Genomic DNA, 63,907 nt, shown 5'->3' with positions numbered 1-63,907 from the left:
GAATGCTTAAGACACATGATAGAAAGAAGAAACCCGAGTCCAGTTGGGATACTGGATAATCCAGAAGCAATGGATCAAAGAGAAAACAAAGGAGCTGCAACTTGGGGAACTGGAAAGAATGGATGGGAGAGAGCAGATGGTAATGCTTCTTCTGAGCACATGAACTTAGATAAGGAGTAACTAGTAGGGTTTATTTGTTCTATTCATGGAATATTGAAAGAAAGGTGACATGGAGAGGGGATAGACTGTTGTAAAACTGGGGATTTTTAGAATGCCTAGGCTGTTTGGAAAGGGGGACGCGGTGGCGCAGCGGCTTAATGACGCTGAAAGTTGCCGGCCAGAAATGGTCGACGCTTCAGCGGTTCGAGTCCAGCCTTCGCGTTAGCAGGGTGAGCTCCTGTTTCCTCCCCAGTTCCTGTAAACCCAACAGTTCAAAAACTCACGTGAGTAGATAAATGGGTACTCTCACTCCGGTGGGAGGAAAAATGCTGGCGGCGCCTTGCAAAAAAGGAGTCGGGAGCAGTTGCTGGTAAGCGCAAAAAACTGCGCACGCCCAAAAAGGGCGCGAAGCAACGGAAACCCCGCCTCCTGCGTTTGCCAGCTGGGCTCTGCCCTAGGAAGGCGGCCATGGCAAACCTCTTCCGAAACAATTGCCTTGAAAACTGCAAGGACTCGTCCAAGCAGTCACTGCAGAGTCGGTAACGACTGAGCGCAGATAAAAAAAAAAAAAAAAAAGGCTGTTTGGAAAGAGCTGTATGTGATCTGGAGAAACATCCCCAGATTACAAGCAGAATCCTCCCAGGAAGAATGGAAGCAGAACTGAGATTTGTATTCAGATGCTTTATATACTGCTTATCACAGGGCGTTTTGGTGGTTGGGCCATGGAAGTGATGGCCACAGCCCTGCCCCATTCCAAAACATAGTTTGGTGTTTGTGACAGTATAGCAGATCAAAAAAAGTATGTAAAGATCTCAGCCCAAGAGTTGTTTCAATAGTTCTGAGTTTTCCCCATATGTTTCTGTTTACCAGGTTGCTGAGTTCAAAAATCTCAGATTCTGAAAAGGTTCCTTGCCCCATAATACCTCTCCTCCTTCCTCCAGGTTATGCAGAGATAAGAAAGGAAAGGAAAACAGGGTTGAAGAGAAAGCATTCCAACTGATATGGTGGGATAGGTCTTTTTGTCATCACAATAGTAATTCTGGAAACCACCCTTTCAGATCAGGTTATTCATTTCATGGATCATAATATACACCGTGGTTTATTGCTTAGACTTTGTTTTTTACGCCAGAAGCATCATACGTATAAAAGATAAATGCTCCAGATGATCGGGTGAAGGAGAGGGGTAGATCAAAAATAGTTTATTTGACTTTTATATTCATCCTGTAGTGCTGATAGAAAAGTCAAATGCTAAGAAGAATGGTGAAGGAACAGTTGCAGTCTCTCTCTGTCTCTTTTAACAGTGATAATTTTAATCCAGTATTCAAGGCAGACATGGGATTTCCTGAACTTTCCCAAAAAAACAACAAGGAGTCTAAAAAGATGGAATTGGGTAGCTAGTATTTTGAACTGGGCTAGGCTTAATCAGAAATAATGCCCACGTTGTAATTAAGAATACTTAGGTTGGCCTCCCAAACTTCTGGAGGGCTGCTGGAGACCACTTGGTAATGTGGTGACATCTTTCTTTTTTCACTTCTATTGTGATCAACAATAAATAGATTACTGAAGTTAATGTCTATGTATCAGTGCAACCTGTGCAGATGAAGACTCCTTCTTCCCCCTGCTTAGATTCCTGGATTCTGCATTCCAGGCTGAATGCTTAGTATAAAATTGCCTTTCCAGAAGGTTTATGAAATGATTATAGGACAATTCAGGAGTAGAATCTCCATTTTCATAGTTTCTCTAACCAAGAGTCATAGGTATCTTGATTGATCCTTCTTAGTTTACAGTGGTACTCCTACAAAGGTCTGATTCACTCAGGTTTTTATGCAATCTGTTTGATTTTCCTTAGTGTATTGGGACCCTCAGTGTAATCTATGAACCCATGGTTCGACAACCTAGTGCTGTTTGAACGTAGTCTGTATAAAAAATTGTGATTGGTTCAGAAAGCTTGATGGAGAAATCTTTTTGTGAATGATAACGATCTCCCAGGATATTTATTTAATTTCAACATTATGCCACTACAATTCTTTGGAAATCTTTCAATGAAGTTAATGCAGTTTCTCTCTAGGCATTCATCAGGAACACTTTTCCCAAAAGAAAACATGAGTTTCATGGTTCTCCTAAGCCTTTCCCTGCCTCCAAATACAGTTTCATGGTCAGCTATAGGAAAGGTATTCACAAAATCAGGCAGGAGTCAGGATAATTCCTCCCCCCCCCCCTTGGAATAACAATAGCAATGGGATGATAGTGGTGTGGCACTCACCATATGGAACATTCTCCCTCCCCAAAGTGGGGTTAGCTCCATCAAGACCTGGTTATGTCATCAGGCCTGGGAGTCCAGGGGACCAGTGAGATCTTGAGGTGGCTCCATTATTGCTGTTAACATCTATTCTCTCTTATGCGTTGCGATTTTTAAAATTCGTTAACAATGACTGTTTTTCATATGTTTACTTCACCACCCGGAATAATGTTTCATGAGATAGGCGGCCATATAAATTTGATAAATAAATAAATAAAGTCCTAGTTTGAGGAGAAGGAAGAAAAGTCGAGAGGGGGAAGCTTCACAGATATAAAGTGGTACCCACATTCTTTATTCTTTATCAGTTTTCTCCCAACAGTCTTTTAATGTCTTTTTCCATCAACAGAAAATAGGTTTTACATGGTTTTATGATTATATTTATGATTATGATTTATTAATTTATTTAAACAGATTTGTTTAGCAGCCCATCTCACAAAGTGACTCATGATTACATGATACATGATTATTTCATGTAGATACAGCATTCCATCATCTCGTAGACCAATTTCTTTTTCCTGCTATATGAAAATTAGTAATTGGTCTCCTAGGGTTGCTTCATCTGAATATAACTCCTAGTTGGTGGAATGTGGTCAATAGTATGTCAGCTTGCAAAGTTGCCTCTAGGTTAGAGATCCTGGCTTGCACAGAATAGTGTGAGCATCCTAGGTTAAGCTGAGCTTTGGTTGTGCTTTTGACATATTGGCCAAAATGTGTCCAGACTGACCATCACTGTCATGACTGTTAGCAGGAATTCTGCATATGGCAAGGCTGTAACTAACGCTGGTAGCCTATTGTGTTTTTTCTCTCTCCTGTTAAAAACTGTTATATGAAAGCTTTGATTCACTAAAGCCAGGATGGGAGGACACAAGTCAACTTCTATGGGCCCATCTGGTTATAACCATGGTGCATGGAAGACTGCAACATGGAATGTGAGTGGAGTAAACAGTGAAGAAAGAACCCTACATATGCCATGTGTCTCTGAACGTAAGAGAAAGAGGAAGGCGCTAATAGATCCTCATCTTGTAGAATGGAGTTGATGAATACATGCAGGGAAAGTGAAGTCATAGGTTCAACTATGAATGCAAGAGTTGAAATGTATGCTATCCCTAACCTCCTTGTGCAATATGTCCCTCCTGGGCTGTTCAGTTCCACTGATGAGGCTAGGACTTACATTTGACTGAGCAAACCCAGGATTGCAATCCCATCAAGGAGTCCACCATGTGATTTGGAATAAAACATAAGATGCAATTCAGCTGCCGCTGTCTGACTGAAGTGATGTTCTTTTGTGTTTACAAACTGAGCAGTAGCTTTATTGATGGTTTGTTTGCACTGTTTACAAGCCATCTTGACCCCTGGGTGGGGATAGAACCATAGCCTTAAATAATATCAAAGCAGGAAGACCTAAGCACAATACAGTAATGGGTGGTTTCCCGTGGTCATCCCAAAGTGAAGTCATGCTTTAATAGGATGGTCTTCTTGTGCAATGCAAGGAAGGTCTGGGCTGGTATACCTCCAGAACGTGGGGACTGGCTGGGAAGAAGACTGGCCCACGTCCTATATTCTTCTTATGGGGTGAGACTTTCAACAGATGTTCTCTAGATGTTTGGATTGGAAGCGTTTTTATTTTCTTAGAAATCTCTCTCTTTCTCTCATTAATAATAACCAAAAGTGTCATAATAAATCCTGCCAGCTACAGAGCATTCTTGAGAAAAGAAGAAACAGAGGACACACCATCGCGTGAGCTAAGGTTGGTTTTGTCAGGTTCGGTCAGCACGGGGCTGCAGGGAAGCTCGCAGCCAGACCACACGGAATCCACCGGCAGTAGCTAGCGGGGAAAAGAGGAACTGAAAGCGCCGCTAATTAACGGGCCACCTGCGCCCAGCCAAACAGGAAAACCGCAGCGGAAGCTTTTAACTATAAACTGATAACGGCGCGAGCCAGCAATGAACGGGGCCGCAGGCAGCGAAACAAGATCACAACGCAGCACAGAACCCGCGGGCTTGCACGTAACGGGGAGGAACCAACCCAGCCGGAGGGGGACTGGCAATCAAGGACAATGGACCCTGACCGAACCTGCCATCATGGACAATCAAGGGGGATTATTGGGGGGCCAATAATCCGCAGCAGCAACGTGATCGCGGGGTGGGAAAAAAGTGCGGGAAGGGGGGAATATAACAAGTGATGCAATTGTACCAAGCCAGTCCTGGCTTTGCTTGTGACTACTACGTTACGCATGAGTAAACCTTCTTTGTGAACCACACGTGTCACGAGAGTTTCTCTGTCGAACGGGGCAAACCTTACATAAAGCCAGGACTCACCGTTAGCGCTACCCGGTACCACCGAGGAGCGTTTCCCTTTCCAATACAGGCATGACCAGCGACGAGGAATCCGTGGGTCAGCTGGAGCACGAGGAACCCAGGCTCGAGGAGGGACGGTCAGAGCCACCCGGGAGCGACGGGACAGCGACCAGGACCGGGCGCCCTCCAGCCGAGCGGTGGTCGATGGGCGTGAACCAAGGGCCAGACGGTTCAGGCGTCACGATGACCCGAGGTTCAGGGTCCCGGAACCGCGAGTGGGACGAGAAGTTCGCCCGACTAGAGGAGAGAGTCGAGCGGCGCCTAGACGCCATGGAGGCGATGCTCCAGACTCTGCTACAGAGAGTGGGACCATCGGCGGTGAGCGATGGGGCGAGCAACAGGGGTGGCGGTCCGGCACCCCAGCCGGCACCGCCCACGATGCCCCGGTCGGTGGACCGACGGGCGGCAGACGCCCTGAGACTTCGAGGCATCACTGGGAAGTTCTCAGGGGACCCTGAACAGCTGCCGCATTTTTGGACGCACGTTAGGGGGTTCATGCAGAGGGGTGGTCACCTATTCGCTAGGGACGAGGATAGAGTATCTTACGTGGCCGAGCTGCTAGATGGCCAAGCAGCTAGCTGGGTGATCGGACTATATGATGCCAACGCGGCGGAACTACGGAGTTTCCCGGACTTCATGCAGGCGCTCCGGGACAGATTCGAGGACACATTGAGCGCCAAGCGGGCGGAGGACGACATCCTACAGTTCAGACAGCGGGGCAAGTCGGTATCGGAGTATGCCCTGGAGTTCCGGAGGTTGGCCGAGAAGCTCACGGACTGGCCGGAGTCCCTGAAGGTGAAGTATTTTAAGAGGGGACTCAACCCAGAGATCCTGGAACGGGCACTGGGGCGGGACGACCCGTCCACAGTGAAGGATTGGATCTGGCTGGCCGGAACGGCAGAATCGGCATGGCGGCAGATCCAACAAAGCGCGAGGCGACGGGACCAGCCGAGGGACCAGCCGAGGGAGAGAACCCCCGAGGAAAGGCGGAGCAGTCGGCGGCAGTCCACCGGGGGGCGAGAGGCGACCAGAGCCCCGAACCTGTGCTTCCGGTGCGGAGGCAGAGGCCACCGAGCGGCGCAGTGCCCGACGGAGCGGGAAGGAGCCTCACCACAGCCTGAAGTCAAGCCCCCGCGTGCGACCGGGAAAAGGGCCGGCGACTGACCGCGGAAGGGGGCAGTGGCGGCGGTGACCGAAAAAGGACGCGGGGGGTGGTCGACCCCGGAGACGGTGTCCTCCGGAGAGGACTCGGAGCCAGCGGGAAATGAGGCGCGCTCGCACTGAACGGCGTCCCAGTGCGAGCAGGGGAGTCGAGGCGCGCGGACCCAATCGGAGATGAGGACTGCCCTCCGTTCCGGGTGAGAATACACATCCGGGGGGTGAGATCCGGAGGGGAGGCACAGCTGCGGGCGCTACTGGATTCAGGCTGCACCCACTGCTTGATGCACCCAGCTGTGGTCTCGGGGCTCGGACTACAGCTGAGGCGCCTCCGGGAGCCCATTGCATTCAGCCAGCTAGACGGCACGCTGGCGGGGGGGGGCCAGCTCAGTATTACACCGAGCCGGTCCAGATGACGATCGGGAGTCACCGGGAAGAACTAAGATTTGTGGTGGTCCCGGTGGCCGACTACGCGGTGGTACTCGGCTTGGCGTGGCTGCGGCGACGGAACCCACGGGTCGACTGGACGGCGGAGGCAGTGCGGTTCGGGGTCGACAGACCGGCAAAGTGCGAAAGCCGAGGGGACCGAGCCGTGGAGACGGGTGCGGCCGCAACCACAGACGGGCAAGTGGAGGATCCAAGGCACCGGGAGACGGGGCGAGAGCAGACGGAGCCTGAGACCCGGGCGGCAACAGCAGCAGCAGCAGCGCCGGGACCCCGGAGACTCGCAACGATCCCGAGGCGTGGGGAGGCAGCGGCGACTGGCGAGACAACCACAAAGCGAGAGGCAGGGCCCGGGGAACCCACGACGGGCGGTGGAATCCCGAGGCAGTATCGAGACCTGGCGGCAGCGTTCGGGGAGAAGGAGTCCGACCAGCTCCCACCACACCGGCCCAGTGATTGCGCCATCGAGTTAGAGCCAGGGGCGACTCTGCCTAAGCCGAAAATGTACTCCCTGTCAAGGAGGGAGATGGGGGCTCTGCGGGAGTTCATAGACAAGAACCTAGCGCGGGGATTCATCCAACCCGCGAAGTCACCATTAGCGGCCCCGGTACTATTCCGGGAGAAGAAGGATGGCTCGCTCCGAATGTGCGTGGACTACCGGGGGCTGAACGCAATCAGCACCGAGTACAAATACCCCCTCCCCCTGATGAAGGACCTGATGTCGCACCTGTCTAAGGGGAGGGTGTTCACAAAACTGGACTTGCGTGAAGCTTACTTCAGAGTCAGGATCCGCGCTAAAGATGAGTGGAAAACGGCGTTCAACACGCCGCTCGGAAGCTACCAGTTTTCCGTGATGCCGTTCGGATTAAAAGGGGCCCCGGGGTATTTATGCAGCTAATAAATGAGGTGCTGCACGACCTACTCTACCGGGGCGTCCTGGTCTACCTGGACGACATCCTCATCTACACCGAAACCCTGGCGGAGCACGTGAGCCTGGTGCGCACGGTGCTCCAGAGACTGCTGAAGGCACAGCTGTACGCGAAGCTATCGAAATGCGAGTTCCATCGAGAGCAACTAGACTACCTCGGCTACCGAATATCCAGCCGGGGAATTGAGATGGACCCAGCGAAAGTAAAGGATGTCCTGGGCTGGGAAGCGCCGCGAACCCGGAGGCAACTTCAAAGCTTCCTAGGGTTTGCGAACTTCTATAGACAGTTTATCCCGAACTTCGCCCAAATCGCCCTTCCCCTAACCGACCTGCTAAAAACCAAGGGCACTGGAAAACCCCCCAAGCCCAGCATGGCACTTGCGTGGACTGCAGAATGCCAGGGGGCGTTTGAGGAGCTAAAACGGCGGTTCACAGCGGAGCCGATCCTGCGCCATCCCGACCCAGATCGGCGGTTTATAATCCAAGTAGATGCGTCAGACGTGGCAACGGGGGCAGTCCTGCTCCAGCCCAGCCCGGAGGGGGCCATCCACCCATGCGCCTACGCCTCCCGCAAATTCACCGAGACGGAGAGGAGGTGGATGGTGTGGGAGAAAGAGGCGTACGCAGTCAAGTGGGCACTGGCCACGTGGAGGCATCTACTGGAGGGGCAGCTGAACCATTCGAGGTGTGGACGGACCATAAGAACCTCGAGGCCCTGAAGACCCCGCGTAAGCTATCCCCCAAACAGGCGCGGTGGTCCCAATACTTCGGGAGGTTCAGGTTCACACTAAAACACATCCCCGGGAAGCGGAACGTCCTAGCAGATGGACTGTCTCGCATGCCCCAGCACGCCAGCCTACGGGAGGAGATCGTGGACTCCATCATCCCTGCCAGCAGACTGGCTGCAAAGGCGGTGACCTGGAGCCAGACCAAGGGGGAGCGACGGGACGCGGCGCCTGAAGTAAGGCAAGGGTTCGCGGAGGCGGCGGAGTGGGACGCTTGGCTCAAGCAGAACCGAGAGGCGCTAACCAGCCAAGAGGGGTTGTGGTGGCACGAAGGAAAGCTGTACGTGCCCGAGGGTTGCCGACGGGAGGTCATGGAAAGAGCCCACGACAGCCGGAGCGCGGGGCATTACGGCTTTGTGAAGATGCTCCATTTAATTTGGCGGCAGTTCTGGTGGCCCACGCTCCGTAAGGACGTGGAGGCGTACTCGGGGGGTTGCCCGGTGTGCGCGACGGCGAAAGGGGCCAAAGGCAAACCTAGAGGGCTACTCCAGTCGGTAGCGGAACCCGACGGCCCATGGCAAGAGATCGCCATGGACTTCATAGTAGAGCTCCCGGAGAGTAAGGGGAAGACCACCATTTGGGTGGTTACGGACTTATTCTCCAAACAAGCGCACTTTGTAGCGTGCCAGCGAGTCCCCACGGCAGAGGGGTTGGCGAGACTGTTCGTGCAACATGTTTACCGGCTCCACGGCGCGCCCCGACGGGTCGTCAGCGATCGGGGCGGCAACTTCATCGCGCGGTTCTGGAGGGAGTTCCTGAAGCGGGTGGGGACGAAGCAAGCCCTTTCTTCCGCGGCGCATCCGCAGACGGACGGAGCCACGGAACGCCTGAACGGGGGGCTCGAACAGTACCTGCGCTGCTACGTGGGGCACCAACAGGACGATTGGGCGGAGCTACTACCATTCGCGGAAGTGGCATACAACAACGCCGTCCACAAGAGTACCGGGTTCTCTCCGTTCAAAGTAGCCACCGGGAGAGACTTCGTCCCCATGCCGGAGTTGCCTCAGCCGGAATCCCAGATCAACTCCCTGGACGCCTGGTTCGCCCAAATCGACGCGACCCGGCGAGTGGCACACGCGGCATTGCAAAGAGCCAAAGCCGAGTACAAGAAACACGCGGACCGCAAGAGGCTCCCTGAGGAGCAGTGGAAAGTGGGGGACCAGGTGTATCTGTCAACCAAAAACCTAAAGACGCACCAGGCATCAAAAAAACTCAGCCCGAGGTTTGTGGGGCCGTTCCCCATTGCAGAGGTCAGCAATCCAGTAACCATCAGGCTGACGCTCCCGAAAAGCCTCGGGAAGATCCACCCGGTGTTCCATTGCAGCCTGCTAAAGCTGCACCAGCCGGGGAACGCCTGGCACAAGGCAGAGGGAGTGCCACCACCCATCATGGTCGGGGGGGAGCAGCATTTCGAGATCAACCAGATACTGGACGCCAGGAGGCACAAGGGGCAGGTCCAGCTCCTAGTGTAATGGAAACATTTTCCCAAGTCCCACAGCGAATGGGTGAGTAAAACCCACATAAGGGCGCCGGACCTAGTGCGGGACTTTTACAATAAATACCCCGGGAAGCCGAAATAGAGCCGGGGGGGGAGTTGTCTTCAGGGGGGCGGTATGTCAGGTTCGGTCAGCATGGGGCTTCAGGGAAGCACGGGGCTTCAGGGAAGCTCGCAGCCAGACCACGCGGAATCCACCGGCGGTAGCTAGCGGGGAAAAGAGGAACCGAAAGCGCCGCTAATTAACGGGCCACCTGCGCCCAGCCAAACAGGAAAACCGCAGCGGAAGCTTTTAACTATAAACTGATAACGGCGCGAGCCAGCAATGAACGGGGCCGCAGGCAGCGAAACAAGATCGCAACGCAGCACAGAACCCGCGGGCTTGCACGTAACGGGGAGGAACCAACCCAGCCAGAGGGGGACTGGCAATCAAGGACAATAGACCCTGACCGATCCTGCCATCATGAACAATCAAGGGGGATTATTGGGGGCCCATAATCCGCAGCTGCAACGTGATCGTGGGGCGGGAAAAAAGCGCGGGAAGGGGGGAATATAACAAGTGATGCAATTGTACCAAGCCAGTCCTGGCTTTGCTTGTGACTACTACGTTACGCATGAGTAAACCTTCTTTGTGAACCACACGTGTCACGAGAGTTTCTCTGTCGAACGGGGCAAACCTTACATAAAGCCAGGACTCACCGTTAGCGCTACCCGGTACCACCGAGGAGCGTTTCCCTTTCCAATACAGGCATGACCAGCGACGAGGAATCCGTGGGTCAGCTGGAGCACGAGGAACCCAGGCTCGAGGAGGGACGGTCAGAGCCACCCGGGAGCGACGGGACAGCGACCAGGACCGGGCGCCCTCCAGCCGAGCGGTGGTCGATGGGCGTGAACCAAGGGCCAGACGGTTCAGGCGTCACGATGACCCGAGGTTCAGGGTCCCGGAACCGCGAGTGGGACGAGAAGTTCGCCCGACTAGAGGAGAGTCGAGCGGCGCCTAGACGCCATGGAGGCGATGCTCCAGACTCTGCTACAGAGAGTGGGACCATCGGCGGTGAGCGATGGGGCGAGCAACAGGGGTGGCGGTCCGGCACCCCAGCCGGCACCGCCCACGATGCCCCGGTCGGTGGACCGACGGGCGGCAGACGCCCTGAGACTTCGAGGCATCACTGGGAAGTTCTCAGGGGACCCTGAACAGCTGCCGCATTTTTGGACGCACGTTAGGGGGTTCATGCAGAGGGGTGGTCACCTATTCGCTAGGGACGAGGATAGAGTATCCTACGTGGCCGAGCTGCTAGATGGCCAAGCAGCTAGCTGGGTGATCGGACTATATGATGCCAACGCGGCGGAACTACGGAGTTTCCCGGACTTCATGCAGGCGCTCCGGGACAGATTCGAGGACACATTGAGCGCCAAGCGGGCGGAGGACGACATCCTGCAGTTCAGACAGCGGGGCAAGTCGGTATCGGAGTACGCCCTGGGGTTCCGGAGGTTGGCAGAGAAGCTCACGGACTGGCCGGAGTCCCTGAGGGTGAAGTATTTTAAGAGGGGGCTCAATCCAGAGATCCTGGAGTGGGCACTGGGGCGGGACGACCCGTCCACAGTGAAAGATTGGATCTGGCTGGCCGGAACGGCAGAATCGGCATGGCGGCAGATCCAACAAAGCGCGAGGCGACGGGACCAGCCGAGGGACCAGCCGAGGGAGAGAACCCCCGAGGAAAGGCGGAGCAGTCGGCGGCAGTCCACCGGGGGCGAGAGGCGACCAGAGCCCCGAACCTGTGCTTCCGGTGCGGAGGCAGAGGCCACCGAGCGGCGCAGTGCCCGACGGAGCGGGAAGGAGCCTCACCACAGCCTGAAGTCAAGCCCCCGCGTGCGACCGGGAAAAGGGCCGGCGACTGACCGCGGAAGGGGGCAGTGGCGGCGGTGACCGAAAAAGGACGCGGGGGTGGTCGACCCCGGAGACGGTGTCCTCCGGAGAGGACTCGGAGCCAGCGGGAAACGAGGCGCGCTTGCACTGAACGGCGTCCCAGTGCGAGCAGAGGAGTCGAGGCGCGCGGACCCAATCGGAGATGAGGACTGCCCTCCGTTCCGGGTGAGAATACACATCCGGGGGGTGAGATCCGGAGGGGAGGCACAGCTGCGGGCGCTACTGGATTCAGGCTGCACCCACTGCTTGATGCACCCAGCTGTGGTCTCGGGGCTCGGACTACAGCTGAGGCGCCTCCGGGAGCCCATTGCATTCAGCCAGCTAGACGGCACGCTGGCGGGGGGGGGCCAGCTCAGTATTACACCGAGCCGGTCCAGATGACGATCGGGAGTCACCGGGAAGAACTAAGATTTGTGGTGGTCCCGGTGGCCGACTACGCGGTGGTACTCGGCTTGGTGTGGCTGCGGCGACGGAACCCACGGGTCGACTGGACGGCGGAGGCAGTGCGGTTCGGGGTCGACAGACCGGCAAAGTGCGAAAGCCGAGGGGACCGAGCCGTGGAGACGGGTGCGGCCGCAACCACAGACGGGCAAGTGGAGGATCCAAGGCACCGGGAGACGGGGCGAGAGCAGACGGAGCCTGAGACCCGGGCGGCAACAGCAGCAGCAGCAGCGCCGGGACCCCGGAGACTCGCAACGATCCCGAGGCGTGGGGAGGCAGCGGCGACTGGTGAGACAACCGCAAAGCGAGAGGCAGGGCCCGGGGAACCCACGACGGGCGGTGGAATCCCGAGGCAGTATCGAGACCTGGCGGCAGCGTTCGGGGAGAAGGAGTCCGACCAGCTCCCACCACACCGGCCCAGTGATTGCGCCATCGAGTTAGAGCCAGGGGCGACTCTGCCTAAGCCGAAAATGTACTCCCTGTCAAGGAGAGAGATGGGGGCTCTGCGGGAGTTCATAGACAAGAACCTAGCGCGGGGATTCATCCAACCCGCGAAGTCACCATTAGCGGCCCCGGTACTATTCCGGGAGAAGAAGGATGGCTCGCTCCGAATGTGCGTGGACTACCGGGGGCTGAACGCAATCAGCACCGAGTACAAATACTCCCTTCCTCTGATGAAGGACCTGATGTCGCACCTGTCTAAGGGGAGGGTGTTCACAAAACTGGACTTGCGTGAAGCTTACTTCAGAGTCAGGATCCGCGCTAAAGATGAGTGGAAAACGGCGTTCAACACGCCGCTCGGAAGCTACCAGTTTTCCGTGATGCCGTTCGGATTAAAAGGGGCCCCGGGGGTATTTATGCAGCTAATAAATGAGGTGCTGCACGACCTACTCTACCGGGGCGTCCTGGTCTACCTGGACGACATCCTCATCTACACCGAAACCCTGGCGGAGCACGTGAGCCTGGTGCGCACGGTGCTCCAGAGACTGCTGAAGGCACAGCTGTACGCGAAGCTATCGAAATGCGAGTTCCATCGAGAGCAACTAGACTACCTCGGCTACCGAATATCCAGCCGGGGAATTGAGATGGACCCAGCGAAAGTAAAGGATGTCCTGGGCTGGGAAGCGCCGCGAACCCGGAGGCAACTTCAAAGCTTCCTAGGGTTTGCGAACTTCTATAGACAGTTTATCCCGAACTTCGCCCAAATCGCCCTTCCCCTAACCGACCTGCTAAAAACCAAGGGCACTGGAAAACCCCCCAAGCCCAGCATGGCACTTGCGTGGACTGCAGAATGCCAGGGGGCGTTTGAGGAGCTAAAACGGCGGTTCACAGCGGAGCCGATCCTGCGCCATCCCGACCCAGATCGGCGGTTTATAATCCAAGTAGATGCGTCAGACGTGGCAACGGGGGCAGTCCTGCTCCAGCCCAGCCCGGAGGGGGCCATCCACCCATGCGCCTACGCCTCCCGCAAATTCACCGAGACGGAGAGGAGGTGGATGGTGTGGGAGAAAGAGGCGTACGCAGTCAAGTGGGCACTGGCCACGTGGAGGCATCTACTGGAGGGGGCAGCTGAACCATTCGAGGTGTGGACGGACCATAAGAACCTCGAGGCCCTGAAGACCCCGCGTAAGCTATCCCCCAAACAGGCGCGGTGGTCCCAATACTTCGGGAGGTTCAGGTTCACACTAAAACACATCCCCGGGAAGCGGAACGTCCTAGCAGATGGACTGTCTCGCATGCCCCAGCACGCCAGCCTACGGGAGGAGATCGTGGACTCCATCATCCCTGCCAGCAGACTGGCTGCAAAGGCGGTGACCTGGAGCCAGACCAAGGGGGAGCGACGGGACGCGGCGCCTGAAGTAAGGCAAGGGTTCGCGGAGGCGGCGGAGTGGGACGCTTGGCTCAAGCAGAACCGAGAGGCGCTAACCAGCCAAGAGGGGTTGTGGTGGCACGAAGGAAAGCTGTACGTGCCCGAGGGTTGCCGACGGGAGGTCATGGAAAGAGCCCACGACAGCCGGAGCGCGGGGCATTACGGCTTTGTGAAGATGCTCCATTTAATTTGGCGGCAGTTCTGGTGGCCCACGCTCCGTAAGGACGTGGAGGCGTACTCGGGGGGTTGCCCGGTGTGCGCGACGGCGAAAGGGGCCAAAGGCAAACCTAGAGGGCTACTCCAGTCGGTAGCGGAACCCGACGGCCCATGGCAAGAGATCGCCATGGACTTCATAGTAGAGCTCCCGGAGAGTAAGGGGAAGACCACCATTTGGGTGGTTACGGACTTATTCTCCAAACAAGCGCACTTTGTAGCGTGCCAGCGAGTCCCCACGGCAGAGGGGTTGGCGAGACTGTTCGTGCAACATGTTTACCGGCTCCACGGCGCGCCCCGACGGGTCGTCAGCGATCGGGGCGGCAACTTCATCGCGCGGTTCTGGAGGGAGTTCCTGAAGCGGGTGGGGACGAAGCAAGCCCTTTCTTCCGCGGCGCATCCGCAGACGGACGGAGCCACGGAACGCCTGAACGGGGGGCTCGAACAGTACCTGCGCTGCTACGTGGGGCACCAACAGGACGATTGGGCGGAGCTACTACCATTCGCGGAAGTGGCATACAACAACGCCGTCCACAAGAGTACCGGGTTCTCTCCGTTCAAAGTAGCCACCGGGAGAGACTTCGTCCCCATGCCGGAGTTGCCTCAGCCGGAATCCCAGATCAACTCCCTGGACGCCTGGTTCGCCCAAATCGACGCGACCCGGCGAGCGGCGCACGCGGCATTGCAAAGAGCCAAAGCCGAGTACAAGAAACACGCGGACCGCAAGAGGCTCCCTGAGGAGCAGTGGAAAGTGGGGGACCAGGTGTATCTGTCAACCAAAAACCTAAAGACGCACCAGGCATCAAACAACTCAGCCCGAGGTTTGTGGGGCCGTTCCCCATTGCAGAGGTCAGCAATCCAGTAACCATCAGGCTGACGCTCCCGAAAAGCCTCGGGAAGATCCACCCGGTGTTCCATTGCAGCCTGCTAAAGCTGCACCAGCCGGGGAACGCCTGGCACAAGGCAGAGGGAGTGCCACCACCCATCATGGTCGGGGGGGAGCAGCATTTCGAGATCAACCAGATACTGGACGCCAGGAGGCACAAGGGGCAGGTCCAGCTCCTAGTGTAATGGAAACATTTTCCCAAGTCCCACAGCGAATGGGTGAGTAAAACCCACATAAGGGCGCCGGACCTAGTGCGGGACTTTTACAATAAATACCCCGGGAAGCCGAAATAGAGCCGGGGGGGGAGTTGTCTTCAGGGGGGCGGTATGTCAGGTTCGGTCAGCATGGGGCTTCAGGGAAGCACGGGGCTTCAGGGAAGCTCGCAGCCAGACCACGCGGAATCCACCGGCGGTAGCTAGCGGGGAAAAGAGGAACCGAAAGCGCCGCTAATTAACGGGCCACCTGCGCCCAGCCAAACAGGAAAACCGCAGCGGAAGCTTTTAACTATAAACTGATAACGGCGCGAGCCAGCAATGAACGGGGCCGCAGGCAGCGAAACAAGATCGCAACGCAGCACAGAACCCGCGGGCTTGCACGTAACGGGGAGGAACCAACCCAGCCAGAGGGGGACTGGCAATCAAGGACAATAGACCCTGACCGATCCTGCCATCATGAACAATCAAGGGGGATTATTGGGGGCCCATAATCCGCAGCTGCAACGTGATCGTGGGGCGGGAAAAAAGCGCGGGAAGGGGGAATATAACAAGTGATGCAATTGTACCAAGCCAGTCCTGGCTTTGCTTGTGACTACTACGTTACGCATGAGTAAACCTTCTTTGTGAACCACACGTGTCACGAGAGTTTCTCTGTCGAACGGGGCAAACCTTACATAAAGCCAGGACTCACCGTTAGCGCTACCCGGTACCACCGAGGAGCGTTTCCCTTTCCAATACAGGCATGACCAGCGACGAGGAATCCGTGGGTCAGCTGGAGCACGAGGAACCCAGGCTCGAGGAGGGACGGTCAGAGCCACCCGGGAGCGACGGGACAGCGACCAGGACCGGGCGCCCTCCAGCCGAGCGGTGGTCGATGGGCGTGAACCAAGGGCCAGACGGTTCAGGCGTCACGATGACCCGAGGTTCAGGGTCCCGGAACCGCGAGTGGGACGAGAAGTTCGCCCGACTAGAGGAGAGAGTCGAGCGGCGCCTAGACGCCATGGAGGCGATGCTCCAGACTCTGCTACAGAGAGTGGGACCATCGGCGGTGAGCGATGGGGCGAGCAACAGGGGTGGCGGTCCGGCACCCCAGCCGGCACCGCCCACGATGCCCCGGTCGGTGGACCGACGGGCGGCAGACGCCCTGAGACTTCGAGGCATCACTGGGAAGTTCTCAGGGGACCCTGAACAGCTGCCGCATTTTTGGACGCACGTTAGGGGGTTCATGCAGAGGGGTGGTCACCTATTCGCTAGGGACGAGGATAGAGTATCCTACGTGGCCGAGCTGCTAGATGGCCAAGCAGCTAGCTGGGTGATCGGACTATATGATGCCAACGCGGCGGAACTACGGAGTTTCCCGGACTTCATGCAGGCGCTCCGGGACAGATTCGAGGACACATTGAGCGCCAAGCGGGCGGAGGACGACATCCTGCAGTTCAGACAGCGGGGCAAGTCGGTATCGGAGTACGCCCTGGGGTTCCGGAGGTTGGCAGAGAAGCTCACGGACTGGCCGGAGTCCCTGAGGGTGAAGTATTTTAAGAGGGGGCTCAATCCAGAGATCCTGGAGTGGGCACTGGGGCGGGACGACCCGTCCACAGTGAAAGATTGGATCTGGCTGGCCGGAACGGCAGAATCGGCATGGCGGCAGATCCAACAAAGCGCGAGGCGACGGGACCAGCCGAGGGACCAGCCGAGGGAGAGAACCCCCGAGGAAAGGCGGAGCAGTCGGCGGCAGTCCACCGGGGGGCGAGAGGCGACCAGAGCCCCGAACCTGTGCTTCCGGTGCGGAGGCAGAGGCCACCGAGCGGCGCAGTGCCCGACGGAGCGGGAAGGAGCCTCACCACAGCCTGAAGTCAAGCCCCCGCGTGCGACCGGGAAAAGGGCCGGCGACTGACCGCGGAAGGGGGCAGTGGCGGCGGTGACCGAAAAAGGACGCGGGGGGTGGTCGACCCCGGAGACGGTGTCCTCCGGAGAGGACTCGGAGCCAGCGGGAAACGAGGCGCGCTTGCACTGAACGGCGTCCCAGTGCGAGCAGGGGAGTCGAGGCGCGCGGACCCAATCGGAGATGAGGACTGCCCTCCGTTCCGGGTGAGAATACACATCCGGGGGGTGAGATCCGGAGGGGAGGCACAGCTGCGGGCGCTACTGGATTCAGGCTGCACCCACTGCTTGATGCACCCAGCTGTGGTCTCGGGGCTCGGACTACAGCTGAGGCGCCTCCGGGAGCCCATTGCATTCAGCCAGCTAGACGGCACGCTGGCGGGGGGGGGCCAGCTCAGTATTACACCGAGCCGGTCCAGATGACGATCGGGAGTCACCGGGAAGAACTAAGATTTGTGGTGGTCCCGGTGGCCGACTACGCGGTGGTACTCGGCTTGGTGTGGCTGCGGCGACGGAACCCACGGGTCGACTGGACGGCGGAGGCAGTGCGGTTCGGGGTCGACAGACCGGCAAAGTGCGAAAGCCGAGGGGACCGAGCCGTGGAGACGGGTGCGGCCGCAACCACAGACGGGCAAGTGGAGGATCCAAGGCACCGGGAGACGGGGCGAGAGCAGACGGAGCCTGAGACCCGGGCGGCAACAGCAGCAGCAGCAGCGCCGGGACCCCGGAGACTCGCAACGATCCCGAGGCGTGGGGAGGCAGCGGCGACTGGTGAGACAACCGCAAAGCGAGAGGCAGGGCCCGGGGAACCCACGACGGGCGGTGGAATCCCGAGGCAGTATCGAGACCTGGCGGCAGCGTTCGGGGAGAAGGAGTCCGACCAGCTCCCACCACACCGGCCCAGTGATTGCGCCATCGAGTTAGAGCCAGGGGCGACTCTGCCTAAGCCGAAAATGTACTCCCTGTCAAGGAGAGAGATGGGGGCTCTGCGGGAGTTCATAGACAAGAACCTAGCGCGGGGATTCATCCAACCCGCGAAGTCACCATTAGCGGCCCCGGTACTATTCCGGGAGAAGAAGGATGGCTCGCTCCGAATGTGCGTGGACTACCGGGGGCTGAACGCAATCAGCACCGAGTACAAATACCCCCTCCCCCTGATGAAGGACCTGATGTCGCACCTGTCTAAGGGGAGGGTGTTCACAAAACTGGACTTGCGTGAAGCTTACTTCAGAGTCAGGATCCGCGCTAAAGATGAGTGGAAAACGGCGTTCAACACGCCGCTCGGAAGCTACCAGTTTTCCGTGATGCCGTTCGGATTAAAAGGGGCCCCGGGGGTATTTATGCAGCTAATAAATGAGGTGCTGCACGACCTACTCTACCGGGGCGTCCTGGTCTACCTGGACGACATCCTCATCTACACCGAAACCCTGGCGGAGCACGTGAGCCTGGTGCGCACGGTGCTCCAGAGACTGCTGAAGGCACAGCTGTACGCGAAGCTATCGAAATGCGAGTTCCATCGAGAGCAACTAGACTACCTCGGCTACCGAATATCCAGCCGGGGAATTGAGATGGACCCAGCGAAAGTAAAGGATGTCCTGGGCTGGGAAGCGCCGCGAACCCGGAGGCAACTTCAAAGCTTCCTAGGGTTTGCGAACTTCTATAGACAGTTTATCCCGAACTTCGCCCAAATCGCCCTTCCCCTAACCGACCTGCTAAAAACCAAGGGCACTGGAAAACCCCCCAAGCCCAGCATGGCACTTGCGTGGACTGCAGAATGCCAGGGGGCGTTTGAGGAGCTAAAACGGCGGTTCACAGCGGAGCCGATCCTGCGCCATCCCGACCCAGATCGGCGGTTTATAATCCAAGTAGATGCGTCAGACGTGGCAACGGGGGCAGTCCTGCTCCAGCCCAGCCCGGATGGGGCCATCCACCCATGCGCCTACGCCTCCCGCAAATTCACCGAGACGGAGAGGAGGTGGATGGTGTGGGAGAAAGAGGCGTACGCAGTCAAGTGGGCACTGGCCACGTGGAGGCATCTACTGGAGGGGGCAGCTGAACCATTCGAGGTGTGGACGGACCATAAGAACCTCGAGGCCCTGAAGACCCCGCGTAAGCTATCCCCCAAACAGGCGCGGTGGTCCCAATACTTCGGGAGGTTCAGGTTCACACTAAAACACATCCCCGGGAAGCGGAACGTCCTAGCAGATGGACTGTCTCGCATGCCCCAGCACGCCAGCCTACGGGAGGAGATCGTGGACTCCATCATCCCTGCCAGCAGACTGGCTGCAAAGGCGGTGACCTGGAGCCAGACCAAGGGGGAGCGACGGGACGCGGCGCCTGAAGTAAGGCAAGGGTTCGCGGAGGCGGCGGAGTGGGACGCTTGGCTCAAGCAGAACCGAGAGGCGCTAACCAGCCAAGAGGGGTTGTGGTGGCACGAAGGAAAGCTGTACGTGCCCGAGGGTTGCCGACGGGAGGTCATGGAAAGAGCCCACGACAGCCGGAGCGCGGGGCATTACGGCTTTGTGAAGATGCTCCATTTAATTTGGCGGCAGTTCTGGTGGCCCACGCTCCGTAAGGACGTGGAGGCGTACTCGGGGGGTTGCCCGGTGTGCGCGACGGCGAAAGGGGCCAAAGGCAAACCTAGAGGGCTACTCCAGTCGGTAGCGGAACCCGACGGCCCATGGCAAGAGATCGCCATGGACTTCATAGTAGAGCTCCCGGAGAGTAAGGGGAAGACCACCATTTGGGTGGTTACGGACTTATTCTCCAAACAAGCGCACTTTGTAGCGTGCCAGCGAGTCCCCACGGCAGAGGGGTTGGCGAGACTGTTCGTGCAACATGTTTACCGGCTCCACGGCGCGCCCCGACGGGTCGTCAGCGATCGGGGCGGCAACTTCATCGCGCGGTTCTGGAGGGAGTTCCTGAAGCGGGTGGGGACGAAGCAAGCCCTTTCTTCCGCGGCGCATCCGCAGACGGACGGAGCCACGGAACGCCTGAACGGGGGGCTCGAACAGTACCTGCGCTGCTACGTGGGGCACCAACAGGACGATTGGGCGGAGCTACTACCATTCGCGGAAGTGGCATACAACAACGCCGTCCACAAGAGTACCGGGTTCTCTCCGTTCAAAGTAGCCACCGGGAGAGACTTCGTCCCCATGCCGGAGTTGCCTCAGCCGGAATCCCAGATCAACTCCCTGGACGCCTGGTTCGCCCAAATCGACGCGACCCGGCGAGTGGCACACGCGGCATTGCAAAGAGCCAAAGCCGAGTACAAGAAACACGCGGACCGCAAGAGGCTCCCTGAGGAGCAGTGGAAAGTGGGGGACCAGGTGTATCTGTCAACCAAAAACCTAAAGACGCACCAGGCATCAAAAAAACTCAGCCCGAGGTTTGTGGGGCCGTTCCCCATTGCAGAGGTCAGCAATCCAGTAACCATCAGGCTGACGCTCCCGAAAAGCCTCGGGAAGATCCACCCGGTGTTCCATTGCAGCCTGCTAAAGCTGCACCAGCCGGGGAACGCCTGGCACAAGGCAGAGGGAGTGCCACCACCCATCATGGTCGGGGGGGAGCAGCATTTCGAGATCAACCAGATACTGGACGCCAGGAGGCACAAGGGGCAGGTCCAGCTCCTAGTGTAATGGAAACATTTTCCCAAGTCCCACAGCGAATGGGTGAGTAAAACCCACATAAGGGCGCCGGACCTAGTGCGGGACTTTTACAATAAATACCCCGGGAAGCCGAAATAGAGCCGGGGGGGGAGTTGTCTTCAGGGGGGCGGTATGTCAGGTTCGGTCAGCATGGGGCTTCAGGGAAGCACGGGGCTTCAGGGAAGCTCGCAGCCAGACCACGCGGAATCCACCGGCGGTAGCTAGCGGGGAAAAGAGGAACCGAAAGCGCCGCTAATTAACGGGCCACCTGCGCCCAGCCAAACAGGAAAACCGCAGCGGAAGCTTTTAACTATAAACTGATAACGGCGCGAGCCAGCAATGAACGGGGCCGCAGGCAGCGAAACAAGATCGCAACGCAGCACAGAACCCGCGGGCTTGCACGTAACGGGGAGGAACCAACCCAGCCAGAGGGGGACTGGCAATCAAGGACAATAGACCCTGACCGATCCTGCCATCATGAACAATCAAGGGGGATTATTGGGGGCCCATAATCCGCAGCTGCAACGTGATCGTGGGGCGGGAAAAAAGCGCGGGAAGGGGGAATATAACAAGTGATGCAATTGTACCAAGCCAGTCCTGGCTTTGCTTGTGACTACTACGTTACGCATGAGTAAACCTTCTTTGTGAACCACACGTGTCACGAGAGTTTCTCTGTCGAACGGGGCAAACCTTACATAAAGCCAGGACTCACCGTTAGCGCTACCCGGTACCACCGAGGAGCGTTTCCCTTTCCAATACAGGCATGACCAGCGACGAGGAATCCGTGGGTCAGCTGGAGCACGAGGAACCCAGGCTCGAGGAGGGACGGTCAGAGCCACCCGGGAGCGACGGGACAGCGACCAGGACCGGGCGCCCTCCAGCCGAGCGGTGGTCGATGGGCGTGAACCAAGGGCCAGACGGTTCAGGCGTCACGATGACCCGAGGTTCAGGGTCCCGGAACCGCGAGTGGGACGAGAAGTTCGCCCGACTAGAGGAGAGAGTCGAGCGGCGCCTAGACGCCATGGAGGCGATGCTCCAGACTCTGCTACAGAGAGTGGGACCATCGGCGGTGAGCGATGGGGCGAGCAACAGGGGTGGCGGTCCGGCACCCCAGCCGGCACCGCCCACGATGCCCCGGTCGGTGGACCGACGGGCGGCAGACGCCCTGAGACTTCGAGGCATCACTGGGAAGTTCTCAGGGGACCCTGAACAGCTGCCGCATTTTTGGACGCACGTTAGGGGGTTCATGCAGAGGGGTGGTCACCTATTCGCTAGGGACGAGGATAGAGTATCCTACGTGGCCGAGCTGCTAGATGGCCAAGCAGCTAGCTGGGTGATCGGACTATATGATGCCAACGCGGCGGAACTACGGAGTTTCCCGGACTTCATGCAGGCGCTCCGGGACAGATTCGAGGACACATTGAGCGCCAAGCGGGCGGAGGACGACATCCTGCAGTTCAGACAGCGGGGCAAGTCGGTATCGGAGTACGCCCTGGGGTTCCGGAGGTTGGCAGAGAAGCTCACGGACTGGCCGGAGTCCCTGAGGGTGAAGTATTTTAAGAGGGGGCTCAATCCAGAGATCCTGGAGTGGGCACTGGGGCGGGACGACCCGTCCACAGTGAAAGATTGGATCTGGCTGGCCGGAACGGCAGAATCGGCATGGCGGCAGATCCAACAAAGCGCGAGGCGACGGGACCAGCCGAGGGACCAGCCGAGGGAGAGAACCCCGAGGAAAGGCGGAGCAGTCGGCGGCAGTCCACCGGGGGCGAGAGGCGACCAGAGCCCCGAACCTGTGCTTCCGGTGCGGAGGCAGAGGCCACCGAGCGGCGCAGTGCCCGACGGAGCGGGAAGGAGCCTCACCACAGCCTGAAGTCAAGCCCCCGCGTGCGACCGGGAAAAGGGCCGGCGACTGACCGCGGAAGGGGGCAGTGGCGGCGGTGACCGAAAAAGGACGCGGTGGTGGTCGACCCCGGAGACGGTGTCCTCCGGAGAGGACTCGGAGCCAGCGGGAAACGAGGCGCGCTTGCACTGAACGGCGTCCCAGTGCGAGCAGGGGAGTCGAGGCGCGCGGACCCAATCGGAGATGAGGACTGCCCTCCGTTCCGGGTGAGAATACACATCCGGGGGGTGAGATCCGGAGGGGAGGCACAGCTGCGGGCGCTACTGGATTCAGGCTGCACCCACTGCTTGATGCACCCAGCTGTGGTCTCGGGGCTCGGACTACAGCTGAGGCGCCTCCGGGAGCCCATTGCATTCAGCCAGCTAGACGGCACGCTGGCGGGGGGGGGCCAGCTCAGTATTACACCGAGCCGGTCCAGATGACGATCGGGAGTCACCGGGAAGAACTAAGATTTGTGGTGGTCCCGGTGGCCGACTACGCGGTGGTACTCGGCTTGGTGTGGCTGCGGCGACGGAACCCACGGGTCGACTGGACGGCGGAGGCAGTGCGGTTCGGGGTCGACAGACCGGCAAAGTGCGAAAGCCGAGGGGACCGAGCCGTGGAGACGGGTGCGGCCGCAACCACAGACGGGCAAGTGGAGGATCCAAGGCACCGGGAGACGGGGCGAGAGCAGACGGAGCCTGAGACCCGGGCGGCAACAGCAGCAGCAGCAGCGCCGGGACCCCGGAGACTCGCAACGATCCCGAGGCGTGGGGAGGCAGCGGCGACTGGTGAGACAACCGCAAAGCGAGAGGCAGGGCCCGGGGAACCCACGACGGGCGGTGGAATCCCGAGGCAGTATCGAGACCTGGCGGCAGCGTTCGGGGAGAAGGAGTCCGACCAGCTCCCACCACACCGGCCCAGTGATTGCGCCATCGAGTTAGAGCCAGGGGCGACTCTGCCTAAGCCGAAAATGTACTCCCTGTCAAGGAGAGAGATGGGGGCTCTGCGGGAGTTCATAGACAAGAACCTAGCGCGGGGATTCATCCAACCCGCGAAGTCACCATTAGCGGCCCCGGTACTATTCCGGGAGAAGAAGGATGGCTCGCTCCGAATGTGCGTGGACTACCGGGGGCTGAACGCAATCAGCACCGAGTACAAATACCCCCTCCCCTGATGAAGGACCTGATGTCGCACCTGTCTAAGGGGAGGGTGTTCACAAAACTGGACTTGCGTGAAGCTTACTTCAGAGTCAGGATCCGCGCTAAAGATGAGTGGAAAACGGCGTTCAACACGCCGCTCGGAAGCTACCAGTTTTCCGTGATGCCGTTCGGATTAAAAGGGGCCCCGGGGGTATTTATGCAGCTAATAAATGAGGTGCTGCACGACCTACTCTACCGGGGCGTCCTGGTCTACCTGGACGACATCCTCATCTACACCGAAACCCTGGCGGAGCACGTGAGCCTGGTGCGCACGGTGCTCCAGAGACTGCTGAAGGCACAGCTGTACGCGAAGCTATCGAAATGCGAGTTCCATCGAGAGCAACTAGACTACCTCGGCTACCGAATATCCAGCCGGGGAATTGAGATGGACCCAGCGAAAGTAAAGGATGTCCTGGGCTGGGAAGCGCCGCGAACCCAGAGGCAACTTCAAAGCTTCCTAGGGTTTGCGAACTTCTATAGACAGTTTATCCCGAACTTCGCCCAAATCGCCCTTCCCCTAACCGACCTGCTAAAAACCAAGGGCACTGGAAAACCCCCCAAGCCCAGCATGGCACTTGCGTGGACTGCAGAATGCCAGGGGGCGTTTGAGGAGCTAAAACGGCGGTTCACAGCGGAGCCGATCCTGCGCCATCCCGACCCAGATCGGCGGTTTATAATCCAAGTAGATGCGTCAGACGTGGCAACGGGGGCAGTCCTGCTCCAGCCCAGCCCGGAGGGGGCCATCCACCCATGCGCCTACGCCTCCCGCAAATTCACCGAGACGGAGAGGAGGTGGATGGTGTGGGAGAAAGAGGCGTACGCAGTCAAGTGGGCACTGGCCACGTGGAGGCATCTACTGGAGGGGGCAGCTGAACCATTCGAGGTGTGGACGGACCATAAGAACCTCGAGGCCCTGAAGACCCCGCGTAAGCTATCCCCCAAACAGGCGCGGTGGTCCCAATACTTCGGGAGGTTCAGGTTCACACTAAAACACATCCCCGGGAAGCGGAACGTCCTAGCAGATGGACTGTCTCGCATGCCCCAGCACGCCAGCCTACGGGAGGAGATCGTGGACTCCATCATCCCTGCCAGCAGACTGGCTGCAAAGGCGGTGACCTGGAGCCAGACCAAGGGGGAGCGACGGGACGCGGCGCCTGAAGTAAGGCAAGGGTTCGCGGAGGCGGCGGAGTGGGACGCTTGGCTCAAGCAGAACCGAGAGGCGCTAACCAGCCAAGAGGGGTTGTGGTGGCACGAAGGAAAGCTGTACGTGCCCGAGGGTTGCCGACGGGAGGTCATGGAAAGAGCCCACGACAGCCGGAGCGCGGGGCATTACGGCTTTGTGAAGATGCTCCATTTAATTTGGCGGCAGTTCTGGTGGCCCACGCTCCGTAAGGACGTGGAGGCGTACTCGGGGGGTTGCCCGGTGTGCGCGACGGCGAAAGGGGCCAAAGGCAAACCTAGAGGGCTACTCCAGTCGGTAGCGGAACCCGACGGCCCATGGCAAGAGATCGCCATGGACTTCATAGTAGAGCTCCCGGAGAGTAAGGGGAAGACCACCATTTGGGTGGTTACGGACTTATTCTCCAAACAAGCGCACTTTGTAGCGTGCCAGCGAGTCCCCACGGCAGAGGGGTTGGCGAGACTGTTCGTGCAACATGTTTACCGGCTCCACGGCGCGCCCCGACGGGTCGTCAGCGATCGGGGCGGCAACTTCATCGCGCGGTTCTGGAGGGAGTTCCTGAAGCGGGTGGGGACGAAGCAAGCCCTTTCTTCCGCGGCGCATCCGCAGACGGACGGAGCCACGGAACGCCTGAACGGGGGGCTCGAACAGTACCTGCGCTGCTACGTGGGGCACCAACAGGACGATTGGGCGGAGCTACTACCATTCGCGGAAGTGGCATACAACAACGCCGTCCACAAGAGTACCGGGTTCTCTCCGTTCAAAGTAGCCACCGGGAGAGACTTCGTCCCCATGCCGGAGTTGCCTCAGCCGGAATCCCAGATCAACTCCCTGGACGCCTGGTTCGCCCAAATCGACGCGACCCGGCGAGTGGCACACGCGGCATTGCAAAGAGCCAAAGCCGAGTACAAGAAACACGCGGACCGCAAGAGGCTCCCTGAGGAGCAGTGGAAAGTGGGGGACCAGGTGTATCTGTCAACCAAAAACCTAAAGACGCACCAGGCATCTTAAAAACTCAGCCCGAGGTTTGTGGGGCCGTTCCCCATTGCAGAGGTCAGCAATCCAGTAACCATCAGGCTGACGCTCCCGAAAAGCCTCGGGAAGATCCACCCGGTGTTCCATTGCAGCCTGCTAAAGCTGCACCAGCCGGGGAACGCCTGGCACAAGGCAGAGGGAGTGCCACCACCCATCATGGTCGGGGGGGAGCAGCATTTCGAGATCAACCAGATACTGGACGCCAGGAGGCACAAGGGGCAGGTCCAGCTCCTAGTGTAATGGAAACATTTTCCCAAGTCCCACAGCGAATGGGTGAGTAAAACCCACATAAGGGCGCCGGACCTAGTGCGGGACTTTTACAATAAATACCCCGGGAAGCCGAAATAGAGCCGGGGGGGGAGTTGTCTTCAGGGGGGCGGTATGTCAGGTTCGGTCAGCATGGGGCTTCAGGGAAGCACGGGGCTTCAGGGAAGCTCGCAGCCAGACCACGCGGAATCCACCGGCGGTAGCTAGCGGGGAAAAGAGGAACCGAAAGCGCCGCTAATTAACGGGCCACCTGCGCCCAGCCAAACAGGAAAACCGCAGCGGAAGCTTTTAACTATAAACTGATAACGGCGCGAGCCAGCAATGAACGGGGCCGCAGGCAGCGAAACAAGATCGCAACGCAGCACAGAACCCGCGGGCTTGCACGTAACGGGGAGGAACCAACCCAGCCAGAGGGGGACTGGCAATCAAGGACAATAGACCCTGACCGATCCTGCCATCATGAACAATCAAGGGGGATTATTGGGGGCCCATAATCCGCAGCTGCAACGTGATCGTGGGGCGGGAAAACAGCGCGGGAAGGGGGAATATAACAAGTGATGCAATTGTACCAAGCCAGTCCTGGCTTTGCTTGTGACTACTACGTTACGCATGAGTAAACCTTCTTTGTGAACCACACGTGTCACGAGAGTTTCTCTGTCGAACGGGGCAAACCTTACATAAAGCCAGGACTCACCGTTAGCGCTACCCGGTACCACCGAGGAGCGTTTCCCTTTCCAATACAGGCATGACCAGCGACGAGGAATCCGTGGGTCAGCTGGAGCACGAGGAACCCAGGCTCGAGGAGGGACGGTCAGAGCCACCCGGGAGCGACGGGACAGCGACCAGGACCGGGCGCCCTCCAGCCGAGCGGTGGTCGATGGGCGTGAACCAAGGGCCAGACGGTTCAGGCGTCACGATGACCCGAGGTTCAGGGTCCCGGAACCGCGAGTGGGACGAGAAGTTCGCCCGACTAGAGGAGAGAGTCGAGCGGCGCCTAGACGCCATGGAGGCGATGCTCCAGACTCTGCTACAGAGAGTGGGACCATCGGCGGTGAGCGATGGGGCGAGCAACAGGGGTGGCGGTCCGGCACCCCAGCCGGCACCGCCCACGATGCCCCGGTCGGTGGACCGACGGGCGGCAGACGCCCTGAGACTTCGAGGCATCACTGGGAAGTTCTCAGGGGACCCTGAACAGCTGCCGCATTTTTGGACGCACGTTAGGGGGTTCATGCAGAGGGGTGGTCACCTATTCGCTAGGGACGAGGATAGAGTATCCTACGTGGCCGAGCTGCTAGATGGCCAAGCAGCTAGCTGGGTGATCGGACTATATGATGCCAACGCGGCGGAACTACGGAGTTTCCCGGACTTCATGCAGGCGCTCCGGGACAGATTCGAGGACACATTGAGCGCCAAGTGGGCGGAGGACGACATCCTGCAGTTCAGACAGCGGGGCAAGTCGGTATCGGAGTACGCCCTGGAGTTCCGGAGGTTGGCAGAGAAGCTCACGGACTGGCCGGAGTCCCTGAGGGTGAAGTATTTTAAGAGGGGGCTCAATCCAGAGATCCTGGAGTGGGCACTGGGGCGGGACGACCCGTCCACAGTGAAAGATTGGATCTGGCTGGCCGGAACGGCAGAATCGGCATGGCGGCAGATCCAACAAAGCGCGAGGCGACGGGACCAGCCGAGGGACCAGCCGAGGGAGAGAACCCCCGAGGAAAGGCGGAGCAGTCGGCGGCAGTCCACCGGGGGGCGAGAGGCGACCAGAGCCCCGAACCTGTGCTTCCGGTGCGGAGGCAGAGGCCACCGAGCGGCGCAGTGCCCGACGGAGCGGGAAGGAGCCTCACCACAGCCTGAAGTCAAGCCCCCGCGTGCGACCGGGAAAAGGGCCGGCGACTGACCGCGGAAGGGGGCAGTGGCGGCGGTGACCGAAAAAGGACGCGGGGGGTGGTCGACCCCGGAGACGGTGTCCTCCGGAGAGGACTCGGAGCCAGCGGGAAACGAGGCGCGCTTGCACTGAACGGCGTCCCAGTGCGAGCAGGGGAGTCGAGGCGCGCGGACCCAATCGGAGATGAGGACTGCCCTCCGTTCCGGGTGAGAATACACATCCGGGGGGTGAGATCCGGAGGGGAGGCACAGCTGCGGGCGCTACTGGATTCAGGCTGCACCCACTGCTTGATGCACCCAGCTGTGGTCTCGGGGCTCGGACTACAGCTGAGGCGCCTCCGGGAGCCCATTGCATTCAGCCAGCTAGACGGCACGCTGGCGGGGGGGGGCCAGCTCAGTATTACACCGAGCCGGTCCAGATGACGATCGGGAGTCACCGGGAAGAACTAAGATTTGTGGTGGTCCCGGTGGCCGACTACGCGGTGGTACTCGGCTTGGTGTGGCTGCGGCGACGGAACCCACGGGTCGACTGGACGGCGGAGGCAGTGCGGTTCGGGGTCGACAGACCGGCAAAGTGCGAAAGCCGAGGGGACCGAGCCGTGGAGACGGGTGCGGCCGCAACCACAGACGGGCAAGTGGAGGATCCAAGGCACCGGGAGACGGGGCGAGAGCAGACGGAGCCTGAGACCCGGGCGGCAACAGCAGCAGCAGCAGCGCCGGGACCCCGGAGACTCGCAACGATCCCGAGGCGTGGGGAGGCAGCGGCGACTGGTGAGACAACCGCAAAGCGAGAGGCAGGGCCCGGGGAACCCACGACGGGCGGTGGAATCCCGAGGCAGTATCGAGACCTGGCGGCAGCGTTCGGGGAGAAGGAGTCCGACCAGCTCCCACCACACCGGCCCAGTGATTGCGCCATCGAGTTAGAGCCAGGGGCGACTCTGCCTAAGCCGAAAATGTACTCCCTGTCAAGGAGAGATGGGGGCTCTGCGGGAGTTCATAGACAAGAACCTAGCGCGGGGATTCATCCAACCCGCGAAGTCACCATTAGCGGCCCCGGTACTATTCCGGGAGAAGAAGGATGGCTCGCTCCGAATGTGCGTGGACTACCGGGGGCTGAACGCAATCAGCACCGAGTACAAATACCCCCTCCCCCTGATGAAGGACCTGATGTCGCACCTGTCTAAGGGGAGGGTGTTCACAAAACTGGACTTGCGTGAAGCTTACTTCAGAGTCAGGATCCGCGCTAAAGATGAGTGGAAAACGGCGTTCAACACGCCGCTCGGAAGCTACCAGTTTTCCGTGATGCCGTTCGGATTAAAAGGGGCCCCGGGGTATTTATGCAGCTAATAAATGAGGTGCTGCACGACCTACTCTACCGGGGCGTCCTGGTCTACCTGGACGACATCCTCATCTACACCGAAACCCTGGCGGAGCACGTGAGCCTGGTGCGCACGGTGCTCCAGAGACTGCTGAAGGCACAGCTGTACGCGAAGCTATCGAAATGCGAGTTCCATCGAGAGCAACTAGACTACCTCGGCTACCGAATATCCAGCCGGGGAATTGAGATGGACCCAGCGAAAGTAAAGGATGTCCTGGGCTGGGAAGCGCCGCGAACCCGGAGGCAACTTCAAAGCTTCCTAGGGTTTGCGAACTTCTATAGACAGTTTATCCCGAACTTCGCCCAAATCGCCCTTCCCCTAACCGACCTGCTAAAAACCAAGGGCACTGGAAAACCCCCCAAGCCCAGCATGGCACTTGCGTGGACTGCAGAATGCCAGGGGGCGTTTGAGGAGCTAAAACGGCGGTTCACAGCGGAGCCGATCCTGCGCCATCCCGACCCAGATCGGCGGTTTATAATCCAAGTAGATGCGTCAGACGTGGCAACGGGGGCAGTCCTGCTCCAGCCCAGCCCGGATGTGGCCATCCACCCATGCGCCTACGCCTCCCGCAAATTCACCGAGACGGAGAGGAGGTGGATGGTGTGGGAGAAAGAGGCGTACGCAGTCAAGTGGGCACTGGCCACGTGGAGGCATCTACTGGAGGGGCAGCTGAACCATTCGAGGTGTGGACGGACCATAAGAACCTCGAGGCCCTGAAGACCCCGCGTAAGCTATCCCCCAAACAGGCGCGGTGGTCCCAATACTTCGGGAGGTTCAGGTTCACACTAAAACACATCCCCGGGAAGCGGAACGTCCTAGCAGATGGACTGTCTCGCATGCCCCAGCACGCCAGCCTACGGGAGGAGATCGTGGACTCCATCATCCCTGCCAGCAGACTGGCTGCAAAGGCGGTGACCTGGAGCCAGACCAAGGGGGAGCGACGGGACGCGGCGCCTGAAGTAAGGCAAGGGTTCGCGGAGGCGGCGGAGTGGGACGCTTGGCTCAAGCAGAACCGAGAGGCGCTAACCAGCCAAGAGGGGTTGTGGTGGCACGAAGGAAAGCTGTACGTGCCCGAGGGTTGCCGACGGGAGGTCATGGAAAGAGCCCACGACAGCCGGAGCGCGGGGCATTACGGCTTTGTGAAGATGCTCCATTTAATTTGGCGGCAGTTCTGGTGGCCCACGCTCCGTAAGGACGTGGAGGCGTACTCGGGGGGTTGCCCGGTGTGCGCGACGGCGAAAGGGGCCAAAGGCAAACCTAGAGGGCTACTCCAGTCGGTAGCGGAACCCGACGGCCCATGGCAAGAGATCGCCATGGACTTCATAGTAGAGCTCCCGGAGAGTAAGGGGAAGACCACCATTTGGGTGGTTACGGACTTATTCTCCAAACAAGCGCACTTTGTAGCGTGCCAGCGAGTCCCCACGGCAGAGGGGTTGGCGAGACTGTTCGTGCAACATGTTTACCGGCTCCACGGCGCGCCCCGACGGGTCGTCAGCGATCGGGGCGGCAACTTCATCGCGCGGTTCTGGAGGGAGTTCCTGAAGCGGGTGGGGACGAAGCAAGCCCTTTCTTCCGCGGCGCATCCGCAGACGGACGGAGCCACGGAACGCCTGAACGGGGGGCTCGAACAGTACCTGCGCTGCTACGTGGGGCACCAACAGGACGATTGGGCGGAGCTACTACCATTCGCGGAAGTGGCATACAACAACGCCGTCCACAAGAGTACCGGGTTCTCTCCGTTCAAAGTAGCCACCGGGAGAGACTTCGTCCCCATGCCGGAGTTGCCTCAGCCGGAATCCCAGATCAACTCCCTGGACGCCTGGTTCGCCCAAATCGACGCGACCCGGCGAGCGGCGCACGCGGCATTGCAAAGAGCCAAAGCCGAGTACAAGAAACACGCGGACCGCAAGAGGCTCCCTGAGGAGCAGTGGAAAGTGGGGGACCAGGTGTATCTGTCAACCAAAAACCTAAAGACGCACCAGGCATCAAAAAAACTCAGCCCGAGGTTTGTGGGGCCGTTCCCCATTGCAGAGGTCAGCAATCCAGTAACCATCAGGCTGACGCTCCCGAAAAGCCTCGGGAAGATCCACCCGGTGTTCCATTGCAGCCTGCTAAAGCTGCACCAGCCGGGGAACGCCTGGCACAAGGCAGAGGGAGTGCCACCACCCATCATGGTCGGGGGGGAGCAGCATTTCGAGATCAACCAGATACTGGACGCCAGGAGGCACAAGGGGCAGGTCCAGCTCCTAGTGTAATGGAAACATTTTCCCAAGTCCCACAGCGAATGGGTGAGTAAAACCCACATAAGGGCGCCGGACCTAGTGCGGGACTTTTACAATAAATACCCCGGGAAGCCGAAATAGAGCCGGGGGGGGAGTTGTCTTCAGGGGGGCGGTATGTCAGGTTCGGTCAGCATGGGGCTTCAGGGAAGCACGGGGCTTCAGGGAAGCTCGCAGCCAGACCACGCGGAATCCACCGGCGGTAGCTAGCGGGGAAAAGAGGAACCGAAAGCGCCGCTAATTAACGGGCCACCTGCGCCCAGCCAAACAGGAAAACCGCAGCGGAAGCTTTTAACTATAAACTGATAACGGCGCGAGCCAGCAATGAACGGGGCCGCAGGCAGCGAAACAAGATCGCAACGCAGCACAGAACCCGCGGGCTTGCACGTAACGGGGAGGAACCAACCCAGCCAGAGGGGGACTGGCAATCAAGGACAATAGACCCTGACCGATCCTGCCATCATGAACAATCAAGGGGGATTATTGGGGGCCCATAATCCGCAGCTGCAACGTGATCGTGGGGCGGGAAAAAAGCGCGGGAAGGGGGGAATATAACAAGTGATGCAATTGTACCAAGCCAGTCCTGGCTTTGCTTGTGACTACTACGTTATGCATGAGTAAACCTTCTTTGTGAACCACACGTGTCACGAGAGTTTCTCTGTCGAACGGGGCAAACCTTACATAAAGCCAGGACTCACCGTTAGCGCTACCCGGTACCACCGAGGAGCGTTTCCCTTTCCAATACAGGCATGACCAGCGACGAGGAATCCGTGGGTCAGCTGGAGCACGAGGAACCCAGGCTCGAGGAGGGACGGTCAGAGCCACCCGGGAGCGACGGGACAGCGACCAGGACCGGGCGCCCTCCAGCCGAGCGGTGGTCGATGGGCGTGAACCAAGGGCCAGACGGTTCAGGCGTCACGATGACCCGAGGTTCAGGGTCCCGGAACCGCGAGTGGGACGAGAAGTTCGCCCGACTAGAGGAGAGAGTCGAGCGGCGCCTAGACGCCATGGAGGCGATGCTCCAGACTCTGCTACAGAGAGTGGGACCATCGGCGGTGAGCGATGGGGCGAGCAACAGGGGTGGCGGTCCGGCACCCCAGCCGGCACCGCCCACGATGCCCCGGTCGGTGGACCGACGGGCGGCAGACGCCCTGAGACTTCGAGGCATCACTGGGAAGTTCTCAGGGGACCCTGAACAGCTGCCGCATTTTTGGACGCACGTTAGGGGGTTCATGCAGAGGGGTGGTCACCTATTCGCTAGGGACGAGGATAGAGTATCCTACGTGGCCGAGCTGCTAGATGGCCAAGCAGCTAGCTGGGTGATCGGACTATATGATGCCAACGCGGCGGAACTACGGAGTTTCCCGGACTTCATGCAGGCGCTCCGGGACAGATTCGAGGACACATTGAGCGCCAAGCGGGCGGAGGACGACATCCTGCAGTTCAGACAGCGGGGCAAGTCGGTATCGGAGTACGCCCTGGAGTTCCGGAGGTTGGCAGAGAAGCTCACGGACTGGCCGGAGTCCCTGAGGGTGAAGTATTTTAAGAGGGGGCTCAATCCAGAGATCCTGGAGTGGGCACTGGGGCGGGACGACCCGTCCACAGTGAAAGATTGGATCTGGCTGGCCGGAACGGCAGAATCGGCATGGCGGCAGATCCAACAAAGCGCGAGGCGACGGGACCAGCCGAGGGACCAGCCGAGGGAGAGAACCCCCGAGGAAAGGCGGAGCAGTCGGCGGCAGTCCACCGGGGGGCGAGAGGCGACCAGAGCCCCGAACCTGTGCTTCCGGTGCGGAGGCAGAGGCCACCGAGCGGCGCAGTGCCCGACGGAGCGGGAAGGAGCCTCACCACAGCCTGAAGTCAAGCCCCCGCGTGCGACCGGGAAAAGGGCCGGCGACTGACCGCGGAAGGGGGCAGTGGCGGCGGTGACCGAAAAGGACGCGGGGGTGGTCGACCCCGGAGACGGTGTCCTCCGGAGAGGACTCGGAGCCAGCGGGAAACGAGGCGCGCTTGCACTGAACGGCGTCCCAGTGCGAGCAGGGGAGTCGAGGCGCGCGGACCCAATCGGAGATGAGGACTGCCCTCCGTTCCGGGTGAGAATACACATCCGGGGGTGAGATCCGGAGGGGAGGCACAGCTGCGGGCGCTACTGGATTCAGGCTGCACCCACTGCTTGATGCACCCAGCTGTGGTCTCGGGGCTCGGACTACAGCTGAGGCGCCTCCGGGAGCCCATTGCATTCAGCCAGCTAGACGGCACGCTGGCGGGGGGCCAGCTCAGTATTACACCGAGCCGGTCCAGATGACGATCGGGAGTCACCGGGAAGAACTAAGATTTGTGGTGGTCCCGGTGGCCGACTACGCGGTGGTACTCGGCTTGGTGTGGCTGCGGCGACGGAACCCACGGGTCGACTGGACGGCGGAGGCAGTGCGGTTCGGGGTCGACAGACCGGCAAAGTGCGAAAGCCGAGGGGACCGAGCCGTGGAGACGGGTGCGGCCGCAACCACAGACGGGCAAGTGGAGGATCCAAGGCACCGGGAGACGGGGCGAGAGCAGACGGAGCCTGAGACCCGGGCGGCAACAGCAGCAGCAGCAGCGCCGGGACCCCGGAGACTCGCAACGATCCCGAGGCGTGGGGAGGCAGCGGCGACTGGTGAGACAACCGCAAAGCGAGAGGCAGGGCCCGGGGAACCCACGACGGGCGGTGGAATCCCGAGGCAGTATCGAGACCTGGCGGCAGCGTTCGGGGAGAAGGAGTCCGACCAGCTCCCACCACACCGGCCCAGTGATTGCGCCATCGAGTTAGAGCCAGGGGCGACTCTGCCTAAGCCGAAAATGTACTCCCTGTCAAGGAGAGAGATGGGGGCTCTGCGGGAGTTCATAGACAAGAACCTAGCGCGGGGATTCATCCAACCCGCGAAGTCACCATTAGCGGCCCCGGTACTATTCCGGGAGAAGAAGGATGGCTCGCTCCGAATGTGCGTGGACTACCGGGGGCTGAACGCAATCAGCACCGAGTACAAATACCCCCTCCCCTGATGAAGGACCTGATGTCGCACCTGTCTAAGGGGAGGGTGTTCACAAAACTGGACTTGCGTGAAGCTTACTTCAGAGTCAGGATCCGCGCTAAAGATGAGTGGAAAACGGCGTTCAACACGCCGCTCGGAAGCTACCAGTTTTCCGTGATGCCGTTCGGATTAAAAGGGGCCCCGGGGTATTTATGCAGCTAATAAATGAGGTGCTGCACGACCTACTCTACCGGGGCGTCCTGGTCTACCTGGACGACATCCTCATCTACACCGAAACCCTGGCGGAGCACGTGAGCCTGGTGCGCACGGTGCTCCAGAGACTGCTGAAGGCACAGCTGTACGCGAAGCTATCGAAATGCGAGTTCCATCGAGAGCAACTAGACTACCTCGGCTACCGAATATCCAGCCGGGGAATTGAGATGGACCCAGCGAAAGTAAAGGATGTCCTGGGCTGGGAAGCGCCGCGAACCCGGAGGCAACTTCAAAGCTTCCTAGGGTTTGCGAACTTCTATAGACAGTTTATCCCGAACTTCGCCCAAATCGCCCTTCCCCTAACCGACCTGCTAAAAACCAAGGGCACTGGAAAACCCCCCAAGCCCAGCATGGCACTTGCGTGGACTGCAGAATGCCAGGGGGCGTTTGAGGAGCTAAAACGGCGGTTCACAGCGGAGCCGATCCTGCGCCATCCCGACCCAGATCGGCGGTTTATAATCCAAGTAGATGCGTCAGACGTGGCAACGGGGGCAGTCCTGCTCCAGCCCAGCCCGGAGGGCCATCCACCCATGCGCCTACGCCTCCCGCAAATTCACCGAGACGGAGAGGAGGTGGATGGTGTGGGAGAAAGAGGCGTACGCAGTCAAGTGGGCACTGGCCACGTGGAGGCATCTACTGGAGGGGCAGCTGAACCATTCGAGGTGTGGACGGACCATAAGAACCTCGAGGCCCTGAAGACCCCGCGTAAGCTATCCCCCAAACAGGCGCGGTGGTCCCAATACTTCGGGAGGTTCAGGTTCACACTAAAACACATCCCCGGGAAGCGGAACGTCCTAGCAGATGGACTGTCTCGCATGCCCCAGCACGCCAGCCTACGGGAGGAGATCGTGGACTCCATCATCCCTGCCAGCAGACTGGCTGCAAAGGCGGTGACCTGGAGCCAGACCAAGGGGGAGCGACGGGACGCGGCGCCTGAAGTAAGGCAAGGGTTCGCGGAGGCGGCGGAGTGGGACGCTTGGCTCAAGCAGAACCGAGAGGCGCTAACCAGCCAAGAGGGGTTGTGGTGGCACGAAGGAAAGCTGTACGTGCCCGAGGGTTGCCGACGGGAGGTCATGGAAAGAGCCCACGACAGCCGGAGCGCGGGGCATTACGGCTTTGTGAAGATGCTCCATTTAATTTGGCGGCAGTTCTGGTGGCCCACGCTCCGTAAGGACGTGGAGGCGTACTCGGGGGGTTGCCCGGTGTGCGCGACGGCGAAAGGGGCCAAAGGCAAACCTAGAGGGCTACTCCAGTCGGTAGCGGAACCCGACGGCCCATGGCAAGAGATCGCCATGGACTTCATAGTAGAGCTCCCGGAGAGTAAGGGGAAGACCACCATTTGGGTGGTTACGGACTTATTCTCCAAACAAGCGCACTTTGTAGCGTGCCAGCGAGTCCCCACGGCAGAGGGGTTGGCGAGACTGTTCGTGCAACATGTTTACCGGCTCCACGGCGCGCCCCGACGGGTCGTCAGCGATCGGGGCGGCAACTTCATCGCGCGGTTCTGGAGGGAGTTCCTGAAGCGGGTGGGGACGAAGCAAGCCCTTTCTTCCGCGGCGCATCCGCAGACGGACGGAGCCACGGAACGCCTGAACGGGGGGCTCGAACAGTACCTGCGCTGCTACGTGGGGCACCAACAGGACGATTGGGCGGAGCTACTACCATTCGCGGAAGTGGCATACAACAACGCCGTCCACAAGAGTACCGGGTTCTCTCCGTTCAAAGTAGCCACCGGGAGAGACTTCGTCCCCATGCCGGAGTTGCCTCAGCCGGAATCCCAGATCAACTCCCTGGACGCCTGGTTCGCCCAAATCGACGCGACCCGGCGAGTGGCACACGCGGCATTGCAAAGAGCCAAAGCCGAGTACAAGAAACACGCGGACCGCAAGAGGCTCCCTGAGGAGCAGTGGAAAGTGGGGGACCAGGTGTATCTGTCAACCAAAAACCTAAAGACGCACCAGGCATCAAAAAATCTCAGCCCGAGGTTTGTGGGGCCGTTCCCCATTGCAGAGGTCAGCAATCCAGTAACCATCAGGCTGACGCTCCCGAAAAGCCTCGGGAAGATCCACCCGGTGTTCCATTGCAGCCTGCTAAAGCTGCACCAGCCGGGGAACGCCTGGCACAAGGCAGAGGGAGTGCCACCACCCATCATGGTCGGGGGGTAGCAGCATTTCGAGATCAACCAGATACTGGACGCCAGGAGGCACAAGGGGCAGGTCCAGCTCCTAGTGTAATGGAAACATTTTCCCAAGTCCCACAGCGAATGGGTGAGTAAAACCCACATAAGGGCGCCGGACCTAGTGCGGGACTTTTACAATAAATACCCCGGGAAGCCGAAATAGAGCCGGGGGGGGAGTTGTCTTCAGGGGGGCGGTATGTCAGGTTCGGTCAGCATGGGGCTTCAGGGAAGCACGGGGCTTCAGGGAAGCTCGCAGCCAGACCACGCGGAATCCACCGGCGGTAGCTAGCGGGGAAAAGAGGAACCGAAAGCGCCGCTAATTAACGGGCCACCTGCGCCCAGCCAAACAGGAAAACCGCAGCGGAAGCTTTTAACTATAAACTGATAACGGCGCGAGCCAGCAATGAACGGGGCCGCAGGCAGCGAAACAAGATCGCAACGCAGCACAGAACCCGCGGGCTTGCACGTAACGGGGAGGAACCAACCCAGCCAGAGGGGGACTGGCAATCAAGGACAATAGACCCTGACCGATCCTGCCATCATGAACAATCAAGGGGGATTATTGGGGGCCCATAATCCGCAGCTGCAACGTGATCGTGGGGCGGGAAAAAAGCGCGGGAAGGGGGGAATATAACAAGTGATGCAATTGTACCAAGCCAGTCCTGGCTTTGCTTGTGACTACTACGTTACGCATGAGTAAACCTTCTTTGTGAACCACACGTGTCACGAGAGTTTCTCTGTCGAACGGGGCAAACCTTACATAAAGCCAGGACTCACCGTTAGCGCTACCCGGTACCACCGAGGAGCGTTTCCCTTTCCAATACAGGCATGACCAGCGACGAGGAATCCGTGGGTCAGCTGGAGCACGAGGAACCCAGGCTCGAGGAGGGACGGTCAGAGCCACCCGGGAGCGACGGGACAGCGACCAGGACCGGGCGCCCTCCAGCCGAGCGGTGGTCGATGGGCGTGAACCAAGGGCCAGACGGTTCAGGCGTCACGATGACCCGAGGTTCAGGGTCCCGGAACCGCGAGTGGGACGAGAAGTTCGCCCGACTAGAGGAGAGAGTCGAGCGGCGCCTAGACGCCATGGAGGCGATGCTCCAGACTCTGCTACAGAGAGTGGGACCATCGGCGGTGAGCGATGGGGCGAGCAACAGGGGTGGCGGTCCGGCACCCCAGCCGGCACCGCCCACGATGCCCCGGTCGGTGGACCGACGGGCGGCAGACGCCCTGAGACTTCGAGGCATCACTGGGAAGTTCTCAGGGGACCCTGAACAGCTGCCGCATTTTTGGACGCACGTTAGGGGGTTCATGCAGAGGGGTGGTCACCTATTCGCTAGGGACGAGGATAGAGTATCCTACGTGGCCGAGCTGCTAGATGGCCAAGCAGCTAGCTGGGTGATCGGACTATATGATGCCAACGCGGCGGAACTACGGAGTTTCCCGGACTTCATGCAGGCGCTCCGGGACAGATTCGAGGACACATTGAGCGCCAAGCGGGCGGAGGACGACATCCTGCAGTTCAGACAGCGGGGCAAGTCGGTATCGGAGTACGCCCTGGGGTTCCGGAGGTTGGCAGAGAAGCTCACGGACTGGCCGGAGTCCCTGAGGGTGAAGTATTTTAAGAGGGGCTCAATCCAGAGATCCTGGAGTGGGCACTGGGGCGGGACGACCCGTCCACAGTGAAAGATTGGATCTGGCTGGCCGGAACGGCAGAATCGGCATGGCGGCAGATCCAACAAAGCGCGAGGCGACGGGACCAGCCGAGGGACCAGCCGAGGGAGAGAACCCCCGAGGAAAGGCGGAGCAGTCGGCGGCAGTCCACCGGGGGCGAGAGGCGACCAGAGCCCCGAACCTGTGCTTCCGGTGCGGAGGCAGAGGCCACCGAGCGGCGCAGTGCCCGACGGAGCGGGAAGGAGCCTCACCACAGCCTGAAGTCAAGCCCCCGCGTGCGACCGGGAAAAGGGCCGGCGACTGACCGCGGAAGGGGGCAGTGGCGGCGGTGACCGAAAAGGACGCGGGGGTGGTCGACCCCGGAGACGGTGTCCTCCGGAGAGGACTCGGAGCCAGCGGGAAACGAGGCGCGCTTGCACTGAACGGCGTCCCAGTGCGAGCAGGGGAGTCGAGGCGCGCGGACCCAATCGGAGATGAGGACTGCCCTCCGTTCCGGGTGAGAATACACATCCGGGGGGTGAGATCCGGAGGGGAGGCACAGCTGCGGGCGCTACTGGATTCAGGCTGCACCCACTGCTTGATGCACCCAGCTGTGGTCTCGGGGCTCGGACTACAGCTGAGGCGCCTCCGGGAGCCCATTGCATTCAGCCAGCTAGACGGCACGCTGGCGGGGGGGGGCCAGCTCAGTATTACACCGAGCCGGTCCAGATGATGATCGGGAGTCACCGGGAGGAACTAAGATTTGTGGTGGTCCCGGTGGCCGACTACGCGGTGGTACTCGGCTTGGTGTGGCTGCGGCGACGGAACCCACGGGTCGACTGGACGGCGGAGGCAGTGCGGTTCGGGGTCGACAGACCGGCAAAGTGCGAAAGCCGAGGGGACCGAGCCGTGGAGACGGGTGCGGCCGCAACCACAGACGGGCAAGTGGAGGATCCAAGGCACCGGGAGACGGGGCGAGAGCAGACGGAGCCTGAGACCCGGGCGGCAACAGCAGCAGCAGCAGCGCCGGGACCCCGGAGACTCGCAACGATCCCGAGGCGTGGGGAGGCAGCGGCGACTGGTGAGACAACCGCAAAGCGAGAGGCAGGGCCCGGGGAACCCACGACGGGCGGTGGAATCCCGAGGCAGTATCGAGACCTGGCGGCAGCGTTCGGGGAGAAGGAGTCCGACCAGCTCCCACCACACCGGCCCAGTGATTGCGCCATCGAGTTAGAGCCAGGGGCGACTCTGCCTAAGCCGAAAATGTACTCCCTGTCAAGGAGAGAGATGGGGGCTCTGCGGGAGTTCATAGACAAGAACCTAGCGCGGGGATTCATCCAACCCGCGAAGTCACCATTAGCGGCCCCGGTACTATTCCGGGAGAAGAAGGATGGCTCGCTCCGAATGTGCGTGGACTACCGGGGGCTGAACGCAATCAGCACCGAGTACAAATACCCCCTCCCCCTGATGAAGGACCTGATGTCGCACCTGTCTAAGGGGAGGGTGTTCACAAAACTGGACTTGCGTGAAGCTTACTTCAGAGTCAGGATCCGCGCTAAAGATGAGTGGAAAACGGCGTTCAACACGCCGCTCGGAAGCTACCAGTTTTCCGTGATGCCGTTCGGATTAAAAGGGGCCCCGGGGGTATTTATGCAGCTAATAAATGAGGTGCTGCACGACCTACTCTACCGGGGCGTCCTGGTCTACCTGGACGACATCCTCATCTACACCGAAACCCTGGCGGAGCACGTGAGCCTGGTGCGCACGGTGCTCCAGAGACTGCTGAAGGCACAGCTGTACGCGAAGCTATCGAAATGCGAGTTCCATCGAGAGCAACTAGACTACCTCGGCTACCGAATATCCAGCCGGGGAATTGAGATGGACCCAGCGAAAGTAAAGGATGTCCTGGGCTGGGAAGCGCCGCGAACCCGGAGGCAACTTCAAAGCTTCCTAGGGTTTGCGAACTTCTATAGACAGTTTATCCCGAACTTCGCCCAAATCGCCCTTCCCCTAACCGACCTGCTAAAAACCAAGGGCACTGGAAAACCCCCCAAGCCCAGCATGGCACTTGCGTGGACTGCAGAATGCCAGGGGGCGTTTGAGGAGCTAAAACGGCGGTTCACAGCGGAGCCGATCCTGCGCCATCCCGACCCAGATCGGCGGTTTATAATCCAAGTAGATGCGTCAGACGTGGCAACGGGGGCAGTCCTGCTCCAGCCCAGCCCGGAGGGGGCCATCCACCCATGCGCCTACGCCTCCCGCAAATTCACCGAGACGGAGAGGAGGTGGATGGTGTGGGAGAAAGAGGCGTACGCAGTCAAGTGGGCACTGGCCACGTGGAGGCATCTACTGGAGGGGGCAGCTGAACCATTCGAGGTGTGGACGGACCATAAGAACCTCGAGGCCCTGAAGACCCCGCGTAAGCTATCCCCCAAACAGGCGCGGTGGTCCCAATACTTCGGGAGGTTCAGGTTCACACTAAAACACATCCCCGGGAAGCGGAACGTCCTAGCAGATGGACTGCCTCGCATGCCCCAGCACGCCAGCCTACGGGAGGAGATCGTGGACTCCATCATCCCTGCCAGCAGACTGGCTGCAAAGGCGGTGACCCGGAGCTAGACCAAGGGGGAGCGACGGGACGCGGCGCCTGAAGTAAGGCAAGGGTTCGCGGAGGCGGCGGAGTGGGACGCTTGGCTCAAGCAGAACCGAGAGGCGCTAACCAGCCAAGAGGGGTTGTGGTGGCACGAAGGAAAGCTGTACGTGCCCGAGGGTTGCCGACGGGAGGTCATGGAAAGAGCCCACGACAGCCGGAGCGTGGGGCATTACGGCTTTGTGAAGATGCTCCATTTAATTTGGCGGCAGTTCTGGTGGCCCACGCTCCGTAAGGACGTGGAGGCGTACTCGGGGGGTTGCCTGGTGTGCGCGATGGCGAAAGGGGCCAAAGGCAAACCTAGAGGGCTACTCCAGTCGGTAGCGGAACCCGACGGCCCATGGCAAGAGATCGCCATGGACTTCATAGTAGAGCTCCCGGAGAGTAAGGGGAAGACCACCATTTGGGTGGTTACGGACTTATTCTCCAAACAAGCGCACTTTGTAGCGTGCCAGCGAGTCCCCACGGCAGAGGGGTTGGCGAGACTGTTTGTGCAACATGTTTACCGGCTCCACGGCGCGCCCCGACGGGTCGTCAGCGATCGGGGCGGCAACTTCATCGCGCGGTTCTGGAGGGAGTTCCTGAAGCGGGTGGGGACGAAGCAAGCCCTTTCTTCCGCGGCGCATCCGCAGACGGACGGAGCCACGGAACGCCTGAACGGGGGGCTCGAACAGTACCTGCGCTGCTACGTGGGGCACCAACAGGACGATTGGGCGGAGCTACTACCATTCGCGGAAGTGGCATACAACAACGCCGTCCACAAGAGTACCGGGTTCTCTCCGTTCAAAGTAGCCACCGGGAGAGACTTCGTCCCCATGCCGGAGTTGCCTCAGCCGGAATCCCAGATCAACTCCCTGGACGCCTGGTTCGCCCAAATCGACGCGACCCGGCGAGCGGCGCACGCGGCATTGCAAAGAGCCAAAGCCGACTACAAGAAACACGCGGACCGCAAGAGGCTCCCTGAGGAGCAGTGGAAAGTGGGGGACCAGGTGTATCTGTCAACCAAAAACCTAAAGACGCACCAGGCATCGAAAAAACTCAGCCCGAGGTTTGTGGGGCCGTTCCCCATTGCAGAGGTCATCAATCCAGTAACCGTCAGGCTGACGCTCCCGAAAAGCCTCGGGAAGATCCACCCGGTGTTCCATTGCAGCCTGCTAAAGCTGCACCAGCCGGGGAACGCCTGGCACAAGGCAGAGGGAGTGCCACCACCCATCATGGTCGGGGGGGAGCAGCATTTCGAGATCAACCAGATACTGGACGCCAGGAGGCACAAGGGGCAGGTCCAGCTCCTAGTGTAATGGAAACATTTTCCCAAGTCCCACAGCGAATGGGTGAGTAAAACCCACATAAGGGCGCTGGACCTAGTGCGGGACTTTTACAATAAATACCCCGGGAAGCCGAAATAGAGCCGGGGGGGGGGAGTTGTCTTCAGGGGGGCGGTATGTCAGGTTCGGTCAGCACGGGGCTTCAGGGAAGCACGGGGCTTCAGGGAAGCTCGCAGCCAGACCACGCGGAATCCACCGGCGGTAGCTAGCGGGGAAAAGAGGAACCGAAAGCGCCGCTAATTAACGGGCCACCTGCGCCCAGCCAAACAGGAAAACCGCAGCGGAAGCTTTTAACTATAAACTGATAACGGCGCGAGCCAGCAATGAACGGGGCCGCAGGCAGCGAAACAAGATCGCAACGCAGCACAGAACCCGCGGGCTTGCACGTAACGGGGAGGAACCAACCCAGCCGGAGGGGGACTGGCAATCAAGGACAATGGACCCTGACCGAACCTGCCATCATGGACAATCAAGGGGGATTATTGGGGGGCCAATAATCCGCAGCAGCAACGTGATCGCGGGGCGGGAAAAAAGCGCGGGAAGGGGGGAATATAACAAGTGATGCAATTGTACCAAGCCAGTCCTGGCTTTGCTTGTGACTACTACATTACGCATGAGTAAACCTTCTTTGTGAACCACACATGTCACGAGAGTTTCTCTGTCGAACGGGGCAAACCTTACAGGTTTTAGGGCTAAGGGTCTGCTCTGGTGATTCATTTCTGGAAATAGACATCTTGAATATGGTCTCAGTGCTCATTCAAATCATTTAGTGTTAAGAACAGATCATTTCTCTGGTTGGGAATTGAAATATAAATTGTCCTTTCATCCATCCTCTGCCCCCTCTGAAAATGACACTAAACATCCTCACAGATTTGGGATCCGTTTTCTTTGCATTTTTTATTATTTTAGGTGCTGAAATATGAGGAAGGCAGAGAAAAATGTATAAAATGCCTTAACAGTAAAACAAAACAAAGAAAGCATCACAGTGTGTGCATAAAATACAGTCCCACAATAAAGTGGCTTACTTTTTGCACAGCAGATTGAAATTTTAGTCATATTAATCAGTCTTTCCATCCCATTGACAAATGACCTGTTGAAATCTTGAGAGTGAAACATCATTTTTTCAGTCCAAGATTTTACATTTCAGTTGCAGTTTCAGGACATATTCAGCAATCCTCAAGGATTGACAAATTCCAAATTTTGGGGACATAATTTTAACATTACACCTTTAAATCTTAATTCTTCTTTCAATAATATATTAATACAAGTACAAATACGAAACAGAAATGGAACAATCACATCTTTGCCCTGTATGCTATAAAGGCTGAGATGGTATACGATGGAAGGGTTTTAGAATGCTACAGTTGGGTAAGGTTCATGATATGGCTTAATTTTTTTTTAGTTTTTTTAAATTTTACTTTGTCATTTTTTTATTTTACTTTGTCATTTCTAAGAGCTTCTGAGACATCTCCAGATCTTGGAGTTGATTTGAAGTGAGGTGTCTAAAATAAGCACATAAACACCTCACCAAATTCATTCAAGATCTTGGTTAAGAAAGCCATGTAGCTTATATCATGCATCCTTACAGTACCCTTGTTAAGAAACTTTCCTGATTCTTAAAAGTCCTGTAGAATTTAACATGGGAATCAGTCTTAATGCACTGAGACTGTCAAATGGACTGTCAAATGGACTTAAAAGTCCATTACCATGTCATGATGATTATCTGCCATCAAGTCATTGTCGATCACACAGATAGATTTTCTCCATGATAATCTGTCCCTAACCTGGTCCTTCAGCTCTTCCAATAGTGCCCCCATCACTGCTGTAACTGAGTCCCTCCACCTTTCTGCTGCTGGTCATCCTCTTCTCTTTCCTTCCACCTTTCCCAGCATTAAAGCCTTTTCCAGAGAGTTAGGTCTTCACATAATGGGTCCGAAATAGGATAATTTGAGCCTGGTCATTTATTTATTTAAAACAGTTGAATAGCCACCCAGCTTAAACCCAACTCTGGGTGGCTTACAATCAAGAATAAAACCACAGCCCCACAGTTGGAGAGAGGCTTAGCTGAAGCTTCCCAGCTGGACTGGATCTCTTATTATTGCACAAGAATGGTAGCAAGTGGAAGCAGCTGACAGTCTCAGAGCATTAAGGCTGATTCCTATACTTGTAACTTCCCTGAATTCAAAATCTATGCCCTCTCTTCCCAGATTTCCCTCTGGGTAACCACAAGCTGGCTTTTCTTTTCCCACACTCACTAGTAAATGGCCATTTCCAGTTTACATCCTCTGTGTTCCTGCCTGGGACTCTCTTGCTACAAATGTAACATCGATACCAAAGATAACTTCTGAGCCCTCCTCTGGGTACCCCCAATTAAAGAATCCAAGTGGGGTAACTAGCACTGAGAAGTTGACATGATACTGGGTTTCTTTCTCAGAGCCTGGAACCATTCTTGAATTCCTGCCATCAGCCTGTTGCTTTGGTAAATCAGGGAGAAACCCGTGTGTTTCCTGCCAGATTTTGCCAGAAGCAGAATATCATGTTTTTCTCAATTACAGAACATGTGGAACATCCACGTAAATCATGCCAAAGAAAAGGAAAAGCATGTAACAAGGGGGAACCCAGAGAAGCCGTGATGATTAATCTAAGATAAATCTGATACGCATTGTGGAATTAATATGAACCTTAGTTCCTTCTTCATCCTGATCACATTTCCAGTGGAAAGACACACAGAGTCTTATGTTTTTTTCTAAAGAAGGGCAACCTTCCCTTTACTGTGACTTGATCCTAGAGAACAGCTAGAGCCATATTCCTATGTACTGCTTCGCTTCAGGCTCTGCCCCTTTTTCTCAAGAATGGGCAAAGTTAAGCATCTAAACTGGGGAAGAACAGAAGGCATGGTTTCGCTTTGGAATGCATGCCACTAAGCTTCTTTGAAGCCATCCGAGGTTCAGAGTGGTAAGGCCTGTGTTTTGTTTAGCCCCTTAGCTTTACTTCATCCCAACTTTAACTCAGCAATAGCACCTGCATCACCAGGAGCAATTGTGATCAGAAGTTATCAACAGACTCATGGGAAGGGACCTTACAGGTTTCAGGAGTCAACACTTATTTTAAGAAAAGTACCCAGGGGAGTATCTATCTATCTATCTATCTATCTATCTATCTATCTATCTATCTATCTATCTATCTATCTATCTAGTCACTAGAAGTAAAAAATGACTTGATGGCATATAATCAATCAATCAATCAATCAATCCAAGGAAGGAGGAAAGAAACCTTTAAAAAGGCAGCAGATAATCACCTAAGTAGGTGGCATGCAAATTGGTGTAATAAATAAAAATGCACTTGGAAGGGGTGGGGGGAAGAAACCAAAGAACTGGGGATTGGTGGAGGTTGCAAAGACCATGTCTGTCACCATCAGAATCAGTGTCTTTTGCAACATTTGGTCATAGCTCTCCACTGTCTCTTTATCTGGCCCAGCGTCACCCAAATCAAATACCTTTATTACGGTATTTGAGCAGCCTTTACAGTAGGAAAAGAGCAATAGCTTGGTGCAGCATTCATTATCAGCGAAATAAAGAAAACACTAAGACAGTAAAACAACATATCTCATTAAAATTTTTGCGTAGTTATATGACTCAATGACGATATTTGGCCACCTGGTATGTGAATTGTAGAGTTAGTGTCCCTTAAAAAATAATAAACATTAAACTGATCAGCCTGGCCCTCAAATTTAGAGATGATTGGGGAGGTCAAAATACATCTTGGGATATCATAAAAGGATACTGTAGGAGAACAGGGTAAGAGTTTCTACCTCCCTGGATCCACAAAGGCAAAGTCTCTGTAGATAAGGAGTCCCATGAACTCTTCCCACCAGCCGTGCTGAACTATCACTCCTTTAAGTCACTCTGACTTACATGTGGCACCTCTTGAAGTCCAATTTTTACCTATTGCTTAGAACAGGAGTTTGGGCAGCCTCTGTCAGTTGAACGTGTGTTTTCCTGTGGCCATCTATGCAGTGGATAGTAGTAATAGGACTAATTTTTTAACACTGTGTTTGTATTGACAGACACATGTGCTCTGGCTTATTAAGGGTGTGGACCAAAGGTTTGCCCATGTGGGAGTATACCTTATGCACTGAGGATTCCCTGAGCAGCGGGCCAACGAAAACCGCTTGAGATAACTGGTCAAGGGAGGAAGCCGAACAGAAGCAATTAAATAGGAGGAGCTTCCTTTTCGACAAAAGATGGACCTTTCAACTTTCTCTGCTCTTCTTTAGAAGTAGCAGCAGGGAATGTAGTATTTCCCAATAAGACGGGGACATTTTTGAAAACAACCCTAGCCCTGAGTTTCCTTTCACTTTTTCAACAGCACCTAGTTTAGCAAAACCAGCCAACCCATAGCGGCCAAACCCTGACACTGATGCTAGGCACTTTATGAGTTCTTATGTTTAGGTAATTAAATATAAACCAAAGAAAGTGAACTCAGGCTTGTTTGCCTGTACCAGCTGAGGATTGGAAACATTAACCATAAGTTTGTCATCTTTCTTTAACTGTATGATTCCTGCCAGGTACAATGTTTTACTCCATTTAGTCTTGTCGATGGAACTGCTGGAGAGGAAGACTGTGCTGAGGGCCCCATCATAAGCCGTATTTTGGTGTGAAATCATCTGGGTCACCATGGTTTCATCAACTGCTGACTTTTCACAGTAAGTGACACCTTCACAAGTACTATCAGGACAGTAGAAAGTGACCTGAGAGTAAACAAAATATCTTCCATCTTTAGGGATGATCAAATGCTTCCCTTCATCACCCAACTTGATTTGGCCTTCACCCTCTTCCTCGGGATTGTACCAATAGAGGGCTGGATACTGTGGTGCCAAACATTTTTCCTTAGAAATCTTATCAAAGTCGGCTGCGGAAAAGAGAAAGTAAACCCATTTCACTGGCAAGTTCATGCTGGAAGTTCAAAGATACAAACAGGCGTCCGAATCCTGTTTTCTAATCTCTTATGTGGAAAGAGGTCAGTTTTATTTTACTAGCAGTGGGTGAATCAATTGTTTCTCTTTCTCCCACGTTGAAGAAACCTCTCCCACCGAAAAGCTCCTTAGCTGTAGCCATTTATTACACACTTATAACCAAGGGCTAGACAGAGCCAGAACAAAATAGCAGATACAGTCATACAGTACACTTAGTTATGACATCATCATATAAGCTAAGGAACTTCTCAGCTAAAAGGTCCATTACATACATCATAAAATGAACCTCTGTACGTCCAAAGCAACAGTTAAGAATTTCTTTTAAAGGACCCTCATGGGGGCCCATGACAAAGAAGCATTTTGGGTGCTGTTCTCAACTTGCTAAAAATTTACCTGCGACATGAACGCTTGGTCGGATGTTTGAATCTGAAATGTAAGGGAAAAAAGAGGTAAAACGATGTCAAACCACCAGAATAGTGTCTGTACACCTAGTGCCCGGTATAGTTCTGCAACCATGTTGTGATAAAATTGCGGGAGACAACTCCCTTATAAATGACAAATGCACAGCTGCTTTTAGGAAAGAAAAGCTTTAATGGGAATCGCGGGACTTCTCTATGGCTACACATCTTCCCCTTTGCATGTACATATATCATATTTGAACACCTGATTTTGATATTAAAACCGCATGTTTCTTGATAGCCTGTTCGATAGCCATAGAATTAAAGAATTCCATACTGTGGGAATAATGTCCCTGGTTAACTGGATTTAATAACTTCTGTTATCGATGGTATTTTTCTTTATACGATTCTCTAGGAAGTTGATATTTTAACTTTGCCTGCTCTTCAATGGCCGATTGTGCAATAGCTTGTTTTCAGGCATTTGTGGGAATCCCGTGTCAGCACACTTGATACTTCCTTTCCACACACAGATGTGGAAACTGCAACTTCCCTGAACATCTGCAAGGCGTCTTTTTGCTGACAGCTTTCCCTATTTTGAGGGAAGGCAAACATCTCTTCGCTATCTGGGCTGGGCTGACTGTGACTTTATTTCATTGTCTTTTATCCAACTGTAGTAATGAGATAAAGACGTAAAATATCATGAGCTAGCCACAGCGGAGGAGGGCGGAAATAATATTTCATCATTATAGGAGTGAGTTTATTCTCCTGAATCGTGCCACTTCCCCTTATGGAATTAACTTCTATTGAGATAATTCAGTTATTCTGCTATAAATCAACTGAACCATTTCAGTTAGGCAATAGTTAGATAGCAATACAATAAATGCATGAACAAGCAAATGATTGCTGTTTCATTCACACACACACACACACTTTCACTTTAGCTGTTTGCATCTATTTTTATTGACTGATTTTCAATGATGGTTATTCCTGCATTTTTTTTTTTTTTTTTTAAAAAAAGAACAACAGCTTTTAATGGCTTGCATTCGTCTTACTGGGTTACAGTTTGCTTTTTACGTCCTAACTTTGCAAGGTTTATTGAAGCCACTTTGCCTAAATTCCCGTTTAAGAAAGCGCGTGCGTTTTAAACACGGAACGAGACAACCCCAGATGCTGCGGACCTGTGTCATTTGTAGCAAAGCAGAGGAAATAAAACACATCACAAACAGAAATCCCTGTCCGGGAACAACTGGATGAAATGATTCCTTACCCCCACCTCCCCAACGTGCATTAAATGCTTATCAAAAGGTGAAGAATTGAGAGAGGTAATTAAGATACATAACAGCTTGAGAGTCTGTGTATTAGAAATACCCTACCAAGGATCATTTCATGCTCATTCTGCTCTGGCGTCACGGTTAATTCGCTAGGGTGAGGAAGAATGAAACCTGATCAGAAAGGCAAACAAATTTTTCTGACCATGAAACATCTTCTGAAGAACCTGAGGGCAGCTTCATTTTAGAAGTGTGGCTTGCGTTCCGAAACATCATCGGCTCCTCCTAACTTTGCCCAACTGTTGGTCTTGCTCTGCAGTTACCGCTCAGAGATATTTACAGCGCTAAGATTTTTTTCCCCCCCTGAAAAGCAAGAAGTCATGCACATCAGTGAAGAAACTCACCGGAGCAGTTGCAAGGTGGAACATCGTGCTGTCTCTGTGCATCAGGCATTTCTGCAGTTGGCATCTGCAAATCGGGAAGCACAGGAATGTGAGGCTGAAAGGGAAAGGATCTGAACACATCATCCAACAACATCTGCCTGCTTGTGCCTTCAGTATTTGTCTGACAAACCAAAATCCAGACATTGACTCATGTCTTCCAGCACTCAGACCTCATTACTGAATTGGAGAACTTTGAAGTTAATTTCTTTCTTTCCCAGACAGGCATATGCGAGGAAATGGGGAAGATGGGAAAAAAAAAAAAATTGAGAAAGGAAGACAAAGGTGAAAGGCTGTTATTAAATGGCCACGTTTTGACGTCCTCGTCCACAGCTCTAATGCTTATCATTTAACCTGTTGCCTTCACACTATTCAGAACGTACATTAGTAAAAAAAAAAAAAAAAGTCATTTATTTCTTATGGCTCTCTCCATGAAAGCAAATGATATAGTAAGCATGATTTGGGACTTCCTGGCCTTTAAGGGTTCATGGTATGGGGTGCAATAGGCTGAGAGACAGAAAGTTCTCCAAATCTGCCAGGAAAAATAGCCCATCGCACTAATTTGGAGCAACTGGATTGCTGGGTGATAAGATAGACTGTTCTGGAATGGTTTCATTTTATTGATCTAAAGTGGATCTCCCAGACAGAGATGCAGCAGGAACTCCTTTTATGGGTATGGAGGAAAAAAATAATAATCTTTATGCCCAAGATACAGTAGAAAGCATAAATAAAGTGCAATTCTACAGAAAGGAATCCTGACGTAGTTACATTCTTTAGCATAGAGAAAATATCTGGAAAGGATTATCCTCCAGACTACACAAACAGAGAGATTTGGGGAGTGGCACTATAGAAAGACTGAGGCAAACATTTGCTGGCTATACAAGACCAACTCACAACAGAGTTAAGTAGAGTCATACTGGATGAAACCAAATCTTCATCAGCTCCAGGACCTGATAAGGCAGCCTCAAAATCTATTTGGCCGTTTGTCCAAAGTTGACTTTCCTTTGTCAAAGTGGCTTCCATTTTCCTAGCTATTCTAAAGGTGCTGGAGAATTGTTTTGAGCTCTCTAGAGCTGCTTTTATGATTAGAGATGACAGAGGACATGACTATTGATGTTACTAGCTTCTGGGTAGACCTCTCTCTATTTCTCTTTTAGGCTGCCCAGATGGCCCTGTGTGAAAAAGCTTTTTCAGTTTCCTCCAGAAGAAGTCTCCCCTTGGGATGGCATGGTAGTATGAGAAATTGGGGATGGTGCAGACCGCCCAAGGGAACATTTCCTACTCCCCATTTCCCCATTCTGCATGCAGGCTTTCCAATTTGGGGGGCAAAAGGAACTGTCTGCTGATGTCTCCCCTTGGAAAGCAATTCTAGATAAATTTAGTAGTGCCAACAAGTAGAAGGACAATTAGAAAGAAAATATAGTAACAATACAAATAGCATACAAAGAAGGAGAGCAATAAAATAAAAGCCTAAAAGGAATGGGGGGAGGGATACAATGAGAGAAGGAACAAGAACTGGTACCCGAATAGCAGCAGCATCACCAGCATTTTATCAACTGATAAAATCTTAGCTACTCTCTAACAGTTGAATTCTGATCCTGCAAGAGGAAGTGTATAGCGTCTACCTGTACTTAACAGTTAACACAAAACATGGCTTACAGCACTGTATACACTGAGATAGTAACTGGATTCCCACATCCCAGTAGACCTCATTTTTAAAATAAATCCCCATTAGCTGAGTTGGTACATCAAGTTCAGTAAAGGCAGAGAGACCACACTGGACTTAGTGTCTGATGTAAACTTAGCATCTCTTGTTCGTAAACTACAGTTTGTAGTCGAGCATGATGTACAAATCCATCTTGAGTAAAATGGATGAGAAACGTTTCAATGACTTCTTAAAGAAACGTTATTGATTTTCAATAAAGAATAAAATACAAGGAAGCAGGACAAACGAAGAGAAAGAAAAGTTCAGAAAAAAAGAAATAAAGTTAGAAGTGCAGAAAAAAAAGAAGAGGGAAAGAATAGGTGACTTCTGACTTCCTTTATTGCAGATACAAATACAGAATACGTACATCTTTTATGCTAAATGTATAACTAATACAAAATACTTCTCTAATCCTAAAATCTAATAATTATCAAAACCCCAAGTCCACATGGCATTTTACAATCCCGAGCAAAAAAAGAAAAACAAAAGCCATTTCCAAACAGAGAAACATTTCAGGGACTTCTCGTTGCGTAATTTTAGCATATAAATAGTGGAAAACTGGACCAAAAAGCAGAGGAACATCGCTGGGGTGGGAAAAACAAGGAAGCCTGAAAAAAGAAACCAAAAAGGAACTCTTTGTAGAGTTACAATAAATTGAAAGTTGGGGGGGGGCGTTCTAGAAAATCTGGAAAATTATTCTGCTATGTTCTCTACACCGTGGTCAAACAGACTGGCCTCTTTATTAACTCTTCTGCCTGCAAAGTCCAGCAGAAATGCATCGTTTTCTTTTGAAAAGAAAACATTCAACGGGTATTTGTCAAAAATTCACCGGGGGATGGATTTCCTCCCTTTTGGTAAACTGTACCTACTCATCCACTCACCCCAAACTCAAGCAGAGTGTCTTCCCTCCCTGGCCAAGGTTGGGCCAAACTCTACCTACAAAATCAGTGACATTTTTCTCTGGACGTCTGTATGGCATCAAACTAACCCTGTTGGTTTATCGCCTGGCAATAACTGGAAATGAAAACTAGCCAGTGTTCTAGCAGCATCAGTTCACTTTCTACCAGCTGGGGAAGAAAAAGCATCAAGACAAAGCAATACACCATTCCCTATCAGCGGTGGACGTTCACATATCCGCTGTCCAACTCACCATTCATGCAGTGAATAGCCAAGCGCCATTCATTTTCCATTAACAGAATCACGACAGCAAATAGAAAACCACGCCTGTTCCTTTCAAAGCATGCCGTTGGAAATCTATGAATGGATGATCAGGCTTGTTTTATAGTTCATTTCCCTTCCTGCCCCCGCTGTTATTTTATATGCATTTTTTTATAGTTTGATGGTTCGGCTTTGAAGGCATGGCTCTTTCAGGAGGTTTGCAAGAGCAGTATTTAGGGAAAAAAGAACTTTGTCTTTTACACATTCCAAGAAATTGCTCCAGGGTTTTCAAACTCCTCTGTTGGAATAAATTCTTTGACAAACTTCTTAACATTAGAAACACTTGGGGAAGAGGTGGGAGTGCAAGCCGGGTTATGATGACTCAGTCAGATAAATGGCTTGTGTCATCAGCTACGCTCACTTGAAGGAAAGATATTTTCCACACAAATGATAACTGAACCGTCCTGGAAAAGAAAAACATCCCATTGCAAATTGTGGCCGCACAACTCAAAGCCAAGATAATTAATTTGGGGAGAATTAGCATGAAACAAATAATTATTTTCTCCGCACAACTCAAAGCCAAGATAATTAATTTGGGGAGAATTAGCATGAAACAAATAATTATTTTCTCGTCAGAAGCAAAGCTCCCCCCCACCCCATTTTGCTTCTTCTTTTGTGTTTTCTCTCTTTCTCTCTCCTTCCCCCCCCCCCCTTTCTTAACAAGGTCGTCTATCTACTGCAGATTAAAATTTAAATGAGAAATGGGAATTCAGCATCTCTGCATTTGTTCCTAACTACAACCTTTATCATTCTTATTTCTTCGGGATGTTTTCTGGGGCCCATTGAGGTTGGAGCGCAGTGATTTCTGGAGGATCAGAGCCCTCTAGACGGACAGCTGTTTGGAATGAATGTAAGGTGCCTGTGTAATGCAACACATTAATTCAATGGTGCAGAAGTGATTTATGGAAGGTCTAAAGGAAAGCAATTAGCTTGGATTACAGAGTTATTGAATCACCTTGGCAAAAGTCCAGCTGGGCTGGATCCAGAGTTTGTAACATCAGCAGCATGGCTCTTAGGATCAACTTCCTCAGGAATGAATCAAAGCTCGGTCTGAACTCTGTTCTGGCCAAATGCCAGAACAGAAGTTTGTGCAAAAATTTAATGCACCATTCAGCTGTGGGGAGAACTGCCCAAAATATGCAGAGGACTGAAAGATTCATCTACATACTTGGTCGGTCCAAAGGTCCGGCTGTGTGCGATGCATGCTGCGGGGATCTTAAACAGCAGAATCCCCCAGTTCCACTTTTAAGAGTTTGGCAGAGAGCAGAATAAAATAAATCCCTGGGGAACTGCAATTAGCGGCCACCTTTCACAGAGTGGAAAATCGGATATTCAATCAAGAGCCGGTGGAAGTGAAATCACAGGAAACAAGATCCACCTTGATGCACCCATCAGAGGGAGTTCCTGCCATGTCTCAAGACTGCATGGAAGACAAGAGGTCTCTTCATCTTTTTTAACAAGGACTGGAATATTTTGGAAACCCTGATGTTCAGAACCATAGCTGGTCCTCTGGCTGTGTGACAGCTCAGGTTTTAGTGGGGCCAAAATGCCATTCCACCTCTAAAATTCCAACAGTGTAATGCGATACAATGCCAAAGATTGTGAAACTTTAAATCGGGGAGCTCTGAGTTCAAATTACTACCCAAACGTTTGCTTAGGATGTTTTAAGCCACTTGTAGCCTCTTCAGTTTAGCGTACTCTGCAAGGCTGCCTGAGAGCCACAAACAGACATTTTTGATTTCAGCTCTAGCAACCATCTCATGTGGTGGTTTTGAGACTTTATAGGCTCCTGATCCCTAGGAGCCTATAAATATTTTAATTACATTAAAACATTTTTTTTTCAATCTATAACTTCAGCCCTAACCAAAAACCTGGATAGGGTCCCCATTTGGGGCTGAAAGATAAGGACAAATCCTGTTGTGTGAGAAATAGGAGGTAAGAGTATTAGGTATGTTTGCTGCTTTGAGTTGACTAAAGTATATTAAAAAGGCAGGAAATAATAATAATAATAGTCGGTTGCACCGTCAGCCAGATGTTTAGACTGGATTTGGCACTTTTATCCATCTATCGAGTCCTTCCCAAGGACCTGGGATAGGCAGATGTTGGTCTTTGATGGTGTTAAAGGTATCGTCACAGGATATAAGCTGTTCCAAGTCAAGCTGCCTTTTGCAATTGACTGACATCAGTTAGTTGCAAAAAGCAGCTTGACTTGGAACAGCTTCCATCCTGTGACGATACCTTTAACACCATCAAAGACCAACATCTCCCTATCCCAGGTCCTTGGGAAGGACTCAATAGGTGGATAAAAGTGTCAAATCCAGTCTAAACATCTGGCTGACGGTGCGACCAACAATAATAATATTTTGGGGTGCCTTTGAGTCACAGTTGACTCCTGGCGACTGCCTGGGCTAGACCCTGCAGTTTTCTTGGCAAGGTTTTTCAGAAGTGGTTTGCCCTTGCCTCCTTCCTAGGGCTGAGAGACAGCGACTGGCCTAAGATCACCCAGCTGGCTTTGTGCCTAAGGCAGGACTGGAACTCATGGTCTCCTGTTTTCTAGCTTGGTGCCTTAACCACTACACCAAACTGGCTCTTGATGATGATGATGTCAGCCAATGAATGTCCTGGTTGCATCTCAACACCTTAAGAACTTCTTGCTCTGGCCCTTATTCAAATTGCTGAACTCCAATCCAGTGGAAGCCTCCATTTAGGAAGGATGCTCTCCGACTGAAGAAAACCAGCAGGAGGAAAGCAAAGAAAGGGGGGAATCCCAACCACATCTGGACATACGAGCATGAAACTGAGCAAACTCTGGGAGGCAGTGAAGGACAGGAAGGCCTGGCGCGATATGGTTCATGGGGTCACGAAGAGTCGGACACAACTTAACGACTGAACAACAACAGCAAGAGAATGCCCCTTCATCACCCTAAAACCCTTTTTATTTGGGATTCAGCTCTTCTTCCTTTTGGAGATTCTTGTACCTGCTAAGGTACCCAGCTCCCTTCCCACCTCAGTGGCAAAGGACTGGCTTTGCCCATCCTCCCAATGGCCTGTCAAGTGGTCCCCTTCCTTCCCCATCCTGTCCTTTCTTCTTTCTTGTTCCACCAACCAGCTGGCCTGATGGACTTCTTTGGGATGGCAGAAATGTGCAGCCACTTGATAGAACTTTGGGGGCCCTACCTCTAGGAGTTTTGACTCCCCCACCTAGCTCATGGCCAACGGGGCTCCCCTTGTCTTTCTTTCCATGCATTTCTCTGGAGATCCTTGCTGGAAGAAAAAATAAAATCTTGACCGCCTGGCCTGCCTCTGGGGTAAGGCTCTCCAGGTGCTTGGGCAATGCACACCCGCCACAGCCCTGCCACCTGAGGATGACCAGAGGGCTCTTCCATCACATCTGGAGAGAAGGCTGTGCGAGATGCAAGCCGACCGGCCGCTCCTTACCTCCTCTGGGGCTGGTTTTTCCAAAAACCTCCCGCTTAGCAGGTACAGCACCGGCAGAGCCAAGACGAACATCCCCAGCAGCGAGAGACCCAAGAGGCAGGAGAGCAATTTGCTCTTGCGTTTCTTAGAGTGCCGCCCGCACCTGCAGCAGTCCGCGTCTCCGGACACGGTTCCCAGCTCCCGAGAAGGCATGGCTTCTCCGAGGGGCGCCCAGCGAGCGATGTGGCTCTTGGGGTCGGAAGGCCATGGTATAAATAGGCAGAATTTGGGTAGGCTGGTCCATTCTCCGGAGAAACGTGTCGAGGGGGTGGAACCACGCCTTTTTCGGCCCGGCCGGGTTGCTGCCACACCTACGAGCCTTGGGAAAGGCGCACACACGAGAGCGAGTGGGGAGAGAAAAGGAGCGCTCGCGCGCGTTTCCTCGCTCCGGCAGAGGAGGGTGGGACCGGCGAAGGAGGAAGCGAAAGGAAAGTCCCCGCTGCGGGGGAGCGGGGAGGGGCCGAAGTGGGAGCCTGCGGCCCGGAGGTGGGGAGCGGGCCAAGGCGAGGCCAGGAAGCCGCGGCCGGCCACCTTAGTCCGCCCACGGCTGCACTGGGAGGCGGGGTTGCGCCCCTTGCCCGAGCGTGCCTCGGCTGCTCTTCCTGCCTTCGGAAGTCGCTCCGCTTGCTTTCCCGTGGGAATCAGCCCGTGGGACCGGGAGAGCGTCTTCTCCGGACACGGCGGAGGGAATCCACCGGGGTGGGGTGAGCCGAGGCGCTGACAGCCTTGCAACTGACCGGACGGGGAAAACTCTGGACCCCGGAGGAAAGGAGCCCCGCTTGGCGAGGGGCTGGGCCAAGGCCGGCCAGCCAAACGAGGCGTTTTGCTGATCGGATGAAAGCGAGTGAGGTGGACGCCGCCGGTGGGGCTTCGGTGAGCAATGCATCCAAGTCTGGAGTTGCTTCGCAGCACAACGGCGTTGGAGCGCGCCATGGGACAGGCAAGTCCCTCTTACTCTTGAAGGGCATTATTTTGATATACAATTTTATATTTTATATATACACAATTTTATATATGCTTCACACAATGTTTAACCATACCTGTAACAGTGCACTCTATTTTATTTCTAAAGGGTTAACTTGCTTTTGCTTTGTAAAGAGCACTGGTTTCTTCTTCCCCCCCCCCCCTTATCTCTTTGCTGAATGCCAGATTGTCTTCGAAGAAACAATTAGATGAATACAAGCTGTTTGTTGTACCAAGCTTTTGCAACAGTCGTGGGGCCCTGCATTCCAGAGAGAGATAAGAAAAATCTTGTATGCCATTCTCTTGGTAACCAGAAGAATAAGTTACATTTAAGTTTACCTTTCTAAGAACCACCTTTCACTTGCTCAGACCGTCCCAAAAATCCCTTGTATGGGTGTGAGGGGATGTACTATCTGATTACAGATTTACATGTCTATAAAGTCTCTGATGTTTGTGTTGTAAGGTGTGATTTCATCAACCTCTCTTCTGAATGTGTTGATTGGGGTCACCCAGCTGTGTCTTGATCAAAATACATCTGTTATCTTAAAGAAGCCTCGTCTCAAGTCTTTTTATTTGGCTTTATTGAGACTTGGGAAATAAAAGGTGCCATACATTTTTGGCGAGCCAGCCAGGAGTCCCGAAGGCAGGGATTCCTTGGGGAGGCTGCTTTAAGCCCCCCTCATTGCCTTCACAACAGCGGACGGGGAAAATCGACGGAGACCATCCATCAATGTCAAGCGCACGCCTGGGAAGTTTTCCAGTGACCTTGTGCTGATCGCCGTCGGCAGACTCCGCTCCTGCTGGGCCTGAATGCTCCAAAATTGAGGCTTCTCCCTTCCGTTGTATAAAGACGGATTGGGAAGGGTGAGTATGCTTTTATTAGGTGGGGAGTGGTGCCTTGTGAGTGCGTGAATGAGACATGGGAAACTTCTGTTAGAGATCTGCCCATGAAGTGAGTGTGTGAGGATCTTAGTGCGGTTCCTCTTATTACCCATGTGAGGCGATAGAGGCCACGACGATCCGCGTGGTTGATTTGTGTGTGTGTTGGAATATATTGTCCTAGAGGAGGATTCCAAGGTAGGAGGGTGCACTATTAGATGGAAAAGGATTTCACATTAGGGAGGGTACTCTGGCCAGACCCCGAGCTGATTGAAGGAAAAATCAGCCCGAGAAATTCCTAGAAATCCCGAGCTGAGGCCCTGCGTCGAGGGAAAGACGAACAGGGAGTAGGCAGCCCGAGAAATTTTCCTGTGCCTCTCAAAGAATCCCGAGTCGACGGAAAGACCCGAGAAATCCTCTAGGCAGCACGCACCATAACTCACAGCAATAGAAGGCTTAAAAAGAAAAAAAAAAAAAAAAGAGGAAAAAGGAAAAAGAAAAGAAAAGAAAAAGAAGAAAATCCACTAGGTGGCACTATGGGGAACAGCAACAGCCGCCTGAGTGAAACAGCAAGGAAGGAAGCCGCGGCAGAAAGCTTTATGCCGGCAAAAAGCCCTACGCCGCTGCAGTGTGTTATCAAGCACTGGGACATTTTAAAACCCAGAGTTGCAATGAAATTGAGTTTTAAAAAGAATAAACTAAAACCTTTTTGTGAACTCGTTTGGCCACATTATTATATTGGCCCAAATGTAGGATTTTGGCCACCAGAAGGTACTGTTGATGGAGAGTTCATAAATATTTTTGCCAGCTTTTTGGCTTCAAGTGGCAGAATTGAGGAAGAGATATATGCTAAATTTTTCTTTAACCTCTTCCTTCGCCCAGACCTTCAAGTTCTATGTGGGCTGAAAACCAACCCTGTAAAACTTTTTTCCCTGCAGCCGAGAGCTGAGCAGGACACAGAAACAAAGCTAAAGCACAAAACGGAGGAGGAGGAGGAGGAATTTCCCCCCCCTTATTGTACTCCAACGGCCCCTCCTCCGCCTCCTGCATCAGCTCCGCAGGCATCTCCATCGCCAGCCCCCACTGGCTCTGCTGCTGCAGCAACCCCCGCAGCTGGGACTGCCCCCCCACTGCCTTTAACCTCTGCAGCTGCTTTTCAGCCAGCTTCTCAAGAATTTTTAGTGGCAGCTTCACAGTCACCAACGGCTGTGAGTAGCCCTTCACATACCAGGACAGGACTTGTTTACAACACGGACTCTCCTGATATTTTTGTTGCTCCACTACGGGGGCAGGACCCTAATCTCCTTGCCCCTCTTAGACAAGTACCAATGGGCAACCAATTGGCTTTTATTCACACTCCTTTCACTACCAGTGATTTATTTAACTGGAGAGAAGGATTGCCTCCTTATCGTGAGTCTCCACAGCAATATGTGGATCTTGTTCAACGCATCATTTGTACTCAAGAAGGGCCTTCGGCTGCTTCATCAGAGTCGCCTGAGTGCTATAGAAGCCCTAAGTGTGCCAACAAACATCAAACAACTCCAAACATTTCTAGGCATAACTGGATATGCAAGACTTTGGATCCCTGGGTATTCCCTCCTTGCCAAGCCTCTGTACCAACTCACACAGAAAAATATGGCTTGGGAATGGACTGGAGAACATCAATCTGCTTGGCAGGAATTAAAGGACTCTCTTGCTAGAGCTACAGCCCTTGCTCTTCCTGATCAGTCTAAAGGCTTTGATTTATTTGTCACTGAGAAGCAAGGATGTGCACTAGGAGTCCTTACCCAGAAATTAGGCCCGGAAAAGGTTCCTGTTGCTTATCTATCCAAAACTCTGGATGCTGTGGTAAAAGGTTGGCCTGCTTGCCTTCGCTCAATTGCAGCTACAGCGCTTTTAATTCAAGAGACAGAAAAGATTTCTTTAGGAGCAACAGTTGATGTATATACACCCCACTCTGTACAGACATTACTGGAACAAAAACTTCCTGCATGGGCCACTTCAGCCCGATTGACTAAATATGCCAGCTTAATTTTGGAAAATGATTCAGTTAAACTGTTTCGCTGTGAGCAGCTCAATCCAGCCACCCTCCTGCCTCGACCATCAGAGGAGGTTAGCTCATTGGAAGGCCCCCATGACTGCCATCAGGTTTTAGAGATTATTGTTGGAATTCGCCCTGACCTCCAAGTTGAACCTTTTAACTTGGCAGAATGTCAGTTTTGAACTGATGGTTCTTCCTTTATTGAAAATGGGGTCCGCCAGACAGGTTTGGCTGTGGTCACCACTGATGGACCTATTTTGTTACGTAAGCTGCCCTCTCACTGGTCAGCACAGGCAGCTGAGCTGTTAGCCCTTATAGAAGCCTGTTATCTTGCCAAAGGGCAGACAGCCAATATTTTCACAGACAGCAGATACGCCTTTTTAGCTGCACACACACATGCAGCTCTCTGGAAAGCCCGGGGCTATGTGGGGGCAGATGGAAAAGCTCTGAAGATGAAACCACTGCTTGAAGAACTAGCTATGGCTGTGCGTTTGCCTACTCAATTAGCTATAGTTCATTGCAGAGGTCACCAGACTGATCGAGGTGAAATCTCCCGAGGCAATCGTGCTGCTGATTATTGGGCCAAACAAGCTGCTCGTAAGGGTGATGTCATGCCTGCAGAAACTCACCAGCTTTTACCCCTCATTCCTATAGAGCCTGATCACCCACTACCCCCTCTCTATGATCAAAGAGATCATCTTGATCCACAAGGAAAGTGGAAGGATGGGTGGTGGATTGTTAACAATCGTGTTCAGTTACCTCTTCAAATCCTATGGATGGTTGTCAAAAGAAGTCATGCTATGGCCCATTGTGGCCCCAAACCTCTTTTCAAGTGGCTTTCTCAAAGATACAGTAACAAGAAGCTGAGGCACCTCTGCCAAACAGCTGTGGCTCAATGTGCTATCTGCCACAGAAATAATCCAAGGAGTGGTAAATCTACTCCTTCAGGCCACCTTCGTACTGCTCAATACCCAGGAGAAGCCTGGCAAGTGGATTTTACTGAGCTTCCCAAAAAGGGACCCAAAAATCATCTTTTGGTCTTTGTAGATTTGTTCTCTGGATGGCCTGAAGCCTTTCCTGCCTCATCTCAACGTGCAGGAGAAGTGGTCAAGGCCCTGGTGGAACACATCATCCCAAGATTCTCGGTCCCTAAAGGGTTAGAGTCAGATAATGGGAGACACTTTACTTCTGATGTCACTCAACAAGTTAGCAAATTCTTGGACATTCCTTGGCATCTACATTCCAGTTATCGGCCCCAGGCTTCAGCCAAAGTGGAACGTATGAACCGCTCTTTAAAGACTCAGCTTGCAAAGCTCTGTCAAGAAACTCAGCTCCCCTGGCCAAAGATGCTGCCCCTTGCTTTAACATGTATTAGGGCCATGCCCAGAGGGCCACTGATGTTGTCACCTTTTGAAATGCTTTATGGGAGACCGTTTGTATCTCATGAAGTGCTAACTGCATGGACAGGTGAAAAGAACATTTCTCAATATTTGCAGAAGCTGGCGCACGTCCTATCTTTTATTTCACTACAGGTTCGAGACGCCTTGCCAGTTGCTCCTGATGTACCACCCATCGCCCAGCCAGGCCAGTGGGTCAGAGTGAAGGAGCTGTTCCCATCTTGCACTGATCCAAAGTGGTCCGAGCCGAAGCAAGTACTCCTGAGCACGCCCACTGCTGTAAAGGTTGAAGGCATCAAAGCTTGGGTGCATGGATCCAGGATCAAGCAGGTGAAGGAACCCCCAGATACCTGGCAAGTTTCCTCAGTTGATGGACTTAAACTAAAATTGCAGCGCTCTCTAGCTTCACCAGCAGATCTTTTCAAGGACTAATTAGGTCCACCGGTAGAGGCCTAATTCAGGAACAGAAGATTTGAAACCATAGACTTTACCAGCCACACAAACACCTAGATGTGCTGGCTTGGTCACAACCCAAGTTGTGAAACTGACTACATAAGAAGCATCTTATGTTCAAAAGCAAAGGGAGGAAATGAAGGGCATTATTTTGATATACAATTTTATATTTTATATATACACAATTTTATATATGCTTCACACAATGTTTAACCATACCTGTAACAGTGCACTCTATTTTATTTCTAAAGGGTTAACTTGCTTTTGCTTTGTAAAGAGCACTGGTTTCTTCTTCCCCCCCCTTATCTCTTTGCTGAATGCCAGATTGTCTTCGAAGAAACAATTAGATGAATACAAGCTGTTTGTTGTACCAAGCTTTTGCAACAGTCGTGGGGCCCTGCATTCCAGAGAGAGAGATAAGAAAAATCTTGTATGCCATTCTCTTGGTAACCAGAAGAATAAGTTACATTTAAGTTTACCTTTCTAAGAACCACCTTTCACTTGCTCAGACCGTCCCAAAAATCCCTTGTATGGGTGTGAGGGGATGTACTATCTGATTACAGATTTACATGTCTATAAAGTCTCTGATGTTTGTGTTGTAAGGTGTGATTTCATCAACCTCTCTTCTGAATGTGTTGATTGGGGTCACCCAGCTGTGTCTTGATCAAAATACATCTGTTATCTTAAAGAAGCCTCGTCTCAAGTCTTTTTATTTGGCTTTATTGAGACTTGGGAAATAAAAGGTGCCATACATTCTTCTGCCCGAAGTCCTGTGAATTACAATAAAGGGAGGGGAAAACACAACCCAACACAACACGTGCTTCAACGTAACCGATCTTGCTAGGGTTAACCCTAACCCTTCGTATTTAAATCGCATGGATGAGGCGTCCTTCTGGGAATAAGATTGAAATTTCGCTGACTCTGGACCCCACTGACGTCAGCAGGGGTCCAGGCAGATTTTATTGGACCTAATCCAGTGGATTACTGCTTGCATACAACGTAGTGGTGTTTGCTTCCAGCCCATTTTCCTTTTCAAAAAATCCTACGAATCAGGTTTGCAGACCTCACACTGACCTCACTGGCTTGTACAAGCAGGGTGAACTGAATTAGCTGCAATTGGCTGGATTTCCAGGACAGGCTATTTCCTAAACCACAGGTCACAAGTCACACTGTACAATACACTAAGCCACGAACCAGCAAGCAGGACTTTAGCATGATGCAGGAAATCAGCTGTATTTTAGCCTCGAATTATCCCCGAGTAAAAACAATGTTTGCACCAGGTCTCTACCATGGTCAGCTAAGTCACAGTTATGTACAATGCTCTGAATCATTAAAAAAAAATGCCAGAGTTTCTGGATACTTTGTGCTTGATTGTATACACAGATTCAGCCTTTCCCAAGCTAAAATATGCAATATCCAGAGAGGCTTGTCTTATTTCAGTTTCCATTTAAATGTGTTTAGTTTGGCTGCCCAGATGTGCCAGCCAGAGAAATGCCAGTGCTGGATTTGAACAAGGAAGGAGACCAACAGGACCGTCTTTTAGAGTTGGGGGCACATTTGGAGACCGTGTGGTAGGAACTCGGGGGGTTATAACCAGTCTTAAAATACCTACTGGGCAGAAGCCAAAATAGAAATGTTCTTTTCTATGCAGATCTGGCCATCCCACTTTTCCAGAGGTTTAATTTGTGCAATGCACTATATTAAGTAGAGTTGCATATTTTATAGTATTGTGGAAACTAACACAGCCAGGTCTTCAGCCTATGAAACAGACAAGTGTAATATGATGGACTTTTGC

The 63,907-nt window shown here is 54.6% G+C and overlaps 1 protein-coding gene and 1 long non-coding RNA gene across 3 annotated transcripts; one reads left to right on the top strand and one right to left on the bottom strand.

Moving 5' to 3' along the window:
- Positions 1-43,782: 43,782 nt before the first annotated feature.
- TNFSF15 (TNF superfamily member 15) lies at positions 43,783-56,700 on the bottom strand. Its single transcript, XM_007444757.4, has 4 exons — positions 56,341-56,700; positions 49,944-50,007; positions 48,267-48,299; positions 43,783-47,809 (listed from the first exon to the last, which is right to left on the bottom strand). The coding sequence occupies exons 1-4, from the start codon at positions 56,530-56,532 to the stop codon at positions 47,346-47,348; spliced, it is 753 nt and encodes a 250-aa protein (XP_007444819.3). The 5' UTR covers positions 56,533-56,700; the 3' UTR covers positions 43,783-47,345.
- Positions 56,701-57,177: 477 nt separating this feature from the next.
- LOC148214873 (uncharacterized) lies at positions 57,178-62,803 on the top strand. Of its 2 annotated transcripts, none has more exons than XR_015797284.1 (2): positions 57,178-57,319; positions 58,040-62,803. It is a non-coding gene; the product is annotated as an uncharacterized LOC148214873 (long non-coding RNA). The 2 variants fall into 2 exon arrangements; XR_015797283.1 differs by having other exon boundaries at positions 57,184-57,319; positions 57,529-62,803.
- Positions 62,804-63,907: the final 1,104 nt, after the last annotated feature.

This window comes from Python bivittatus, unplaced genomic scaffold (assembly GCF_059951505.1).
Source record: "Python bivittatus isolate LINGU-HERP-01145 unplaced genomic scaffold, Pbiv_v1 ctg000160_np1212, whole genome shotgun sequence".
NCBI classification, from domain to species: Eukaryota; Metazoa; Chordata; class Lepidosauria; order Squamata; family Pythonidae; genus Python; species Python bivittatus.
The sequence above is the reverse complement of the archived record's forward strand: the minus strand, read 5'-3'. Positions and strand labels throughout refer to the sequence as shown.

Bases quoted from the DNA above. Each gene is read 5' to 3' on its own strand.
- TNFSF15 (XM_007444757.4), bottom strand. From the start codon at position 56,532: ATGCCTTCTCGGGAGCTGGGAACCGTGTCCGGAGACGCGGACTGCTGC. The intron at 50,008-56,340 runs GTAAGGAGCGGC...CCCGATTTGCAG, and splicing joins AAAAACCAGCCCCAGAGGAG to ATGCCAACTGCAGAAATGCC. The intron at 47,810-48,266 runs GTAAATTTTTAG...TCTTTTCCGCAG, and splicing joins ACCAAGCGTTCATGTCGCAG to CCGACTTTGATAAGATTTCT.